Raw genomic sequence first — 70,444 nt, forward strand, 5'->3', positions numbered from 1 at the left:
TATTGAAGGCAATTTTGACGTCTTTATTCCTCAGGCTGTAGATCAGGGGATTCAGCATGGGCACAATAATGGTGTAAAACACAGAGGACACTTTCCCATGGTCCATGGAGCTGACTGATGATGGCTGCAGGTACATGAACGCTGCAGATCCATAGAAAATGGCGACAGCTGAGATGTGGGAGCTGCATGTGCTGAAGGCTTTGGACCTGCCCTCCGTGGAACGAATGTGGAGGATGCTGGAGATGATGAAGATGTAGGAGCTGAGGATGGTCAGGATTGGGGTGAGAATATTAAATGCACTGAAACACAAAACTACCACCTCATTGATATAAGTACTGGAACAGGAGAGCTCCAGTAGAGGAAAAAGATCACAGAGGTAATGGTTGATCACATCAGCCTTGCAGAAAAGCACCCTTAGCATGCAGCCTGTGTGAGCTGTGGCACCAGTCAAGCCCATGATATAAACCCCAACTACCATGCAAGAACAGAGCTGATAAGACATGGTGACATTGTAAAGCAAGGGGTTACAGATGGCAACATAGCGATCATATGCCATTACAGCCAACATATGACTTTCTGATACAACAAAAACAAGGAAGAAGAAGAGTTGAGTCATACATGCTGGGTAGGAGATAGTATTCTTCTCTGTCACAAAGCTCACCAGCATCCTGGGGGTAATGACAGTGGACTGACAGAGGTCAATGAAGGACAAACTGCAGAGGAAATAGTACATGGGGGTGTGCAGGTGAGAACTGAGACCAATCAATATGATCATGACCATGTTCCCCACCACCGTGACCACATAGATTCCTAGGAAGAGGAAGAAAAGGGGCAGCTGGAGTCCTGGATGCTCTGTTAGCCCAGCAAGGATGAACTCAGTCACTGAGGAGTGATTTGCTGCTGCCATTTTCCTCTGGAAATTTATGGAAGAAATGAAAAATTGTAGTGGATATTTATTGTCTTATAACCCAATGAAGTGTAATATAAAAACCAAGACTTCTCAAGCAGGTAGCTCCAGTTCTCTGCCTGTTCCTGATCTACATTAGTGGTCAAAGTGCATCTCAGTAACATAGGACATGTAAATATTAACAAAGATAAGATGGAATGTTCCTTTGTTTGTTCTATGCTATCAAACCAAAGTACTCTCCCAGTGCGTCTCAGTATTGCCCAGTCCCTAGGCAGCCAAAGAAATTTTCTGTTAACTTTATTGTAAGAACTTTCCATGATTTGTTTTCATTCCTCCCAACTCTTCTACAGAGCAAATACTAGTATGCTTATTTTACATGCTGGATAACTAATATAGTGGTTGGATATTTTCCCACAGTTAAGCATATAAAAACTACATGATCAAGGATACAAAATAAGGCCTTTCGGTCTCACTTTCCATCTCTTCTTTTAACTACTCACATCTGCCCTTCTATCTCTATCTCTTTGTCATATCAGAGCAACCATTCACAGTAACTAATATAAGTGGAAAAATTAATATAAAGTGCTGACAGTAGCGTATCAATAATTGATCCTTTGCAGTGAATACCTTCACTTTGGTCACCTTTTCAAAAATACAGATAGAGTAGCTCTAGAAAGCAACTGGATGTCTATCATTCAACTTGAACTCTACATCTAGGAAAGATGAGTTTCTGAATGAGAATTCAGAACTGTGAAATATTAAAGCCTAAATTCATTCATCCTAAAATCTTGTATGGAATATTCACCATGTGCTAAGTACTTTGTATGACCTGTTATGATCCTAGGCTTAGGTTCTGGGAAACCAGGGCTGCAGAATGTTGATCTTGCATGCTCCTTAGGCTATAACAACAGTATGGGTGTGGTCTTGGTGTCTTTGTACTCACCTTCAAACTCACCTTCAAACCAAAGCACTCCCCCATAGGCACAAGAGACCAAAGCAGAAAGAATATTTGCATCTTTCCATCTCTGGGATATAGGTTTGGAAGAAAGCTGATGATTCCATGCACAGCACAGAGCAATGACTTCAAAAGAAAGAGACCCAAGAGGTATCATCAGAGATTATCGGTGTATCAAAAATGATTACTATTTATTCAGGGCATACCATGTGTTGTCCTAGGCCTTTTATAAATGGTGTCCCAGCAAACTTATGAGTGTATTATTCCCACTAAATAGATGAAGAAGCTATAACAAATTCAGAGACAATCAATTTGTTAGCCTTGACTGTGTTTTTTTCAATATAAATGTGGATAATGATCTCCTAATAGTACAGATTAAAAACGTTGACATAGCCATAAGAAATAAAAGTGGTAACTAAGGATTTGAGCCAATACTGATATATTCTGGAAATACTATCTCAAAATCAAAGCATGCATAAAACATACACTAGGTGCAAAGAGCGTAAGAGTTGAAAAAACTATAATCATGATACAAACACTTATTTTCTACTACCCTCTTGCTATTGACATTTTTCATTCACAGGCATAAATTTCAGTCCTAATTATGAAGATTGTCATTTCAGAGTAAGGTCCTCTTAGTCTTTAGTAGCAGGACACAGCAAACTGTAATTTTTTTTAAAACTACTTTTCTAGAATTTAGTGATAACAGCTGGTAAAACTGTTTACCTCTTTAAATACAAAATTACATTTTAAAAAAGTGGAACTTGCACTTGGAGATTATTATTTATTATTTTGGGAGTTATTCCATGGTACTGTATCCTTAGTCCTATATTGAAAAAATATTCTACTAATAACTCTGATAATACCATAAAAGAAATCATTATGAAATTTGCAGATGATGTTAAATAGAAAAGAATAACAGACACTTTTATGATGATAATGATTCTAGAAGATACTATTAGCCTGTGGATCTGATAGCCTTTGATATTATAAAGAATTTAATAGTCTGTAAACACAATTTGCTGTGGAAATTTAGGATCTAGATATAAACAAGATAGAATCCCTACTCTTCAGAGTTTTATAGTCTAGAGAGAGTGGAGGGGGCAGACCAGACAATGTGATAAATGATTGAACAGATCCTCCAGAACATGGTGACTATGGTGCTAACCCAGAGTAGGGGTCAATGAAAGCTTCCAAAAAAAGAAAAAAAAAACTGAATCTGGAGGGATATAAGTAGGAATAAGCCAAGTCTGCAAAAACATTCAAAACTGGGAAGCACTGGCCTAACGAATCTGTGTTCAAAACATCTGGATCAAGAGAAAATGCTTCAAACTGCCGATAAATTCATTAAAAAGAACATAACATCCAAATTTAAGGGAGTGATAATCACACAAGAAAAAAATACATCTGATGAATTGTGCTTAATTCGGGGGGCTGTACTTTACGGTGATGAATTTCAAATTGTAATTATACAAGACAACAATATTTCAATCAAAATAATTTACTCCAAGTACCTACACAACTAATAACATGAATTAAAATTAGATTTATTCTATATTACCTCAAAGGACAGAGCTACAGCCTGTAAAATACCTGTTTCAATAGCAAGGCTATCTAACCATTAAATGCGTCTGAATATAATATAGGTTGAATTATGAAAAAGATACTTTTCTGCCTTCAGAGGTATTACATTAAGAAGCGAGCAACCATTTTTAGATACCAACCATTTTTAGGAAATCTCTGTAATGGTGTGAAGATGTTAGACTCCTTTAATATTCTCAGATTAAGAAATTCTGGAACAGATGGATTTCAGATATTCACGCTTTTCTTGGAAACCTTAGACTGGGATGTATGTCTGCTTTAGAACAAGTACTCTCTAAGGGAAATCTCGGTGATGAAGGTAGGGGTTGTTCAAGATAGAAATTCCTATGCTCTCTTTTACTCGGTGTTCAAATTCGAATCTTGATTCCTGAGTTGTTTGTAGAGATACTATGAGTCAAGAGTCATGACTCCTTATTGTAGCTTCCTCATAATTCTACCAGAGACACTTGAGAAAGTGACATCCTTTTACCTAAGGTTTCAACATATAAGAGGTATTAATAATATCAAAAACATGTTGGAAGCTATTGGAAACTCCCTCAAGATTTTTTTTCACCAGGGATGAGCTATTGGAGTATAGGAGCAAATAAATCTGCTTTTTTCATTCACTGTTGATAATATCATTAGCTCTCTTGTGTATAATATTCTCAGTGTTGAGACAGTAAACAGTCATTAGTTTAAGGGCTAGAAATTTAAAGCCTGCAGACATTGCTTTAGATAGTCTTTGAAAACAACTTCCTATATGAATATAATTTCTGAAATATTTGAAGCCATGATTTCAATCTTTTTCTGTTTACTTGAGGTTTGGGGAAATACTTAATTGTTTCTAATTATTAGTAGTAAATGCCTCGTTAGCACAGTAGGTAATGTGTCACCCATTAGTTGTAGGTGCGCTATATAGTTTTCAAACACTTTACTTTTATGTACATAAGTCCACTATGCAAAGAAGCAAAATGGCTGTCTGAGAAGGCCTTACAAATAGCTGTGAAAAGAAGAGAAATGAAAAGCAAAGGAGAAAAGGAAAGATATACCCATTTGAATGCCGAGTTCCAAAGAATAGCAAGGAGAGATAAGATAGCCTTCCTAGTGATGAATGCAAAGAAAGAGAGGAAAACAATAGAATGGAAAACACTAGAGATCTCTTCAAGAAAATTAGAGATACCAAGGGAACATTTCACACAAAGATGGGCACAATAAAGGACAGAAATGGTATGGACCTAACAGAAACAGAAGTTATTAAGAAGAGGTGGCAAGAATACATAGAAGAACTGTACAAAAAAGATCTTCATGACCCAGATACTCACAGTGGTATGATCACTCACCTAGAGCCAGACATCCTGGAATGTGAAGTCAAGTGGGCCTTAGAAAGCATCACTATGAACAAAGCTAGTGGAGGTGATGAATTATGCTGAGGTATTTAAAATCTTAAAAGATTATGTTGTGAAAGTGCTGCACTCAATATGCCAGCAAATTTGGAAAACTCAGCGGTGGTCACAGGACTAGAAAAAGTCAGTTTTCATTCCAATCCCAAAGAAAGGCAATGCCAAAGAATGCTCAGACTACCACACAATTGCACTCATCTCACACACTAGTAAAGTAATGCTCAAAATTCTCCAAGCCAGGCTTCAACAGTACGTGAACCATGAACTTCCAGATGTTCAAGCTGGCTTTAGAAAAGGCAGAGGAACCAGAGATCAAATTGCCAAAACCCATTGGATTATCACAAAAACAAGAGAGTTCCAGAAAAACATCTATTTCTGCTTTATTGACTATGCCAAAGCCTTTGACTGTGTAGATCAGAACAAACTGCGGAAAATTCTGAAAGAGATGGGAATATCAGACCAACTGACTTGCCTCTTGAGAAATCTGTATGCAGGTCAGGAAGCAACACTTAGAACTGGACATGGAATAACAGACTGGTTCCAAATAGGGAAAGCAATACGTCAAGGCTGTATATTTTTATTGTCACCCTTCTTATTTAACTTATACACAGAGTACATAATGAGAAATGCTGGGCTGGATGAAGCATAAGCTGGAATCAAGATTGCCAGAAGAAATATCAATAACCTCAGATATGCAGATGGCACCACCCTTATGGCAGAAAGTGAAGAACTAAAGAGCCTATTGATGAAAGTGCAAGAGAAGAGTGAAAAAGTTGGCTTAAAGCTCAACATTCAGAAAACTAAGATCATGGCATCTGGTCCCATCACTTCATGGCAAATAGATGGGGAAACAGTGACAGACTTTATTTTGGGGGGGCTCCAACGTCACTGCAGATGGTGACTGCAGCCATGAAATTAAAAAGCACTTACTCCTTGGAAGAAAGTTATGACCAAACTAGATAGCATATTAAAAAGCACAGACATTACTTTGCCAACAGAGGTCCGTCTAGTCAAGGCTATGGTTTTTCCAGTAGTCATGAATAGATGTGAGATTTGGACCATAAAGAAAGCTGAGCACTGAAGAATTGATGCTTTTGAACTGTGGTGTTGGAGAAGACTCTTAAGAGTCCCTTGGACTGCAAGGAGATCCAATCAGTCCATTTTAAAGGAAATCAGTTCTGAATATTCATTAGAAGGACTGATATTGAAGCTGAAACTCCAATACTTTGGCCACCTGATGTGAAGAGCTGATTCATTTGAAAAGACCCTGATGCTGGGAAAGATTGAAGGTGGGAGGAGAAGTTGACGACATAGGTGAGATGGCATCACTGACTCAATGGACATGAGTTTGAATAAACTCTGAGTTGGTGATGGACAGGGAAGCCTGGCATGCTACAGTCCATGGAGTTGCAAAGAGTTTGACAAGACTGAGCGACTGATCTGAACTGAACTGAAGTCCACTATTTATAGACAGTATTTGCTGAACACTTACTATGCACTACGTTTAATATTAATCTTGTTACATTTGTTAACTCATTCAATTCTCATTATAACTCAATGTGGAAGATAATATTAGGTTGAAAAGTGAAGTGCTAGTTGTTCAGTCATTTCTGATTCCTTCAGACCCCGTGGACTATAGCTTGAAAGACTCCTCTGTCCATGAAATCTCCAGGCAAGAATACTGGAGTGGATAGCCATTCCCTTCTCCAGGGGATCTTCCTGACTCAGGGATTGAACCCGGGTCTCCTGCATTGCAGACAGATTCTTTACCATCTGAGCCACCAGGGAAACAGTGAATATTAGGTTGAATCAGGTAGCAATTTGATATGATTAAACCTAATAAAAATGTAATACTTAAAAAATTAAGAAGCTGAGGCACAGAAACATTAATTTTCCCATGATTATCAGGATAGTAAGTTGTAGTTCAGTTCATTCATAAAATAGTTGCATTTGTTTGGAAGGAAAGTTATGACCAACCTAGACAGCATATTAAAAAGCAGAGACATTACTTTGCCAACAAAGGTCTGGCTAGTCAAGGCTATGGTTTTTCCAGTAGTCATGTATGGATGTGAGAGTTGAACTATAAAAAAAGCTGAGTGCCGAAGAATTGATGCTTTTGAACTGTGGTGTTGGAGAAGACTCTTGAGAGTCCCTTGGACTGCAAGGAGATCCAACCAGTCCATTCTAAAGGAGATCAGTCCTGGGTGTTCGTTGGAAGGACTGATGTTGAAGCTGAAACTCCAATACTTTGGCCACCTGATGCGAAGAGCTGACTCATTGGAAAAGACCCTGATGCTGGGAAAGATTGAGGGCAGGAGGAGAAGGGGACGACAGAGGATAAGATGGTTGGATGGCATCACCAACAAAATGGACATAGGTTTGGGTAGACTCTGGGAGTTGGTGATGGACAGGGGGGCCTGGCGTGCTGCGGTTCATGGGGTTGCAAAGAGTCGGACACAACTGAGCAACTGAACTGAACTGATATATTACATTTATTTTAAAACAGTCAATAATTTATTCATTCAGCAGACATGCAACACATCCTAGTAGGTGTTAAGTCAAAAACTCAGAAATACAAACTGCATGTTTTTAAAAATATCTACAATAGAAATTAATGCATATACATAGCAAACAATTATATAGCAGTTGTGCTGTGCTTCGTCACTCAGTTGTGTCCAACTCTTTGCTTCCCCATGGAATGTAGGAGGCTCCACTGTCCATGAGGATTCTCCATGTAAGAATACTGGAGTGGGTTGCCATGCCCTCCTCTATAGGATCTTCCCAACCCAGGGATCAAACCCAGGTCTCCCACATTGCAGATGGATTGTTTACCATCTGAGCCACAAAAAAAGCTCAAGAATACTGGAGTGAGTAGCTATCCAAAGGGAAACTTCCTGACACAGGAATCAAACTAGCATCTCCTGCGTTGCAGGCATATTCTTCACCAGCTGAGCTACCTGGGAAGACCGTATCACTTGCTGCTGAGTCACGTCAGTCGTGTCCGACTCTGTGCGACCCCACAGACGGCAGCCCACCAGGCTCCACCGTCCCTGGGATTCTCCAGGCAAGAATACTGGAGTGGGTTGCCATTTCCTTCTCCAGTGCATGAAAGTGAAAAGTGAAAGTTAAGTCGCTCAGTCGTATCCGACTCTTAGCGACCCCATGGACTGCAGCCTACCAGGCTCCTCTGTCCATGGGATTTTCCAGGCAAGAATACTGGAGTGGGGTGTCATTGCCTTCTCCCCATATCACTTACTTTGTGTCAAATAGCATTTCAAGTACTCTTCTGCTTTATCTTCATTTATTTTACATATACTAGAATTATTCTCACTTTACCTATGGGATAACTGAATAGAAAGTTTTATGAAGACATTATAAATAATTTCGGGCTGAGATTATAATGGTGAGCAAATGAAATATAGAAGGATTGCTCTCTAGTGCTCTTCTGAGTTCCCAAACATGGTAGCCACTATTCTTGTGAGTCATTCAAAATGTAACTAAAGTACATCAAATTTAAAATTCATTTTTTTCTGTTATTTTAATTATTCAATAGTCACACATAGCCAATGGTTACTGTATTGGAGAAGGCAAATATTGCACATCAGACTTATTTCCAAAAACTCTATTGGATAGTGCTGGTTCAGTAGAAGAGGGAGAAGTTGACAAAATGATTCATCAAATGTAAAACCATGAAAATAATATGGAAGATAGGTCCACTGTGCTATGAATCTGTCATTTATGGCCTCAAGCATCTAAGCATTTGCCTGCAAAGTGGTGACCACTCAGGTGATAGTCTTGGACCCAGAAGGTCAGTTCCAAGGGCAAATTATATTCATCTTGACAGTGAAGTGGGAAAAATGTGGGGGAGTTCTGATACAGCATATGAAACTAAAATGTCTTCTTGCCTCAATGCAATGAACTGACTGATGGTTCCTGTTTTGTGCTTCTAAGTGGTTTTGTTACATTTGTACATTGGGAACTTTCCAGCATTCCTGCTCTATAGTCTTTGCCACACGCGTTCAACATTCAACTCACTGGACAAAAGTATAGTTGACCCTTGCACAACGGCAGAGGTTAGGGATACTGACTCACGAGAAGTTGAAAGATCCAGGTGTGACTTTACAGTCTTCCATTCTCGTAAACAAGCCTCAGGTCATATAGTACCTTAGTAAATTATTACTGGAAGAAAAAAATAATAGTAAAACGCATATAAGCTGACACAGGCAGTTCGAACCTGTATTTTTTTGAGTCGACTGTATAGGAACATATTTATCTTGATTTATATTATAAAATTGTTTTTCCAGAGGATGGAAAAATGTTTTAAATCAATATGTTTAGCCTGTGAATAAATTGAGCTATTTTATCTATACCTCTGTGTTTTTGCTAATTCTGCTCCCTTAATCCCTTAACTATTTTGATTTCAGAAGTAATTCTTATTTCTCTGCTTAACATTTCATTTAATGTTTCTTTCCACATTGGAAGTTTTTCCTGACATCTTGCCCATTTTGCAATAAATATCCCTCTTCAGTACTCTCTTAAATTCCTGTGTATTTATGTGTCATTGCAATAAACTTCTTTGGGGCAGGATCAATGTCTTATCTGACTCATAAGCCCAACTCCTGCCACTATGCAGGATATAGAATTGATATTTAAAAAGCACTTATTGAATGAATCAATAAAGTTTACCTGTAGATGAGTTGATACAGATTACTTACCAAAAGCAGCAGAGTTAATATATAGCTTGTTAATATTAGTTTAATTATTTAATATTATATTATAAACAGACTAGATGTAAAATAGTATCATAATGTCACATTGCTATATTAAAAAAATGAATAAGTTAACCATCTATGTTTATTAGTTTGGTGTCCTCTTGTGTGAACTTTGAGGTATTTCATTATATATTTGAAATGATCATATTTTGTGGTACTTTTATTCTACTCAGTTTTACACCGGCTTCAGCAATATGTGAACCATGAACTTCCAGATGTTCAAGCTGGTTTTAGAAAAGGCAGAGGAATCAGAGATCAAATTGCTAACATCGACTGGATCATTAAAAAAGCAAGAGAGTTCCAGAAAAACATCTAGTTCTGTTTTATTGACTATGCCAAAACCTTTGACTGTGTGGATCACAATAAATGTGGAAAATTCTGAAAGATATGGGAATACCAAGACCACCCGACCTGCCTCTTGAGAAATCTACATGCAGGTCAGGAAGCAACAGTAAGAACTGGACATGGAATAACAGACTGGTTCCAAATAGGAAAAGGAGTACGTCAAGGCTGTATATTGTCACCCTGCTTATTTAACTTATATGCAGAGTACATCATGAGAAATGCTGGGCTGGATGAAGCACAAACTGGAATCAAGATTTCCAGGAGAAATATCAATAACCTCAGATATGCAGATAACACCACCCTATGGCAGAAAGTGAAGAAGAACTAAAGAGCTGCTTGATGAAAGTGAAAGAGGAGAGTAAAAAGTTGGCTTAAAGCTCAACATTCAGAAAACTAAGATCATGGCATCTGGTCCCATCACTTCATGGCAAATAGATGGGGAAACAGTGGAAACAGTGACAGACTTTATTTTGGGGGGCTCGAAAATCACTGCAGATGGTGACTGCAGCCATGAAATTAAAAGATGCTTACTCCTTGGAGGGAAATTTATGACCAACCTAGATAGCATATATAAAAGCAGAGACACTACTTTGCCAACAAAAGTCGGTTTAGTCAAGTCTGTGTTTTTTCCAGTGGTCATGTACGGGTGTGAGAGTTGGACTATAAGAAAGTTGAGCACCAAAGACTTGATACTTTTGAACTGTGGTGTTGGAGAAGACTCTTAAGAGTCCCTTGGACTGCAAGGAGATCCAACCAGTCCATCCTGAGGGAGATCAGTCCTGAGTGTTCATTGGAAGGACTGATGCTGAAGCTGAAACTCCAATACTCTGGCCACCTGATGCAAAGAGCCGACTCATTTGAAAAGACCCTGATGCTGGGAAAGATTGAGGGCAGGAGGAGAAGGGGACGACAGAGGATAAGATGGTTGGATGGCATCACTGACTCAATGGACATGAGTTTGAGTAAACTCTGGGAGTTGGTGATGGGCAGGAAAGCCTGGCGTGCTGCAGTCCATGGGGTCACAATAGTTGGACCCGTTGAGCGACTGAACTGAACTGAATTTTTAATTTAACCATGTGAAAATTTTGAAATGCACTGTTTCATGTCAACATCTATAGTATTTGATCATATAGGTGCAATTCTTCTTCCTTCAATTGCTGAATCCTTCTGTGAACCCAGCACATATGAATTATACACAGAAATCAGAAATACAGCCACAGTGCCCAGGGAGCTTAGAAGACACAATATAATGTAACCTGTGTAACATTAGGATATTTATGATTTAAAGTTAGAGAACAAAGGAAACAATTTAAGTCATCTTGTGGGAATCAGGTCAGACTTTTTGCAGAGGAACTTTAGCTGTTGAAATAGAAATGAATTGCATTTCAAAGACTTGGAACAACATCTCCAAAGGCATCAAATTTTGATAGCATTTTCTTTTGGAGAAGTGGCAAATAGCTTGGTAATTTTGGACTGAAGAGGAAATTAGAGGCTGGATATTTAGATACATCCAGGCAATTGAAATTATTATATATATATTAAAAAGTTTGTTTTGTCAGGGGAGTTTGTAATTTCCTTGGTTATGTCTAACCACAGCAAAAATTTGAAGTGATGGATAGACCAGTGTTGCAGCTCAGTTTTTTTTTTTTTTTTTTTTGGCAAGGAAAGGAAAATACATCCTCGAGGCATGAGGGCAGGCTGACCCAAAAGATACGAAGAGAAGAGAAACCTCCAGCTCAAATTTGGCTCCTCTTTTTATACGTTGTTTTCTCCTCCTCCTGAGCCTGCCCTATATAAATTGGCCTAGCCAGGAGGGCTGTTTGTTTTACCTGAGGTTCTCACTCCAGTGCTCAGACCTTCTTTAGTTCTATTTTTGTGGACTTTTTCCTTTCTTTGTCTTTTAGCCACCACCATTATGGACTCTTTTTTCCTACTCTAACTACCTAACATTCTCCCCTCAAGAGATAGGAGGCCCCATTCTTTGGGAATAGGGGTGTTGAGGTCTCTCTGGCTACTTCCTGCTGAACTGGGATAGCACGAGGCATTGGGCCTCCCCCTCTTGCTAATCTCAAGCCTCAGAGTCCTTATAGCGGTGTCCATCTAAAGGTGAGTGATATTTTCCTTCGTCGGGTGTAGTTTTATATATCCTTGTTGAACTGGCACTGCATGTTGTAGCTTGTTGACCTGGGCAGAGACAAAATAGGTCAGACAATTGATAATACATAGAGCAATCATAAGCAGCATCAATATGGTGATAACAGGGATTTGTAGAGACAATAGCCCACTCCAAATCCCCCTCACCAGGAAAAGAATCCCCCAAAGAGAGATTGTAGCCACCCTGAGAACTCTCCAGCTTGTTCTTTGAGATCCAGTAGGATCCGAATGTTTTTCTTGAGGACTGTGAGACTTTCTTTAACTTAGCTGGAAGTATTTACCCAGAAACAACATGTCTCATTCAAGATGGCTCAAGTCCCTTCTTTTTCAGGGCTCAGGAGATCTATCTCCTGTCTATTTTGGAGTACAACCCCTGGCCGGCTGTGTTTGCTCTTTAGAGCTATCCTGAGAAATCGTATCCCCAGAAACTTAATTTTGGGGGTGTTCATTAGAATGGCACTCATTTGTAGTCCTGAATAAGTATCTGAGATCTCCCAGGGCTCACAGGTGTATTGAGTGTCCCCTTCTGTTTTCTTCCACGACTTGACTTATGAGTAGTGAATCCAGCAGTCATGTCCTGGTACCTTGATTGCTGTGGGGGTGGAAAGTATTACAGAGTAGGGGCCCTTCCATGTGGGCTTGAGTTGAGCCTTTAGGGACCCATCTTTCCAGACTTTAATTAGTAACTGAGTCCCTGGAGTATATAGCGGTGGCTGTTTAGAATCTTCTGGGTCCTGGTTGATACCCACAAGTGTATATCCTGTTGGAATTGCCCAATGGCCATGGTATAAGATCAGAGGGTCTGAGCCTCTGGATCCAGGAAGAGGTCACTGACATAAACAAAAGGTCTCCCATATAGCATCTCATAAGGACTAAGACCAACCTGTTCCTTAGGAGCAATACGGGTGTGGAGGAGAGCTATTGGTAAAGCGTTCTTCCATCCCAGGGAGGTCTCCTGGATTATCTTTTTTATCTCTGATTTTAAGAATTGGTTGGCTCTTTCTACTTTTCCTGAAGACTGAGGCCTCTAGGCACAGTGGAGTAATAAGTAATAATAAGTAATGCCCAAAGCTTTAGAGACCCCTTAAGTGACCTTAGAAGTAAATGATGTCCTCTTATCATTTTTTAATGACTTGGGCAGACCAAATCTTGAATGATTTCATGGAGCAGTTACCACCTCCTTCTTTCTCAATCTGGGTGGGAAAACCTTCAATCCATCCTGTGAATGTACCTATCATGACTAATAGGTATTTATATCCTTGAGAGACTGGTATCTGGCTGAAGTCCATCTTCCAGTCCTCTCCTGGGTAGGTCCCACGTTATTGGATGGGCTGAGGCAGCTGGGGTCTTTGAGCTCTTGATGGTTGTTTAATTGGCAAGTGGGACAAGAGGAGACCACTTGCCTTATAGTCGTTTGGAGGCCTGTTCCTCTGAAGTACCTTTCTAGTAATCTTTGGAGGACCTTCTCTCTTACATGAGTGGTGACATGTAAGGAGTTAACCAACTTCCATTGGAGGTTCCCAGGCAGAAAAAGGAGTCCCTCCTTTTGGAACCACCCCATATGATCTTCTTGAAAGCACTCACTCTTAGCTTTAAGAGTTTCACCTTTAATATATGAAGGAGTTTCTAGCAAATTAGTCTGTGGAACTAAGGTGACAATCCCTATTTTGTCATTGTTCTGTAATGCTGCTCTCTTAGCTGCTTAATCAGCTGCTTGGTTCCCTCATGCCACTTCTGTGCTCCCTTTTTGGTGTCCTTTACAGTGGGAGACTGAAACCTCAGTGGGCAGATGGACTGCATCCAAGAGCCTAAGGATTTGATCACCATATTTAATTGGGGACCCTCAGGTGGTCAAGTGGCCCCTTTCTTTCCAAATAGCAGCATGCGCATGTGGCACCAGAAAGGCATACTTGGAGTCAGTGTAAATGGCTACTCTTTTTCCTTTTCCCAGCTCTAAAGGTCGAGTCAGGGCTATGAGCTCAACTACTTGAGCTGAAGTACCTGGTGGCAAAGGTTTAGCCTCTATGGGTTCAAAATATGAGACTACTACATATCTGGCTCTTCTTTTTCCATCCAAGACAAAGCTGCTTCCATCAGTGTACCAGATTTCCTCAGGACTGGTCAGCGGGTCTTCTGACAATCCCTCTCAGGGTTTTGTCCAGTGGTCCAAGGTTTCTAGGCAACAGTGAAAGGGGAGAGAGTCCTCAGGGCTAGGCAAGAGGGTAGCTGGGTTAAGAACCTCACAAGGGGATATAATGAGGCCTGGATTTTCCATAAGCACTGCTTGATATCTGAGGATTCTTTGATCAGACATTCATAAATGGCCTTTCCCATTCAGGAGCTATTTAACTTGGTGGCTGGTAAAAATAGTTTGGCTGAAATAGCTGCAAGATTTCGAAAGCAGGGAAAGATCTTTTCCCAATAAGGGAGTAGGACACTCAGGGATCACCAGAAACTGGTGGGAAAATATTTGTCCATCCCAACAACAAAGTGCTCAGGTGAATCTTTTTGTAACTGTTTTTCCTGTAGCACCCAAAATGGTACAGGTTTGGGAGGAGGAGGTCAGGACAGAGTAGGTAGCCCCTGGGTCAACCAAGAAATTCTCGGACCTACCTGCCATATCCAGTTGCACCCATGGCTCCAGGCCCATGATGGTTATCTGTGACAGGTGGGCTGGCTGGAGTGGGCTGCTTCAGTCCTGTTGAACTATCCTGAGGGAAGGCTTGGCACTTGACCTTGAGGCTCTTGTGTCCCCAGGGCAGAGTGCCACCCAATGTCCCAGTTGATGGCATTTGTAGCAAGCTATTTTAGGAGACTTGCCTTGGTTTGGACACTCTTTGGCCCAATATCCCACCTATCTATGGACTAGTCATTTGCCTTATGCCTTGTCCTTTAAGGACTCAGGGTTTGCCATAGGGCTTCGCTGGAGGGCGGCCAGCATCTGGGCATGCCGTTTTCCTTTTCTCCCTCTCCTGCACCTTGGCCTCCCTCTCCTGTTCTTTGTTATAAAAGGTATAACTGGGCCACTGTCTGGGCCATCTCATCTAAAGAGGCAGCAGAGTCCTGCTGCTGTAGCTGTTGTAACTTTATCCTGATGTCTGATGAATATTGGAACAGGAATTTGTCCTTTAAAATCATTTGTCCCTCAAAAGAGTCTAAGTCCAGATTGGTAAACTTTTGGAGGGCCTCTTTTAGCCTTTCCAGAAAGGCAATGGGGTTCTCGTTGGGCTCTGAGTTACTGCTGAGACCCAGGTGTAGCTGATTTTTGCTGGGCTGCTTTTAGTCCTGCCTTTACACAGATCAGAAAATGATCCCTTTCCCAGATGTGCTCAGGGTCATTATAATTTCAATTAGGATCTGAGGAGGAGACCGCAGTTTCCGCCACTGGATATTTATCGCTTGACATGTGAAGTCCCATAGCATACCTTTGGGCTTCCTTTAAGACCCAATAGCATGCTCAGGGTCAGATAAATTTCGGCTAAATATGACCGTGATGTCCTTCCATGTCAAGTCAAAGGCCAAGGTAATGTGTTGGAATGTACCTATATATTTGCCTGGGTCATCTGTATAGCTTCCCAGGTCTTATTTAATCTGTCTTAGTTCTAAAAGGGAGAAGGGCTTATGGACCCAGGTTGGTCCAAATTCTCCTCCAGTTTCAACTAAGGGACATACTTGAGTTGGCTTTTGTGGAAAAATATCCACCTGCTCCTGGATATGGGGGCGTGTTTGGATATAAGGAAGGAGCACCAGGCAACTTGGGAGCCATGGAAGGTGAGCCTTCACAGGGGGCTTCCTTCTCTATGTTGTCTGTGCCTAACACCATTTGCCTAGTAGGCTCACTTTTAGGGCATACAACAATCCCTTATTTAAAACAGAATTCCTTCATATCTCTTAGTCGGAAGAAAATTTGGACATAGGGGATCTCTGTCCATTTCCCTTGTCTTTTGCAGAATAAGTCTAGCTACAGGATGGTACTGTAATTTAAACTCCCATCCTCAGGCCAGTGTTCCTTGTCCCCCAGAGGATACCATGGCCATGTAGTGGCACAAAAGGATTTTAAGCAACTTCTCCTAAGAGTTAGAGGATCAAACAGCTTCCAGTTATCAAGGATGTATCTCAAGGGCATCTGTTGGGAAGTGGATTGGTTATTTCCCATCTGAAAGACAATCATGACAGGAAGGAAAAGAAAAAAGAAAAAAACTAATAGGCCTCCCTCTATTTCCATGGGTGGACTTCCTTAGGGGTGAGTCTTTTTGAAGTTTATCCTACCCAGTACTGTTGCAACCTGAGAGCCAGGTGTCCCAGGGTCATGGTGCAGATCCCCAGGCAAGCTGAGGCATGACAGCCTTCTGGAGATCGAATCCCCAGGCAGGTCGAGGCAGGTCGGCCTCCTGGGACCCCTGGACTGGCAGATCCCTGAGCAGGTTGAGGTGTGACAACCTTCCGAGGACCAGGTCACTAGGCAGGTCAAGGCAGATCAACCTCCTGGGACTCCCAGACTGGAGTTGGGCATCCCCAAGGTCTCCAGCATGACTAATGCTGGGTAGGATTAAGGGGTTGTAATCTTAACTCATTGCTGGTTTGTCTACCACAGATGGGAATAGACGTGAAGTGAAGTGAAAGTCACTCAGTCGTGTCTCTTTGTGACCTCATGAACTATACAATCCATGGAATTCTCCAGGCCAGAATACTGAAGTGGGTAGCTTTTCTCTTCTCCAGAGTATCTTCCCAACCCAGGGATCAAACCCAGGTCTCTTGCGTTGCAGAAGGATTCTTTACAAGCTGAGCCACAAGGGAAGCCCATGGGAATAGATATCATGATGTAAAGCAGTCCTAGCTTGTGCCCTGAGACTGGGAACCTGGTGAAAGAGCCTTATCCTCTTATTGCTCTGAGAGAATGCAAGTCACTGATTTCCTCCCCTAGTCCTCCATAAGAGCAGTTTAGGGTGTTTCCAGTGGTAAACATTTCATTGTCATAGACCCACTTTAGGTAATAGCAGAAGTAATGACAAAGGAGTGGGTTATCTGGTCCCCTTAGGAGCATTAAGAGTATTTTAATAATAAGTGGGGTGGAGCAATGTTGCCTAGATGGGGGCAGGGTCCTGGTTGTAGGAGTTAGTAAGTGGCTTAAGAACAAATTGATAAGAGGCAACAAACCAGATGTTCCATAAAAGTGGAGTGGAGATTTGATCCAGGGGTACACTTGTAAATTTAGGAGAAGGGCGGTAAGGGTTTGGGCCCAAGCGGCCTGCAGGGCTAACTCCCAAAGTGGCAAACATTATCCCTAGAAGCCCAATTGCCCTTGAAGGGATGTCGACAGATGGACTTCTAGCAGGCATTGTGTGCCTGTCACCTGCCCTAGTGGATTCACTGAGATATGCTGTTGTTGCACATATAGTAGGAAACATAGAAGATAAAGGCCTTAATATCTAGAGGGATTGGATATTATATAATATTTCCCTCCCAAGGGCCAGCTAATTTCTGGTTGTCCCTCCAGAAGAATGTAGAGGCAACACTGTGGGCCCAGACGGGGCTCAGGAAAAGAGCATGAAACAGGAGGGAATGGGGCAGGCCCAACTTTTGAAAGAATGACATAGTCCAAGGGAATAACATACATTGATTAAAATCAAGTGGGTCCAAGATGACAAGTCAAATTCAATTAAAACTTGACCTTCAGTCTGCGAGCTAAATGACACACCCAGAGGTGCCAAGACAGTTTTAAGTCACTGTCAAAAGGCCAAGGAGTGGGTGGTTCCCCAATTGTTGGAAGGAGCCTCCTACTCATTACCATATGAAATCACCCAGCTAGTGAAAACTAACCACACCGCATTCCATGGATGCCACACTCCCCTCTGTGATGGCCCACACTCTTGGAGTGTGCTTCTCTCTAAATCCAAACAAATCCAAACAAACTTATCTATTGCTGTGTCTCTCAATGAATTTTTTTTTCGATGAGACATCAAAAGCCTGACCTTCATTAGGTCCTAAAACCAGGCGTTGTGGGTTTTGGCTGGGCTCAAGTCCCAGTCAGATATGACTGAAAGACTAAGCATAGCACAGAGCGCCTGCTGTGTGAGTTTGAGTCTTAATCTTAGGTAAACAGTTTCAAGAACAACTTTCAAAAATGGAAAGAGGATGATCTGCCCAATACTTTGTAAGCAGTAGCATAGATGGAGAGAAGAGCTGAAGGACAGGAGGAAAAAGCAGTGGGGAAAAACGTGCCAAAGAATCTCCATCATAACCTGCTGAAAAATCTGCTAAATATCTGACCCGTGCTCACAGTTTTCATTGGCCTGATCCTTGACACAAAAGAAATTAAGGACAGAAGAACCCCCACCAACTTGGGCAACAGCTACTAAGGCACAGCAGATAGTAGAGCCTTTGGAACACCCTGGGACACCCACGGCTGCTTGCCTGTTCACAGGGGGTTTGAGGAAACAAGAAACAAGAGATTGTATAGGAATTAAGATTTTGTTAGCCATATGTCCTTCCAGCCATAGGAGTGAGGACTTCCTACCCCAACCAGAGGTCTTCTGGAATCTGAGACTGAACTGCGTGAGCTTTCTGTGGAGTTTGTTTTTGCTGTCCCAGTTTCCAGCACACTGGGCTTCTTGTCACTGCCCGTGCATTGGATTTTCTTCACATTCAGCTTCCACCACAGGAGCTTTCACCGAGTTGGGCTTCTGCTTCTGCTGTACTTGGCCTCCCCCTCGTGGGGGACGAGCCAAGGTTGTTTCCGAGTTAAATCTGAGCCAGGTTAAATCCAAGTCATGGCACCATAGATGTCAAGGGAGTTTGGAATTTCCTCAGTTCTGTCTTGTCACAGCAAAAATTTGAAGCTACGGATGGACCAGTGTTACAATTCAGTTTTATTTGGCAAGCAAACGAAATATCTCCTTGAGGCATGAGGGCAGGCCAACCCAAAAGAAGAGAAGAGAGACCCTGGGCTCAAATTTGGCTCCTCTTTTTTTTTTTTTCTCCTCTCCCTGAGCCTGCCCTGTGTAAATTGGGCTAGCCAGGAAGGCTGTTTTTTTTTGTTTTTTTTTTTTAACCTGAGGATTTAACTCCGGTCCTAGGATCTTCCTTTGTTCTTTTTTCACAGGCCTTTTCTTTTCTTTGTCTTTTAGCCACCACTATGGACTCCTTTTTCCTATTCTAACTACCTAACAGTTTTATTCTAAAGTTAATGTGTAGACACAAAAAATTTTAAAGCACAAAAGTAATGTCATCAGATGTACTTCTACATTGTTAAACTTAAATATAAAATGGAGACTAGGCTTGAGAATTTTCTGAACAGCCAAAACTATTTAATCCAAGTAAGTAAGTAAAACGAATTCTAGCTTATTTCATGAACTTAAGTGAGACTTAATTTAGGCTATTTCTTGCAAATGCCTCTGATAATCATGAAAGAAGGTCTCTAGGTGGCGTGGTAGTAAAGAATCTGCCTGCCAATACAGGAGATACAAAAGACATGGGTTGGATCCCTGGGTTGGGAAGATCTCTTGTAGTAGGAAATGGAAACCCACTCCAGTTTCTTGCCTGGAAAATTCTCTGGGCAGAAGAGCCTAGCAGACTATAGTCCATGGGGTAGCAAAGAATCAGACATAACTGAGGGACACGCATAATCATGAAAACAGCTTAAGTCATCTTCCTAAAAATGGTATGAGTGTTAACGCAAGTTTGCACAGTTAGGCCAAGTCAATTGAAACATAGGAGTTTGGAGCAGAGAAATGCTTATTGTAAGGTCATGCAAGGAGACAGGTGATTCATGACCTTAAAAGCCCCTAGCTCCCCAAAAGAGTTCAGCAAAGCACTTTTAAAAGGCAGATGGGGGAGAGGGGTCACAGGGTATATGATCAGCTCCTACACAGTTCTCTGGCTGAAGGTGATGGAATAGCATGGTGTCACAGAGGTTAATTTAAATCAGTCTTTAGGCTCCAGGAGGCCTGGGGTTGTGCATTGTTGCTTATCAAGTAGTTAACATCTTCCATTTGAGATGGAGTGGGTGTTCACATCTGCAAACAACTCGGGAAATCTGCATCAAATACTGTTATCTAGGTACTTCAGAAAGGAGCTGAGGCAGAGGATCTGGGGGAGGTGCTGTTCCAGGAATGCCCCACAGGATCCTGCTCAGACACTAGAGATGGTTACTTGTGACCAGTCCCCTGCTGAAAGAGGAAACAGAACAGGCTCTATCTTGAAAGCAAGACTCCATCTTGGGCCAGACTGTGGACTTTGAGCTATATGCTCAGTATCTATTGAAACAAAATACCAACTGGAAAACCAGGCCCCCGGAAGGAAGAGCCCCAGGGCTCTCCATCACCTAAAAGAATACCCTAATTATCTGTGTGACCAAACGGAATCATACATTCTATTATGCTTGTTGGGGAATGACCACAAGCCTATTGATAATTGTCCACTGTTAACTACCTAGGTTTAAGGCATATGAATCACAGGTTGACTTTGATTGTATCTTTCTTTTTCCTTTGTTCAGACTAGTTTCAGGGAATTTGGGGAGGTGGATTTGGGCACATATGCTTAAGGTATATAAGGTTTTCACAAAAACTGGTCGGGGTCCTTGGCTAAAAGAAGGCTCTGCCTTGGGCCCGCCGGTGTAATAAACTGCACTCCGCTATCTGCATTGTCCTTCTGATTGAGTGTGTTCCCCAGAACGCGTGGCTACAGCACTGCTATTTGGCTTCCCAGGTCGCCCAGCGGTAAAGAATCCGCCTGCCAGTGTGAGACTTGAGTTCAATCCCTGGGTCAAGAAGATCACCTGTAGGAGGAAATGGCAACCCACTCCAGTATTCTTGCCTGGGAAATCCCATGGACAGAGGAGCCTGGTGGGCTACGGTCCATGGGGTCACAAAGAGTCTCACACAACTGACATGCATGTAGCGCTAGCACAGCCATTTAGAAAATGTGTGGTAATAACCAATCAATGTGGAGATTACACAGCTTCCTCATTTCCACTTTACCAACAATCCTATAAATTCATGATCATATTAGTCTTTTCATTTGAAAGTTCCCACTTTGTGAACCATTCTCACATACACAATAAACTCTCACAAGTATAGTTCATTGATTTGGTGAGTTTAATTTTGATATTTCTGGATTTTTGACAACATAGGTAAAACTCATTTTCAAAAAAATACCTATTTTATCAAGCAGTCATCATTTAAAGAAAACGTTTTACCATACTACAACAATAATCACAAATATTCATTGTAATTTTAAAAAGTCATGTCAGAAGAAATGTCTACAATTCAATTGGATATAATTATTCCTAACATTTTGACTTAAAAAATAGGTGCAACCTAAAAGTTGAGAGTTATGTTTTTATTCAGCAGAAATTTTCAGGACTTCAAGCCTGGGAGACAATATCTCAAGTAATCCTCAGAGAACTGTTCCAAGGAGGAGAGGGTGGGGGGCCATGTTATACAGAAGTTTTGTGATGAAGAGCAGGTAGTCTGAATGTCCAAAGATAATTGCACGTTAAAGAAAAAATAGATATCTCAAGATAAAGAATTTAGCTTGTTTCTATGCACGGGAAATGTAAGAGTTTGGGCTCACTGATATCATTCCTTTCATATGCACCTCACATGTCTGAGGCCAAGATCCTGCATCCTCATATCCTGAATTTCCTCAGGGCTCATCGTAGGGAGGGGCGACACAGTCTGATGGCTGCTAGATGGCAGGTATTCTTCCTGAGTTTCCTCAGGGCTCACCAGCTCACTTTTGGTGATGATGCCTGCCGTCTCTAATGATAGTGACATCCTTTGTTTACTGATACATCAGCAAATATTCCATTTCTCAACACCATTTTTCAATATTTCAATTGTTTCCTGTGTTTTCACATATTATAAATATTTTTATAGAGAGCATCTTTGTACACAACATTTATTCAGAATTTTCATCTCTTCAAAATTATCAGCTCACTTATAAAACAAATTTTCTCCTCTATCCATGTCCCTCCAAACACAAACACATTGTTGATTTCTAAAGCCAGGGAGAACCCTTAAATCTGTGCTAGGTTTGGAGATGCTATTCATCCACCAGAGGGCGACAGAGCACAGTCTGCAGAATACAAACGGCTGGCGTTGTCCACCTTGGAGCAATTTAAGTCGAGACTTAACTGACTTAGACTGTATCATAGATCCAAGATAGTGCCAGGATTCCTGTTCATCTGTAAACCTAATATATATCGGAAAAGAGAAGGCAACTGTCTCGTGAAAGGACGAATAATGGGAAACACATCAGAATATCAGGAACAATTTAAAGAGCTCAAAGAGAGCCTGCAAACCTTATTCTTTCGAAAAACAAGCTCCAAAGTCAGAGAGGACAAACTGAGTTTCTAATTCTTTCACCCTTCTGGGTTCGCAGTAGATGTTACACCCACTGATTTGCCCTCAGTTTGGTAAAATAGGTCACAAGTGGGATCCTTGTGACTTTGGGCACCATCTTTTTGCAATTTGCATTGCACTGGTGTGGTGTGTGTGTTCAGTCTCCCAGTCAGACGACTCTTTGCGACTCCACGGAATGGAGCCAACCAGGCTCCTCTGTCACTGGAATTTTTCAGGCAAGAATACTGGAGTGGGTTACCATTTCCTCCTCCCGGGAATATTCCAGCCCCAGGGACTGAATCAGAGTCTCCAGTGTCTCTTGCCTGTTTTTGCATTTTGCATTCCTTTGATGTGATAAAGCAGGCTATTTAAATACAGCCTGGAGTCACACAGACTAAAGACGCCTGCACTTTGCTCACAGTACAGTAACTCAAGACTCAAAAGAGGGAGAGATTAGATTCTATTACTGACAGTTGTTCAAAGGGAAGTTCCAGCTCTTTGGGTTGCTAAGAAGCAGAAAATATGAAAACATTCTTATGACCAGGGCATGCAAATTAGTATAAATGTGTCTCAGATCCATTATAAATGTAAAATGTACTATTAACATATCCTGTATATTTGTTACTTCTGTTTTTACCTAAGTACACAATCATAAATTGAGGAAATTTTATAAAGGATTATCATTCTCTAAGGGCTTCCCTGTGGCTCAGCTGGTAAAGAATCTGTCTGCAATGTGGGGGACCTGGGTTCGATCCCTGGGTTGGGAAGATCCCACGGAGAAGCGACTGGCTATCCACTCCAGTATTCTGGCCTGGAGAATTCCATGGACTATATAGTCTATGGGGTCACAAAGAGTTGAACACGACTGAGTGACCTTCACTTCACTTCACTTCTTTCTCTAAAGGAAGAATTCAGTTTAGCTGTATTGAATACAAACATTCCAGTGGTGGTTGTTGGTTCCACAATTGTCATAACCAGTATGGATCAATTATTAATAAAAGACTTTAGTTTTCAAGGTATTCTAAATATAACTCCTTATCCAAGTCTATGGCTTCCCTGGTGGCTCTTTGCTAAAGAATCCACCTGCAATGCAGAAGACTTGAGTTCAATCCCTAGGTCGGGAAGACCCTCTTGGAGAAGGGAATGGCTACCAACTCCAGTATCCTTGCCTGGAGAATCCCATGGACAGAGGAGCCTGACAGGCTACAGTTCATGGGATTGAAAAGAGTCAGACATGAATGAGAGACTATCTTTCTCTAAACTGAAGCATTCAGTTTGGCTGTTTTGAGTACAAACATTCCAGTGGTGGCTATTGGTTCCACAACTGTCATAACCTCTATGGGTCAATTATTAATAAATGCCTCTAGTTTTCATGGTATCCTAAATATAACTGCTTATCAAAGTCTTTGAGTGTACTTCAAATGCATCCTGCTGAACCTTAGTTATTCTGCTATAAATTCCATTTGGGTCTTATTGTTTCATATAAACTTCTTGAGCCTAGTAGGGCCTGATGTCAATGTATCAGGTGTTCAGCTTAGTATAAAAAGCCTCTGTCATCTTATTTCCCTCCACTCATACTTTTTCCTCAGCTTGGTAGTAGTTGTTAGGAGTGTTAGCTGCACCTCTGTAAGGGAAAGGGATGTTTCTCTCCATGAGGTTCTATAAGGATTAAATCATTACCCATCCTGGTCACCTACCTAGAGTAAAGACTGAAAGCTAGTCAAGGACAAAGAACAAGATAAAGCACTGTGTGCATTGGGAAAACAAGCCCTCAGATATTTGGATATCTTTCAGAAGAAATGAACCCAGATTTTTGTATCTTCCCATACTTTGAAAAGCACTAAAATCTTTAACTGAGATATCCGTTCCTTGTGATTAGCAGTAAACTTCTATTAAGATGACTGCTGGATTACACTTACTCTTTCACCAATGTCACATATATACTGGCTTCTCCCCCTACCTCTTCAGAGCAGTTGTTCAGAGCTCCATAAAAGACTGTAATAAATGCTGGAAAGGGTGTGGAGAAAAGGGAGCCCTCTTACACTGTTGGTGGGAATGCAAACTAGTACAGCCACAATGGAGAAGAGTGTGGGGATTCCTTAAAACCTGGAAATAGAACTTTCATATGACCCAGCAATCCTACTGCTGGGCATACACACTGAAGAAACCAGAATTGAAAGAGACACATGTACCACAATGTTCATCGCAACGCTGTTTACAATAGCTAGGACATGGAAAACCCACTCCAGTATTCTTGCCTGGAGAATCTCGGGGACGGGGAAGCCTGGTGGGCTGCCGTCTATGGGGTCGCACAGAGTTGGACATGACTGAAGCGACTTAGCAGCAGCAGTAGCAGGACATGGAAGCAACCTAGAAGTCCATTGGCAGAAGAACAGATAAGAAAATTGTTGTACATATACACAATGGAATATTACTCAGCTATATCCGCTGGATCATCGAAAAAGCAAGAGAGTTCCAGAAAAACATCTATTTCTGCTTTATTGACTATGCCAAAGCCTTTGACTGTGTGGATCACAAGAAACTGTGGAAAATTCTGAAAGAGATGGGAATACCAGACCATCTGACCTGTCTCTTGAGAAACCTGTATGCAGGTCAGGAAGCAACAGTTAGAACTGGACATGGAACAACAGACTGGTTCCAAATAGGAAAAGGAGTACGTCAAGGCTGTATATTGTCACCTTGCTTATTTAACTTATATGCAGAGTACATCATGAGAAACGCTGGGCTGGAAGAAACACAAGCTGGAATCAAGATTGCCGGGAGAAATATCAATAACCTCAGATATGCAGATGACACCACCCTTATGGCAGAGAGTGAAGAAGAACTAAAGAGCCTCTTGATGAAGGTGAAGGAGGAGAGTGAAAAAGTTGGCTTAAAGCTCAACGTTCAGAAAACCAAGATCATGGCATCTGGTCCCATCACTCCATGGGAAATAGATGGGGAAACAGTGGAAACAGTGTCAGACTTTACTTTTTTGGACTCCAAAATCACTGCAGATGGTGACTGCAGCCATGAAATTAAAAGACGCTTACTCCTTGGAAGGAAGGTTATGACCAACCTAGATAGCATATTTAAAAGCAGAGACATTACTTTGCCAACAAAAGTCCGTCTAGTCAAGGCTATGGTTTTTCCAGTGGTCATGTATGGATGTGAGAGTTGGACAGTGAAGAAAGCTGAGCGCCGCAGAATTGATGCTTTTGAACTGTGGTGTTGGAGAAGACTCTTGAGAGTCCCTTGGACTGCAAGGAGATCCAATCAATCCATCCTAAAAGAGATCAATCCTGGATGTTCATTGGAAGGTCTGATGTTGAAGCTGAAGCTCCAATACTTTGGCCACCTCATGCGAAGGGTTGACTCATTGGAAAAGACCCTAATGCTGGGTAGGATTGGGGGCGGGAGGAGAAGGGGACGACAGAGGATGAGATGGTTGGATGGCATCACCGACTCGATGAACATGGGTTTGGGTGGACTCCGGGAGTTGGTGATGGACAGAGAGGCCTGGCGTGCTGCAATTCATGGGGTCGCAGAGAGTCGGACACGACTGAGCGACTGAACTGAACTGATTAAAAAGAATGCATTTGAGACAGTTCTAATGAGGTGGATGAAACTGGAGCCTATTGTACACAGTAAAGTACGTCAGAAAGAAACCCCAACACAGTATATTAATGCACATATATGGAATTCAGAAAGATGGTTATGACAATCTTATATGCAAGACAGCAAAAGAGACACAGATATAAAGAACAGACTCTTGGACTCTGTGGGAGAAGGTGAAGGTGGGATGACTTGAGAGAATAGCATCAAAACATGTATATTACTATATGTGAAACAAATGACAAGTCCAAGTTCAATGCATGAAACAGGGCACTCAAAGCCAGTACACTGGGACAACCCAGAGGGATGGGATGAAGAGGGAGGTGGGAGAGGGGCTTGGGAAGGGGGGGATACATGTACAACATGGATGATTCATGTCAATGTGTGGCAAAAACTACCACAATATTGTAAAGTAATTAGCCTCCAATTATAATAAAGAAATTAATTTTTTAAAAAGACTGTAATCCAGGCTATGGTCCCCCCCAAGATCCCTAAATAAAATTCAAATTCACAGCTCTCCAGTTGTATGGCTTTTGTTTTAAGTCTACACTTCCAAACAAAAGAGTTCGAAATAGAGAAGTGGAACATCAAAGTCTTTGGAGAGGCTGAGGTGAGGCTGTGCTTGGATAGTGTCTTGAAAGATGAGTATGATTTATTTGGACATTAAATAAAACTCATATGCCAGACTGAGGGACCAAGATCAAGATCCAGGGTCAACAAAGGCAGGGCATCGGTTAGGAATGCACCAAAATTCAGGCTACACGATCTGGCATCTTGTACGAAACATGGCCTACACGGCAACAGGATCTTTTCAGTCAGGACTGAATTGGGAAATCCAGGCTATTTTGTCACATTGTTTCAGGGCATTACAAACTAGTTTAGGTTAGCTTGTGGAAAAGCCATATGTGTGTGTGTGTGTGTGTGTTCTTAGTCACTCAGCTGTGTCTGGCTCTGCCGCCCACAGCAGGCTCCACTGTCCATGGGATTTTTCAGGCAAGAATACTGGAGCAGGTTGCCATTTCCTACTCCGAGGCATATTGCCGACCCAGGGATGTAATCATTCTTTGTTGAATTTTTTTCTTCATAATTTCTGAGACTGGACTGTAAGTATGCTTGTTCTGTGGTGCCAAGGGACTTCTGCTTAAGACAGATACACAGTTGCACTCCTAGGGCACTTGAGAACTGAGTGCTTACCCCAAAGTCCTTCTAGGACCTGTCCCAGTGAGCATCTAGGGTCTCTGTTGTCCTATGTGCTTTTACTTTGGCATTCCAGTCTTCTCAATGAGGCTAACAGGTTCTCAGGAGTTCATTAGACCACCCATCCCTCAGAGTCATCTCTGCCCTAGCTGAGCAGGGGAGAACCTAGGAGAGCTTCTGCATCAGTGGTGAAGGTCAGAGACACACCAGCTGTATGAGATTCCTATTGCTGCTGTGACAAATTACCACACATGTCGTGGCTTAAAACAATGCAATTTATCATCTACAGTTCTAGAGATTAGAAATCCACTGTGAGTGTCTCTGCTTCCCTGGTGGTTCACTGGTAAAAAATCTGCCTGCCAAGCAGGAGATCCAGGTTCATCCCCCTTGTCAGGCATGTCGGGAAGATCTCCTGAAGAAGGAAATGGCAATCCACTCCAATATTCTTGCCTGGGAAATCCCATGGACACAGAAGCCTGGCGGGCTACAGTCCATGCGGGTCACAAAACAATCAGACACGACTTAGCAACGAAACAACTCAACCCTGCTAAAATCAAAGAGTTGGCAGGACTCAATTCCTTCTCAGCTGTCATTTCTCTGATTCTCTTCTGCCTCTCTCTTTCACTTAGAAAAATCTTTGTAATTATATTGGGCTTACCCAGATCATCTAGGATAATTTCACGTCAAAGTCAGCTGATTAGCAAACTTAATTCATCTGCATTCTTAATTCCCTTTTGTCAGTAACCTGACACGTTCATAGGCTTTGAGGATTTGAACGTGGGCATCTCTGGGGAGCATTAGTCTGTCTATAACACCAACTGACAGAATTCTTCACTGCTGAGTTATCAAATTCCACCGTTAGTCAATTTTTACTGGACAGGTATGCTAAACAAAGATTATTGGAACTGTTCGATAAATCCACCCAAGCAAGGTTTCTGGAATTAAATCCACGTAACTCTTTACATCTACCCAGAGTGGATCACCGACAATGTCACCTTACCTGCTCATTCACAAATTGCGGGATCTGAAAGTTGGCAAATTTATTTAGCAGCTCAAAAATATTAGCCAAGTCTTTAAAATTAATCTATTTTCGCTTCAAAAATTGATAGCTGAGTTGTTGCTAGAGGTATAGTAGGAGCAGGAGAGCAGAGAGCCCGAGAGCACAAGCCTGACTCTCACACTCGTTTTGATCACACAAGCATTTCTGTTTTACTGGTGTGTGAAAACCTGTAACATGTTGCCATGACAATCTGCACGCGTCACCATTACACCGAAAAAAAGAAAAGATTATATCTTTTAATGACCAAATGAGGAGGAAACCACACAGTGTAGAGCCCCGTTTTTCAAGCTATGTTGTCTGGACAAGGATTCATCTAAATTGGACCTGAGATTCACGATGCAGTAGAATAAATAAGAGTTACCTTTATAAAGTCCTCAGACTTTGAAGCTTGAAATTTTGAGGATGAAAAAAATCCTATAAAAAATTAAAAATGAATCTATTATGGAATAGAAAATAAAGTATTTATGAAGCAAATTTTCAAATAACCTTTAAATTAAAAAAAAGAGACAGAGAGCTTAGACCATTTCTAAGATGGATGAAGATAATTTCCAGATAACTATCCTCCCCTCATCATCCCCTGTTCCCTCTCAACTTCATTCCATCCTACACAATTTTCTCTGCATAGCCTTTCGAGTTACTTCAATGGAATATTAAGAAACACTGGCTAATGGCATGGGAATAGTACTAAGAGTCAGAAGACTTGGGTTTGGAAACCAGTTCTCCCCAAATTATTCTATTTCCTTAGGTATGTGTCTTAGATATTTTCGAGTTATTTTTAATCAGTACAATAAGGGAGAGTGCAGAATTCAGCAATATGTGTTGATCCATCACCAGGAAAAGCTTAGCAGTTGTTCCAAAGGACTGCATAGACTGAGATTCATAATGCTAGCAAATTTGTCACAGTCTAGACATCTGACCTTCAGTTTTGTACCTTTGGAAACTTAATTTTCTCCACAGGCAGAAAGGAAATTGATCTCTCAGGGTATCTATTTCACATTAACCAGGCACATAAAACAGGCCTAAAGCCAGAATCCTAATTTATTAATTTTCCATGAACCTAAGATACTTATAATTGCAAAGAGCAATATTGTTACGCATGGGAAGTCTGAATATCAAAAGCTCAATTTAATTTAAAATGGGAATCATAAATGTCACACAAACAAGCAAAATCTGCACCCTGCTATTCCTCTCCAATGAGATCTTATTAAGAAGACTAATGAAAATTGAATCAAATTGAACAGAATCTGCTGTTCTCAGTCTTCGAATTTTATTGCTCAGTAACTTAAAAAAGAAAAAAAATTCAATTAAAGCTACACTTGGAGTTACCTACTTCTTATTTTGGCAAGATATTAATTAAAACTGCAATTAACACTAAAAGCTTCTTTAAAAAAAGAAGGAAAAAGGGCATATAGTTTCACAGAAAAAAAAAATACATTCTTCCTAAGGAAAGGCAATGCCAACATTAAAATTTTAGTTTTGCCGTTGACTGGTGAAAATTTTATCACACTTTCATACTATCCCATAGACCAGAAGTAATAAATCACCAGATTAGGTATTTTAAATAGCTGTTGCTATATTTACTCAGTATAAGTAATTTTCCAATGGGCTGGTAATACTTAGAATCAATTGGCTACAACTTCTTTTAATTCCTTTCCACATGAGAGTGGACTTGACTTTGAAACCATAAAACTTGGAGTCTATCTCTTGGGTTTATTTTTGCTGTAAATATTTATCTTAATAATGTATCTTTTTTGTGGTTCTGGATCTGAACAATTCCTACATATCCTGAACACTGTCCCACTGCTATGGTTGAACATTTGTGTCCTTCTAAAATTCATGTGCTGAAATCCTAACTCCTAAAGTGATGGTATTAGGTGGTGGGGCCTTAGGTAGATGATTAGGTCATAAGGGCAAAGCCATTGTGCGTCAGTTGCTCAGTCATGTCTGACTGTTTGCGACCCCATGGATTGTAGCCCTCCAGGCTCCTCTGTCCATGGAGGTCGATTCCCGACTCAGGAATTGAACCCAGGTCTCCTGCATTGCAAGCAGATTCTTTACTGTCTGAGCCACCGGGAAAGCCTCATTTTTAGTGTCATTATGAAAAAGATTCCAGAGAGTTCCTTTGTTCTTTCTACCACAGGGGACACAGTCAGAAAAATGGCCATTTATGGACCAGGAAACAGGCTCTCGCCAGGCACCAGATCTGCTGGTGCCTTGATCCCGGACTTTTCAGCCTCCAGATTGTGGAAAGATAGTGTTTAAGTCACCCAGCCTATGGTATTTTTGTTCCAGGAACCTGAATAAGTTGATACTAATAAATTATATTCTGGATAAACACATTATTTCATATTACAGTCAAGTCTGGCTGGACCAGAATACATTACATTTGGTAAGGTTTATTTATCTGATATAGTGTTCATTGAATTTAGAATATGTCTCAGAGAGTGTCAGGATACATTTAACAGGAAGCTTCCTGTGTGCTGTTTTCAGTCTTGCATGAATTCTGTGTTCCTTAACAGCACCTGAATACAGGTGCCAGAGAGCTGGCAAGCCGGCTGTCGGGGATAATAGAAATTCATGTATCTCATTCATATGGAAATTCCATATGGTGAACAGCAGCCATTTACAAGTCTCCTCCTTTCTGATATGTAAAGTAACTGTTACAACCCCCTCTCTAGAGAATAATTCTAACCTCTGGCTTTCTAGATGACTTGTTAGACTTTTGATCCCTATCTCTGCTAAAAAGGGCTATCTGGTAAGAGAGTATATACCTTTGTTCCACCAGAGCACTGGTCCTCATTTTCTCTCTCTCTCTCTCTCTCTCTCTCTCTCTCTCTCGCTCTCTCGCTCTCTCCGTTTCAGGCTGCTTCCACGGAGCACAGGTGTCCACCGTGTCTACTTATTTGCCCGGGCTTTCAAGACCTCTTCGAGAGGGCGCCCTGAGCCTACGTAGACGGTGCTAACTCTTTGTCCTAGAGTTATATTGGCATACTGTGTAAACCAGGGAATATCAGCCTCTTTTCTTCCTTCTTTTCTTATCAGTCGACTCTGTACCCCTAAGTTCCAGTCCATTAAAGGACCACAACAAGAGAGTAATCTATTTACAATCCCAAGTTATTTGTGAATATCCCTCTTTGGCACGTGGTTTAAGAGCCAAGAATAGCTACCCTATACTTTCCCAACCTCACAGGTCTATTTTGAGAATAAAAGCAGATGGTTTGTGTAGAGTAACTTTGCAAACCACAAATGACTATGCACACATTTGGGTGTATTATCATCATTTATAAGAAGGCCAGAGATACCAGTGATGTGCATCTCTTTGATTTAAATTAGGGACCTTATTAGACCAAATCTGATACTCTTCCAGTTATTATTTGAGTTCTACCTTCCAAGTCCTTCTTTCCTGGTTCATATGATCCTTTTGAAGCCCTTTAATTATCTTCTACATTAACTGATTTTATGCCAATGGCCAGGGGACAGTCTATTGATATAGGAAAAGAAGACATGAGGAGTATCACCAACAAATAGGGAGAAAAGGACCTTAAGCCAGGCTTCCCTGCTGGCTCAGCTGGTAAGAATCTGCCTGCAATGTGGGAGACCTGGGTTCTATCCCTAGGTTGGGAAGATCCCCTGGAGGAGAGAACGGCTACCCACTCCAGTATTCTGGCCTGGAGAATTCCATGGACTATACAGAGTCACGAAGGGTCAGAAATGACTGAGCGACTTTCACTTTCCACAATAAACAGAGACTGGCTTTGGTACCACCCTTCCCAGAGCTTTCTACATATACACTTGAAGAATATGAAGAGAAATTGAAAACAGTCAAGAGAACTTCTATGACCACCAACTGTAGCACCTGTTAATTTGGCACTGAAGTTACATACATATAAAGAGAGATGTACATGTATATGTTTCTGTTTTCCTGAATTGTATGCTTTTACAGTGTTATAGCCACGCGTTCTGGGAAACAAGCTCACTCAGAAGGACGATGCAGATAGTGAAGTGCAGTTTATTACACCAGCGGGCCCAAGGCAGAGTCTCTTCTTAGCCAAGGACCCCGACCAGCATTTGTGAAAATCTTTTATACCCCATGTGTACGTGTCTGAACCCATCACCCAATTTCCTTGTGACTTACATAAACAAAGGAAAGGTAAATACAATCACAATAACCCCATCATTCATGTGTTATGTGTTCAAACAGTCAATAATCAATAAGCCCGAGGTTACAGAAAAAAAATTTATGACTTGTCCGGAGGTAGGGGGATCAGTGTATGTTTTCTCTTAGGTGATGAGTAACCTGGATACAATCTTCAAGATTCCCCTGTCCGGAGGGGGTCTTATCCTTCTATTGTCATTTCCACAGGCACTAAGCACAGTGTTCAGAGTCCATTTGAGAGGTGGCCGAACATGATCAACACAAACAGGCCTGAGATGGAGTCCAAGCCCTATAAATTCCTTCTTCAACAGAACTAGGATAAATTTTATTTTCATCTTTTTTTCAAGTATCTAAAAAATAGCTTACAAGATATGGATCAGAATATTATCTATGGCCCTTGAAGGGAAACTAAACATCTTTGACTCTGCTTAATGACTAAACTGCTATTATTTGGTCTTGTTTGTTTTCCTTTGCTTCTGCGCTTCTCACGTCTCTGATTAAATGTATTCTTCTATTAAAGTTTTTCTACAGGCAGAGGACATGGGAGTGGGACCATAGGCTCCTGCTCTGTTTCGGTATTTTGTCTTAAAATATTACAAAAAGTATATATTAGGAAGCAGGAAAAGTGCAGTCCCATTGCTATCATTTCTCTAGGCCCTTGGGTGAAGTTAGAAACCACCAAGCTGCTCTAGGATTTTTTTTTTTGTAGGATATCCCCTCCCCATTAACAGAGACTTTGGGATGTTTCTGAGATTCAGCAGAAGGTGAATTCACCAGGCTTAATGCAAACAATAATGTGGCTGAGAAGGAGGCTTGTGACTTTCTAGAATAAAGGTTGTGGTCCAGATCAGGGGAGGAACCAACACTGGGAAAGTAGCATCCACCTCTTTCATGGTCTAGGGAACTTCCTCACGAAGGGGATGAAGACCCCAGGTGACAGAGGAGACTTGGAGACAGAACTTTGTCTCCAGCTCTTGCTCCTTTTTTATATCCTTGGTCTTCTCTCCTCTTTGCAAGTTTCCTCAGATTAGATACAATCAAAGTTTCCAGTGCCTTCATGTATAGCTCCTGCCCTCCTTTTATTCTGGAAAAAGACGTAGAGAAAGATATAACACTTCTTATTGCTGGGTGGCCCTCCTTGCTTTTCTGTTGCTGTGTTGGATCCTAATTGGTGTGCCCCTTCCTGGTGTGCCCCTTCCTGGTGTGCCCCTTCCTGGTGTGCCCCTTCTCACTGTGGGGCCAGAGTGAGATAAACACACCACTGACTCCTTGGGTTACCATGTCCTTCATAAGGGTTAAAAAAAAATGTCCTATCTAGGTTCTTTATCTTCTTGGGTTTGCATAAAGATGTGTTCCTATTTAGTGCCTTACCTATTCTCAACAGGGAAAGATCCCTAAGTATTTGGGAAAGTTTCTCAGTAAGAGGAAAAAGCCTCAGCTTCATAACCTGGTCCTATTATATTCTAGCTATGTGATCTTGAGCAAGAAATTTCTTTTTTATTAAGCCTTGGAAATTCATTAATACAAGTGAGATAATAATACAACTATCACAAGATTGTTGTGAGGAATAAATGAGATATTCAGTCTGATAGAAAATAAGTTCAGCTTCATAAAATGCCCTCCTGAGAATCCCTAGACGTGACTCCTAATGGGAAAGTCTCCTTCCAAAACTTTCTGAAACCTTAGAAATATCATGTACATATCTTCTTTGACTTAATATGAGGTTACATTCTAATGAGCTCATATGTTGAAAATTTAAGTAAAAAAATGCATTAAGTACACCTAACCTACCAAACGTTTTGTATAGCGTTTTGCATAATATGTGACAAAACAGTAAGGGCTCTATAAATAATAATCTTCATACTACTGAACCAAAGCCAGGCATGTGAGACACAAATGGGTGAAGAGACTATTGAAAACAATTATATACAGATAGTCCCCAACTTACAACTGTTTGACTTTTTTTTTTTTTTTTTTTCTGGTGATGCAAAGCCATATGCATTCAGTACAAACCTTATTTCTAATTTTGAATTTTAATCTTTCCCTGGATTCACTATGTGTGGTAGGATACTCTCTCTTGATGCTGGACAGCAGCCATGAGCCCAAGCTGCCAGTCAACCATATGATCATGAAGATAAACAACTGATACACCTATGACCATTCTGCACACAGACAACCATTCTGTTTCTCACCTTCAGTACAGTATTCTGTAAGTTACATGACCTATTCAACACTATTAAAAAGTAAGTTTATATTAGATGGTTTTGCCCAACAGTAGGCTACTGTAAGTTTTCTGAGCATATTTAAAATAGACTAGGCTAAGTTATGATTTTTGGTAGGTTAGGTGTACTAAATGCATTTTTTACTTAAAATTCTCAACATAGGAACTCATTAGAATGTAACCTCATATTAAGTCAAAAAAAGATATGTACATGATATTTCTAAGGTTTCAGAAAGATTTGGAAGGAGACTTTCCCATTAGGAGTCACTTCTAGGGATTTCTCAGGGGGACATTTTATGAAGCTGAACATTTCTATCAGACTGAATCAGGAGATATTCTAATTGGAGTTTTAATAGTACGGTGCTTAGGCCAGAGGTACAAAGGGTTAAGGTAAAATTACGTGTAATCCAGGCAGCGAGTATGATAGATTCCACAAAACCCACTCTTCCCCTCTATAACATTTCAGATCTAATCAGTGCCTTCCAAAAACTTCTGTGTAGCCATTTGCGGACCAAAGTGGATATCATTAATGTAGATCAAATAGTAAAAAAGGTTACATGAGACCAAGTATATAATAATATATACGAAAATGAGAATTGTTTGGCAAGTAATTAAGTGAAACCTGCGCCTTTAATTAGTACAACAAACTCAAGTAAAGGTTGAAGAAGTAAGGTCAAAATTTGGGTGCTGGAAAAAAGACAATTATACCTTTAAAGTTATGGGTAGAAGAAAATTATGTACATCACGGTGCTTAGTTCTGGAAGGTACCATGGATGTTCTATATTCCAGAGGCTTTCAAACTTTTCCCAATGCAATTTGCTCAGAAATACAATATATAAAGTAGATGAAAGGAGAATTTTCATTATGAAATTAAAAGACACTTACTCCTTGGAAGGAAAGTTATGACCAACCTAGACAGCATATTAAAAAGCAGAGACATTACTTTGTCAACAAAGGCCCATCTGGTCAAAGCTATGGTTTTCCCAGTAGTCATGTATGGATGTGAGAGTTGGACTATAAAGAAAGCTGAGCACCGAAGAATTGATGCTTTTGAACTGTGGTGTTGGGGAAGACTCATGAGAGTCCCTTGGACTGCAAGAAGATCCAACCAGTCCATCCTAAAGGAGATCAGTCCTGAATGTTCATTGGAAGGTCTGATGTTGAAGCTGAAACTCCAATACTTTGGCCACCTGATGCAAAGAGCTGCCTCATTGGAAAAGACCCTGATGCTGGGAAGGATTGAAGGCAGAAGGAGAAGGAGACAACAGAGGATGAGATGGTTGGATGGCATCACCATCTCAATGGACATGGGTTTGGGTAGACTCCGGGAGTTGGTGGTGGACAGGGGGTCCTGACATGCAGCGGTTCATGGAGTGGCGAAGAGTCGGACATGACTGAGTGACTGAACTGAACTGAACTGAATACAAAGCTTTAGAATAAATTCACTAGAGTCTCAGGGCTCCTTGAATCATGCTTGGAAAACTGGCTCAGTCTAATAATCTGACCTGATAAAATGACTGTTTTATCACATTAATAGGCTTCCCAGGTGGTGCTAGTGGTAAAGAACTAGCCTGCCTTTGTAGGAGACATAGAGATGTGGGTTTAATCCCTGGGTCAGGAAGATCCCCTAGAGGAGGAAATGGCAACCCACTCCAGTATTCTTTCCTGGAGAATCCCATGGAGAGAGGAGCCTGGTGGGCTAGAGTCCATGGGGTCACAAAGAGTTGACATGACTGACGTGACAGGGCACAGCACAACATGGCATCACATTAACAACCACACTATTGGCAGGTAGTGAAACATATACATCTAGTCTAGGATACTAGTCATAAAGTTTTTCACTTTCCTTACACCATTGAGCTAATTTTAGTTGCCTGAGAACTCTCAGGCATGAGGAAAATCATGGGATGAAGAAGAGAACATCATTGCTAAAAAAAACTCTTATTCCCTTTTAATGTAGTTTAGGAAGAAAAATAAAACACTTTATTTTGCCTCTGGCATTTAGTCTGTTAATACTAAAAAGGAGAAAATCCTATCACATTCTTATTCAGTATTTAAAATCATATTCTTCTATTTATTCCCTCTCTTCATAGGCGTGGTCTCACACATAGTTTCAGTTCAGTTCAGTCACTCCATTGTGTCCAACTCGTTGCGACCCCATGGACTGCTGCACACCAGGCCTCCCAGTCCATCACCAACTCCCAGAGTTGACTCAGTCTCATGTCCATTGAGTCAGTGGTGCCATCCAACCATCTCATCCTCCATCATCCCCTTCTCCTCCCGCATTCTATCTTTCCCAGCATCAGAGTCTTTTCAAATGAGTCAGCTCTTCGCATCAGGTGGCCAAAGTATTGGAGTTTCAGCTTCAGCATCAGTCCTTCCAATGAATATTCAGGACAGATTTGCTTTATGATGGACTGGTTCGATCTCCTTGCAGTCCAAGGGACTCTCAAGAGTCTTCTTCAACACCACAGTTCAAAAGCATCAGTTCTTTGGCACTCAGCTTACTTTATAGTCCAACTCTCATATCCATGTATGACTACTGGAAAAACCATAGCTTTGACTAGATGGACCTTTGTTGAAAAAGTAATGTCCCTGCTTTTTAATAAGCAGTCTAGTTTGGTCATAACTTTTCTTCCAAGGAGCAAGAGTCTTTTAATTTCACAGCTGCAGTCACCATCTGCAGTGATTTTGGAGCCCCCCAAAATAGAGTCTGTCACTGTCCATTGTCTCCCTATCTATCTGCCATGAAGTGATGGGACTGGATGCCATGACCTTAGTGTTCTGAATGCTGAGTTTTAAGCCAACTTTTCACTCTCCTCTTTCACTTTTGCCAAGAGGCTCTTAAGTTCTTCTTCACGTTCTGCTATAAGGGTGGTGTCATCTGCATATCTGAGGTTGTTGATATTTCTTCTGGAAATCTTGATTCTAGCTTCTGCTTCATCCAGTCCAGCATTTCTCATGATGTACTCTGCATATAAGTTAAATAAATGGGGTGGCAATATAGAGCCTCGACATACTCCTTTTCCAATTTGGAACCAGTCTATTGTTCCATGTCCAGTTCTAACTGTTGCTTCTTGACCTGCATACAGATTTCTCAGGAGGCAGGTCCAGTGGTCTGGTATTCCCATCTCTTTAAGAATTTTCCACAGTTTATTGTGATCCACACAGTCAAAGGCTTTGGCGTAGTCAATAAAGCAGAAGTAGATGTTTTTCCGGAACTCTCCTGCTTTTTCGATGCTCCAACAGATGTTAGCAATTTGATGTCTGGCTCCTCTGCCTTTTCTAAATCCAGCTTGAACATCTAGATGCTCACGGTTCACGTATTGCTGAAGCCTGGCTTGGAGAATTTTGAGCGTTACTTTGCTAGCGTGTGAGATGAGTGAAACTGTGCGGTAGTTTGAGTATCCTTTGGCATTGTCTTTCTTTGGGATTGGAATGAAAACTGACCTTTTCCATTCCTGTGGCCACTGCTGAGTTTTCCAAATTTGCTGGCATATTGAGTGCAGCACTTTCACAACATCATCTTTTAGGATTTGAAATAGCTCAACTGGAATTTCATCACCTCCACTAGCTTTGTTCATAGTGATGCTTTCTAAGGCCCACTTGACTTCACATTACAGGATGTCTGACTCTAAGTGAATGATCACACCATCATGATTTTCTGGGCCATGAAGATCTTTTTTGTACAGTTCTTCTGTGTATTCTTGCCACCTCGTCTTAATATCTTCTGCTTCTGTTAGGTCCATACCATTTTTGTCTTTTATTGTTCCCATCTTTGCATGAAATGTTCCCTTGGTATCTCTAATTTTCTTGAAGAGAACTCTAGTCTTTCCCATTCTATTGTTTTTCTCTATTTCTTTGCATTGATCACTGAGGAGGCTTTCTTATCTCTCCTTGCTATTCTTTGGAACTCTGCATTCAAATGGCTATGTCTTTCCTTTTCTCCTTTGCCTTTTGCTTCTCTTCTTTTCATAGCTGTTTGTAAGGTCTCCTCAGACAAACATTTTGCCTTTTTGCATTTCTTTTTCTTGGGGAATGTCTTGATCTCCTAAACAATGTCACAAACCTCTATCCATAGTTCTTCAGGCACTCTGTCTATTGGTCTAACCCCTTGAATGTATTTGTTGCTTCCACTGTATAATTGTAATGGATTTGATTTAGATCATACCTGAATGGTCTAGTGTTTTTCCCTCCTTTCTTCAAATTAATTCTGAATTTAGCAATAAGGAGTTCATGATCTGAGCCACAGTCAGCTCCTGGTCTTGTTTTTGCTGGCTGTATAGAGCTTCTCCATCTTTGGCTGCAAAGAATATAATCAGTCTGATATCGGTATTGACCATCTGGTGATGCCCATGTGTAGAGTCTTCTCTTGTGTTGTTAGAAGAGGATGTTTGCTATGATCAATGCATACTCTCGGCAAAACTCTGTTAACCTTTGCCCTGCTTCATTCTGTACTTCATTCTGTACTCAAATTTGCCCATTACTCCAGGTATTTCTTAAATTCCTACTTTTGCATTCCAGTCCCCTATAATGAAAAGGACATCTTTTTGGAGTGTTAGTTCTAGAAGATCTTGTAGGTCTTCATAGAACTGTTGAAGTTCAACTTCTTCAGCATTATTGGTTGGAGCACAGACTTGGATTACTGTGATAGTGAATGATTTGCCTTGGAAACAAACAGAGATCATTCTATTGTTTTTGAGATTGCATTTCAGACTCTTTTGTTGATTATGATGGCTACTCCATTTCTTCTAAGGGATTCTTGCTCACAATAATAGATATAATGGTTATCTGAGTTAAATTCACCCATTCCAGTCCATTTTAGTTCACTGACCCCTAAAATGTCGATGTTTACTCTTTCCATCTCCTGTTTGATCACTTCCAATTTGCCTTGATTCACGGACCTAACATTCCAGGTTCCTATGCAGTTTTTCTCTTTACACCATCAGACTTTACTTCCATCATCATTCACATCCACAACTGGGTGTTGTTTTTGCTTTGATTCTGCCTCTTCATTCTTTCTGGAGTTATTTCTCCACTGATCTTCAGTAGCATATTGAGCACCTATAAACCTGGGGAGTTAATCTTTCAATGTCCTATCTTGCACAAAGTTTAGCAAGAAGTTAAGTAGGAAAGGTGGAAAAAGTGCAATGGCACAGGCAACCTTCCTTCCTTTTAGTGGCAAGAGATTCCCCAAAGAAGAAAGGCAAAATAACAAGACTATACTATTTTGAGGGTTTCTCTGGTGCTCAATGGTAAATAATCTGCTTGCTAACACAGGGGACATGAGTTCAATCCCTGGGTTGAGAAGATCCCCTAGAGAAGGAAATGGCAACCCACTCCAGTTTTCTTGCTTGGAGAATCCCATGGACAGAGGAGCCTGATGAGCTACAGTCCATGGGGTCAAAGAGTTGGACATGACTTCGTGACTGAACAATAACAATATGCTATTCTGAAGCTATGGGGAGGGACTTGGGTAATACAAGAAAACAAAACAGATAAAATGATGAAGTATTTTGACATACCTGTCCACACCATTCATAATGGGCTGAAAAGCCACATATAAGAATTCTAGAGAAAAATTTCACATATTGGGGCAGAAAGAATTCCACATCATCAACCCTTCGAGCCATTCTTTTTAAATCTCAGGAACATGGTTTGTCCTGTGCAATACTTTTTTAAGAGCTGTTTTTACTTCTTTATTCCTCAAGGTATAGATTAAAGGGTTCAGCATTGGTCCCACCAGATTCATCAGAATTTGCACCACAGTTCCTAGCATGGGGTTAGGTGTGGGCTGAAGGTAGACAGTAATGATGGGTCCATAGGCACAGAGGATGGCGATGAGGTGGGCACTGCATGTGGAGAAGGCCCGGTGACGGCCCTCAGTTGATGGAATCTGCAAGATGGAGATCGTGATTCGAGTATAAGACACAAGGATTAGGAGAAAGCAGACTAGAGATACTAGGCCAACATTAGTGAAGCTCACCCTCTGGGCCAAGGATGTATCAGCACAGGCCAAGGGTAAGAGTGCCGGAATATCACAAAAGAAGTGAGCCACTTCATTGGGACCACAGTATGGCAGGGTGAAGGTGAGCAAAGTCAGGACGCTGGAATGGACACATCCTAACAGCCACGTGCCCACAGCCAGGGCCATGCAGACTCTGCGGTTCATGATGACTGCATACAGCAGAGGGTGACAGATGGCGGTGAAGCGGTCATAGGCCATCACGGTATACAAGAAACACTCAATGCTCCCGAGGAAATGGAAGAAGAAGAGCTGGGAGACACAGTCCTTGTAGGAAATGAGTGGGCTCAGTCCCATGAGGTAGAGCAGCATTTTAGGACAGGTCACAGAGGAGAAACTCATGTCAAACACAGACAAGTTCCCCAGGAAAAAATACATGGGTGTGTGAAGGCGATTGGAAGTAAGAACAGTCACAAGGATGGACATGTTTCCCAGGAGGGTGCAGGCATAGAAGGGCAAGAATAGAACAAAGAGTATAGTCTCCAGCCCCTCCGTGTGTGGGATTCCCAACAGGATGAACTCAGTCACCTCAGAGCAGTTCTTCATCTCCGCGAATGTCAGTCCTGTGGAAGGAAATGGAAGCAGAGGATGTGGAAGAATGTCCTGGTTTGATGTCAGCAGACTGAATGTACTGGAGAAATGAAATATGTGAGTGAAATTACAGTGTTTTGATTCAAAGTTAAGGAAATACTATGTCTAAACCAAATTACAGAGCATTTAATCTGGAATTCAGCTACCATAGCAAAACTTCATAGTTTTTATACCAAATATTTTTATCATACTGATTCTAAATGCAAATATACTTTATTAAAACAATACTTTTAATGTTGGAGCAAGGCTTTTAAAGGGAAGGGTGATGTCCATACAAACATATGCTCCCTCAGAGTGGAGGGGTATCAGAAGCCTCAAAAACAGACAAAGGCTCTTTAATGTCTCTAGATATGAAACTTGAGAATCACTATATCTGTGAGCCACTACTGCTGACAAAATTATATTTTATCTGTTTTCTGGTGAGACCGAGGGTTGAACCTCATAAGTTTGAAATGCTTACTCAACATGATCTCAGTTCGTTTAATTCTCCCAGTAACCCTTTGAGATAAATGTATATAGAAAATGAAATTTCTGAACATTAGGAAGAGTAAACGACTTGCCTAATTTGAGGTTACTATACGTGGCAGAGCTAGGTATTTAAATCTTTTTTTTTTTTCCTGACATGAGTCTTTCCACTGTGTGCACTTGTGATGGACTGTGGCGTTACTGATCTTGTCAAATTTTGTCCTTCACCTCTGTGTTGTTTATGTTTTTCCTTTTGATGTCACCAGGCTCTAAAAATGCTCCCAGTTCTCTTTAGCAAACAATGTAAATCCATCTTGTCTCTCCATGAAACACCACCACTATACACACACACACACACAAACACACACACACACACACACATTTAAATATAAAGTCTAGAAGAGTTAATACTTTTTGACATGTACTGCTCTACCCTCAGTGCAGAAAACTGACTGGCACAGAGTAGGTTCTTAATAAAGATCTGATGAATGAGATGATGAAACAACTCTGTGAATAACTGGAAAGGAAATCATTCAGTTGTTTTGTCTTGTACAAGGACTTACATGACACTATCAGATATTAGTCTTCCTAAACAACCATGTAAAAGAAGCTTGATCATACACCTGTTTCTCTTTTGCACCATCTTCTGAATATTTGAAGTTTCTCTGTTACCTATATGGCATCTGAACCCAAGAAGAAGCTTTGCTTTGTGCTGTAAAAGATGACCCAAGACAAGAGCTACATAATCTGTGTGTGAGTGCATGCTAAGTCTCTTCAGTCTTGTATGACTCTCTGTGACCCCATGAACTATAGCCCGCCAGGCTCCTCTCTCCATAGGATTCTTCAGACAAGAATACTGGAGTGGGTTACTGTGCCCTCCTCCAGGGGATCTTCCTGACCTGGAGATCAAAACTGCATTTCCTGTGGCTCCTGCATTGCAAGTGGATTCTTTACTGTTGAGCCACCTGGGAAGCCCACATAATCTGTAGTCTCCAAAAAAAAAAAAAAACACAGAGACTGGATATCTTATCAAGAGAGTTACACAGAAGGAAAGAACTGAACTGAAGGTGTCCAGGGATAGGCTCATTTAAGTGTCCAATCTTTTAGTTATTTTGAATTAAGACAAAAGCCCTGGTTGTAAAGAAAGGAGATTTGGAGTTGGTGAAATGACAAACCAAGCAAGCAGTGTTCTATTCTTAGCCACAAGTTTCTGTTCATTTCCTGGACTTGGAGACCATTTGTAAACCAGGGACTCCAAATTCTCATTCCCACTGGATACCTGAGGAAGAAAAGAGGACTTAAAAAGAGAGAGAGATGAAGGTGGAACTTACATGACTAGCAAGGAGAAAGTTTCATCCTTGCAGTATTTGTCTCTCTAGGATCTGTCACCCAAATCTGCTTCTGACATCATACCATAAGCCAGGATCAGGGATCTCCTCTCATAATCTGGAAAATTCTTTCTTCTTAGTGAAATAAACTCTGATTAAGTGACAGAAAGCTGAAAGTCTCTCTGCCTTCTGCAAAGATCTCTTCCAAAACACTAATAGCAACATTGCTTTTTCATAGTGGAAATTTAAATCCTCTTGAAGCCCTTGGGGAACCCCATTCCTGAATGAGTCCTGTTTTGCGGGGGTAATTAGAAGTGAGTGATGGTAACTCCCCTGTGACATTACTGTGATGTGAACAAGACAGAGCCATATCTATATTTTCTACTTCTGTGAATGACCTGGGGAAGTTAGAGAAAAGCTAAGAGGTACAGCTCAATCTTAGGACATATGTAGAAACCATTTCCCCAGTTTCAGGGTATACTTTTAGAATAAGAAATAACAACCATATATCTCAGGCTTTTAAATATCCAATTTCATATACTTTATCTCAGTTTCTCTTTAGCCCATACACTTTTCTATGATACTTTGGTTTGGAAATTTATATATATATTATAATTTCCAATATTGTAAATCCTGATATTATGAAATTCCGGTATTATAAAATTGTAAAATCCTATATTATAAATTCCAATATTACAATTTCTGTTATCAGATTCTCCTAAAAGCAGGATTCTCAATGGGCAAAGTTGATTTCCTTGAATGAGGAATTGTTCTCCACATGACTTTCTCAGAATTCTATTAATTTAATTCTATTAATTAGAATTCTATTAATTCTTTTAATTAACTTAATTCTATTAATTTCTATTGATCAGCAAATATTTATTAATAATTTATGCAACTATGTGCAACTAAGCATAAAACATGTTTGCTGAGTCTGGAACTTCTCTTACTTAAAGGACATCAAGAAACTTGACTCTTGAACACAAATGTTGGAAATGTGAAAACCACTGATCTTTTATGTGGCAAAGAGCCATCTAATTTTCAAAGAACTAAAGTAAATAAATAAAAGCATGAAATAAAGAAAACAAAAAGGGAAAAGATGAATGATGCTAAATTTTGACTTTCTTAAAATACTAAGAAATTAGATATACTGCTGCAAAGGTTATTACTGAAAAAAACACCATATGGGTTAAGATTGATCAATCTCAGAAGCAAGTTTGACGAGAATAAGGGCAATCACATGTTAGTCTTTTTAAACAAATTTTAAAACCAGATGAAACAAATAATATATTGTTTATATGCACTCATAGTGGCAAATCCATAAATAAAAGGAAGGTATTTTCTTAACAAAACTTCAGCTGTCTAACAACTGCTGAGAAGGTGAGGATGACAAAATTACACAAAGGGAACTTCTAAATTATATTCTATACCCTGTGCTGGCTGAAAAGCTCCCATGAATTTATTAATATTCTTCAAATTTTGTATTTTAATATGCAAGATATTCCACAAGAAAAACAATTTTAAAAACTGTAATAAATGAAAAATGTTAGTAATTTTAAGTACTATAGTAAATAATACATAAAACATATATATGTATATATTTCTAACACTAAAAAATGTACCCTATTAATTTATCTTGAATTGATTGTGGAAAACAACAATAATTTATTACCACATAATTTTTTTCATGTCTTATTATGTCATGTTTGGTTAGTTTACCAAATATGTACAGAAAGTACAGACTAAAATGTCATTGAGTGTTAGGGCATATACATGGACAAAAACAGCTTTTAAAACCCACTGCTTACATTTTTTTTTTTAATAAATTTATTTATTTTAGTTGGGGGCTAATTACTTTACAATATTGTAATAGTTTTTGCCATACATTGACATGAATCAGCCATGAGTTTACATGTGTTCCCCTTCCTGGACCCCCCACCCACCTCCCTCCCCATCCCATCCCTCTGGGTCATCCCATTGCCCCGGCCCTGAGCCCTTGTCTCATGCATCGAACATGGAATGGTGTTCTGTTTCACATATGATAATATACATGTTTCAATGCTATTCTCCCAGAACGTCCCACCCTCACCTTCTCCTTCAGAGTCCATAAAATTGTTCTATGCATCTGTGTCTCTTATTCTGTCTCGCATATAGGGTTATCGTTACCATCTTTCAAATTCCATATATATGCATTAGTATACTGTATTGTTGTTTTTCTTTCTGGCTTACTTCACTCTGTATAATGGGCTCCAGTTTCATCCATCTCAGTAGAACCGATTCAAATGTATTTTTTTTAATGGCTGAGTAATATTCCATTGTGTATATGTACCACTGCTTACATTTTAACACTTCATGATTTAAATTTTTTAAAAATAATGTTAAAAAGTGAAAGATTCAGGCTTTTATTCGTAAACGCTTATCAATTATTTTAAAAACCAGGTGCAAAGTCTATATCCTCAGGAAAAGAAACAAAACCTCTGTCGCAATTGTTGCTATATATCTTAAAGTTGGTTTTAAACCAAGGACCAAAATTTGATGAGATGAGTACAATTTCTGAAGTTCAGCGTGAGCCAAATGTGTTATTTATGTCAATCCATCTATCTTCTGTAAATGGCAACCCTCTCCAATATTCTTGCCTGGAAAGACCCCATAGACAGAGGAGCCTGGCCGGCTATCGTCCATAGGATTGCATAGAGCCAGACACAACAGCGACTGAGCATGCGCGCACACATTTACCCTCTGTATTAGTTTGAATCTCGGTATCATTTTTCCTCATGCCTCCTCTTTTTAACCATTAGTCCAATGTGAATATAATTACATATAAACAGTTAAGACAAACAATTTAAAGATGCAATGAATAATTAATTGTCGTTTTTGCACAATATCAACAAATCAGGCTTTCCCGAGGCTCAGGAAGTCAAGAATCTTGCGGGCAATTCAGGAGACACAGGAGACTCCATTTCAGTCCTCGGGTGGAAGATCCCCTGGAGGAAGAAATGGCAACCCACTCCAGTATTCTTACCAGGAGAATTCCATGGACAGAGGAGCCTGGCTGGCTACAGTCCATGGGGTTGCAGAGAGCCAGACAGAACTGAGCGACTAAGCACACATATCAACAAATCAGTGACAAAATCGTGAGCATATAGTCTCATAGCCTCACATTGCTGCTCTTGTTTATTCAAACCACACACAGAGGCTTTCAAAGCTTTTATTTAGGGAAAAATGCGTTAAAATATTTTCATTAGCTCATTTTTGTTTAAAAAAACATATTGGAGATTGTCTTTTCTCCATTGTATATTCTTGCCTCCTTTGTCGAAGATAAGGTGTCCGTATGTGCGTGGGTTTATCTCTGGGCTTTCTATTTTGTTCCATTGATCTTTATTTCTATCTTTGTGCCAGTACCATACTGTCTTGATGACTGTGGCTTTGTAGTAGAGCCTGAAGTCAGGCAGGTTGATTCCTCCAGTTCCATTCTTCTTCCTCAAGATTGCTTTGGCTATTCGAGGTTTCTTATATTTCCATATAAATTGTGAGATGATTTGTTCTAGTTCTGTGAAAAATACCATTGGTAGCTTGATAGGGATTGCATTGAATCTATAGATTGCTTTGGGTAGTATACTCATTTTCACTATATTAATTCTTCCAATCCATGAACACGATATATTTCTCCATCTGTTTGTGTCCTCTTTGATTTCTTTCATCAGTGTTTTATAGTTTTCTATATATAAGTCTTTTGTTTCTTTAGGTAGATATATTCCTAAGTATTTTATTCTTTTTGTTGCAATGGTGAATGGTATTGTTTCCTTAATTTCTCTTTCTGTTTTCTCATTATTGGAGTATAGGAATGCAAGGGATTTCTGTGTGTTAATTTTATATCCTGCAACTTTACTATATTCATTGATTAACTCTAGTAATTTTCTAGTAAAAGAATGAAACTAGAACACTTCCTAACACCATACACAAAAATAAACTCAAAATGGATTAAAGATCTAAATGTAAGACCAGAAACTATAAAACTCCTAGAGGAAAACATAGGCAAAACACTCTCCAACATAAATCACAGCAGGATCCTCCATGACCCACCTCCCAGAATATTGGAAATAAAAGCAAAAATAAACAAATGGGACCTAATTAAAATTAAAAGCTTTTGCACAACAAAGGAAACTATAAGCAAGGTGAAAAGACAGCCTTCAGAATGGGAGAAAATAATAGCAAATGAAGCAACAGACAAACAATTAATCTCAAAAATATACAAGCAACTTCTGCAGCTGAATTCCAGAAAAATAAACGACCCAATCAAAAAATGGGCCAAAGAACTAAACAGACATTTCTCCAAAGAAGACATACAGATGGCTAACAAACACATGAAAAGATGCTCAACATCACTCATTATTAGAGAAATGCAAATCAAAACCACAATGAGGTATCATTTCACACCAGTCAGAATGGCTGCTATCCAAAAGTCTACAAGCAATAAATGCTGGAGAGGGTGTGGAGAAAAGGGAACCCTCTTACACTGTTGGTGGGAATGCAAACTAGTACAGCCACTATGGAGAACAGTGTGGAGATTCCTTAAAAAACTGGGAATAGAACTGCCATATGACCCAGCAATCTCACTGCTGGGCATATACACTGAGGAAACCAGAATTGAAAGAGACACGTGTACCCCAATGTTCATCGCAGCACTGTTTACAATAGCCAGGACATGGAAGCAACCTAGATGTCCATCAGCAGACGGATGGGTAAGGAAGCTGTGGTACATATACACAATGGAATATTACTCAGCCATTAAAAAAATACATTTGAATCGGTTCTACTGAGATGGATGAAACTGGAGCCCATTATACAGAGTGAAGTAAGCCAGAAAGAAAAACAACAATACAGTATACTAATGCATATATATGGAATTTGAAAGATGGTAACGATAACCCTATATGCGAGACAGAATAAGAGACACAGATGCATAGAACAATTTTATGGACTCTGAGGGAGAAGGTGAGGGTGGGACGTTCTGGGAGAATAGCATTGAAACATGTATATTATCATATGTGAAACAGAACACCATTCCATGTTCGATGCATGAGACAAGGGCTCAGGGCCGGGGCAATGGGATGACCCAGAGGGATGGGATGGGGAGGGAGGTGGGTGGGGGGTCCAGGAAGGGGAACACATGTAAACCCATGGCTGATTCATGTCAATGTATGGCAAAAACTATTACAATATTGTAAAGTAATTAGCCCCCAACTAAAATAAATAAATTTATTAAAAAAAACAAAACATATTGGATAAAAGTACGCCATTGTTCTCCTTACTGATATGAAGTGCAGGAATCATTTCCAGGAAATCTCTGTGGGTTTTGAAACCCCCAATTTGAAAAGGCTGCTGAATAATTTCGAATATCCTCTGTCACAGCTAGAACACACTCCAGTGCTTCTGGGCCAAGAATGACACTTTTTCCAAGCAGACCATTCTGTAGTAATTATCTCCTCCATTTAAAGCCTACCTTCTTGAGTTTTCTAGCAAATGTTCCTTGTTTTACTCTTTGCACATTACCTATAGAATCTAACGCTTTTTTCATTCAGCATCCCATTACAAATTTGAGATCCTTGGTTATATCTGCTTTCTCTTTGTCTAAACAGTCTAATTTCCAACAACCATTTCTCATACACCTTGCTCTTTTGGCTTTCTGACATTTCTGCATCTGGTTTGTCAATAGCCTCCTAGTGATTTTAGACTTGGCAGTATTTCAGGTGTAATAGCATTTAGATTGTGCCTTGGACATAAGACTGCTCAACAAACGTCTATTGAACGAATAGATGACTTCTTTCCTCCACCTTTTGTATTTCTTTGTGCTGGAGTCAAGTTGCTCTTCATGTCTGGAAATTCATTCTACCTCATCCATACACATTCTCTAGCTAAACAGTGACAGCTCCTACCTTACTCTTAGTATTTCATTTCCTGGAGGTTTGTCTTTTCAGGCCACGTCTCTTTGCTAGCACACTTTTACATCTTAAGCTGGTGTTTTCCTTTCCCCAAGAAAAGGTGCTTTCATGAAGAAGTCATTGCTGAGAGAGTGATGTCTGTCTTCACAACTCAATCTGTTTCTTACATTTACTTGTTCTCAGTTTTCATATCCCTTGTTTCTATTGTTATCCTTTTAATAACATCACTTTTTTTTAATCAGAGAAAAAAATGTCTTGCCCAAACCAGGTTCAGATTGTCAACCTGCAACCTGTGTACCTCTGATTAATCAAAGGGTGAGAGCCAACAAGGGGAAAGTGAGACACAGAGGGACAAATTTGAGACTGTTTTGTGAAAGGACTGAAGATTTTCCTTCCTGTGAGTAACCTTGGATGCTCTGAGTTTTGATACAGTAAGACACATTGATACCTTTCAGTTTCATATTCTAGGACTTGTTGGATGACATCCTTTACTCAATGCTACCTATGACATGTGCACTAGAGGTAAACGGAAGATGCAATGAACAGAGTGTTGTTAATGGGAAAATAAGCAACTGTACTAAGAAGGAATTTTAATACTTATAAAATGTGACATCATAGAATGATATTAGGAAGAATTAGAAATGCTGTTAAGATTTCTCCACTATTAGTTCATTTGAGACAGTATGTTCTAGGAGATGTAAGGCAATGGTCTCTCTCAGGAGATGAATGTAGCAGATTGAAAAAAAAAAAAACCTCTAGGAATAAAAAATTCAATGGACTTGAGAACAGATGTGAGGATAAAGCCTGGCAACTGCCAATTGCCTCAAGTTCCTCTCAGTATTATTTTTCCATATACAGACAGCTTTTCTTGAGTCATTCTTTTGGTTCTCTTACTTCCTAGACTGGACACCAAGATTTCAGATGGCTAGTCCTTTTCTTTGGAGAAGGCAATGGCACCCCACTCCAGTCCTCTTGCCTGGAAAATCCCATGGACGGAGGAGCCTGGTAGGCTGCAGTCCATGGGGTCGCTAGAAGTCGGACACGACTGAGCGATTTCACTTTCACTTTTCACTTTCATGCATTGGAGAAGGAAATGGCAACCCACTCCAGTACTCTTGCCTGGAGAATCCCAGGGACGGGGGAGCCTGGTGGGCGGCCGTCTCTGGGGTCGCACAGAGTCGGACACGACTGAAGCAACTTAGCAGCAGCGGCAGCAGCAGTCCTTTTCTTAGTGACTCAGACAGTAAAGAATCTGCCTGCAATACAGGAGACTTGGGTTCAATCCTTAGGTCAGTAAGATCCCTTGGAGAAGGAAATGGTAACCCACTCCAGTATTCTTGCCTGGAGAATTCCATGGACCAAGGAGCTTGGTGGGTTACAGTCCATGGGGTCACAAAGAGTTGGATACAATGGAGCAACTATCACTTTCAATCCTTTTCCAAACCTCTGTTGAATAATTACAAAAATAGAAAGTAAGAATACACAAATGGATCAATAAGGAAAAATAATATTAATTTAAGAGTAATAGTCACACAGACTTCTACCCATGCCACAAAAACCATGGTTAACGACAATCTTTCTAGAAAAGTTCAAAATCAGAAGTTGGTGTGATCTTGCCAGTGTGTCTATAACACTTGGATTCTGTCCTTTGGAAGAAATGTGTATTTTATATTCTTCTAGAAAATTAGGAATGGCAAAAGAGGAGCTCCAGTATACTAAGCCCTTGTTAATTTAATTTATTTTTTTGACCACTCTGCACAATATGTGGTATCTTAGTTCCCCAACCAAGGATCAAATCCATGTCCCCTGCATCAGAAGCACAGAGTCTTAACAACTGGTTCACCAGGGAAGTCTCTCCATATACTATAGCAGTAGTAGTAGTTTAGTCGCTAAGTTGTGTTCGACTCTTGTGACCGCATGGGCTGTAGCCTACCAGGCTCCTCTGTCCATGGGATTCTCCAGGCAAGAATACTGCAGTGGGTTGTCATTTCCTTCTCCAGGAGATCTTCCTGACCCAGGAATCGAACCCGGGTCTCCTGTATTGCAGGCAGATTCTTTACCGACTGAGCTACAAGGGAAGCCCCCCTCCAATATACTAGCCACTTTAAATATTCTGGGGGCTTGGCACCATGGATTTTGTTGGATCTGCTTCTATGTGGAAATGGGAAAAAAAGAACTTAGCCCAATATCAAAAGAAAGAAGGCTTTATCTATATCTTTCTAGCTGGTCAGGCTGAGGCCAGCTCGAGTTGCCCATACCACCTAATAACACAGTTTTCTCAGTTAAATAAGAACTTACGTAGGTTCCCAGAATACATGGAGTGTGAATAAAACATGAAAAGTCCATGGTTCCAACTAGAGAACTATCTTTACTTCTCAGCTCCCTCTCAGCTCCCTCAGAGGGCCTGGTCACGCTGCTGAATAAACTATAGTAACACACATGAACACACACACACCACACAAATATTGTGTCCTTTACTATTGAGCATGAAGTCTAAAAACTAAAGGCTTCAGGAGGAGATTCACTCTGTTGGCAACTCTGCTAAACTGAGATAAAATAATCCTATCTTGTGACAAAACTTGGTAGTCATTTCAACAGAATATTCCAAGGTGCCCACCCAGTCACCTTTGGGGTTTGACAGCTGGGATGCTAATGGAGTGGTTGATACCAACAGAGGGAAGCTGAGCAACTTCTGAGGTAAACATAAATTGTTTTTATAAGCAACAGTAATGACCTCTATGGATCTTCCCTGTAGCTCAGATGGTAAAGAATCTGCCTGCAATGCAGGAGTCCCGGGTTCAATCCCTGGGTCGGGAAGATCCTCTGGAGAAGGAAATAGCAATCCACTCCAGTATTCTTGCTTGGAGAATACCATGGACAGAGGAGCCTGGTGGGCAACAGTCCATGGGGTTGCAAAGAGTCAGACATGACTGAGCGACTAACATTACTATTACTAATGACCTCTATGACCTTCAAGCCTAAGAAAACTGGCTGCAAACCACCTCTAGTACCAGGACCAAAGGTATCAGTACATTTCTAGGCATTATTGCTATTGTTTAATCATTGAATTGTGTCTGAATCTGTGCAGCCCCATGGACTGTAGCCCACCAGACCCCTCTGTTCATGGGATTTCCCAGGCAAGAGTACTGAAGTGGGTTGCCATTTCCTTCTCCAGGGGATCTTCCCGACTCAGAGATTGACCCCGCGTCACCTGCTTGGCAGGTAGATTCTTTACCACTGAGCCACCTGGGAAGCCCGTTGTTTTTGGCATTGTTGTTGTTCAGTCACTAAGTCGTGTCCGGCTCTTTGCAACCCCGTGGTCTGCAGCACGCCATGCTTTCCTGTCCCTCACTGTCTCCTGGAGTTTGCTTAAACCCATGTCCATTGAGTCAGTGATGCTATCCAACATCTCATCCTCTGTCACTCCCTTCTTCTCCTGCCCTCAATCTTTCCCAGCATCAGGGCTTCTCTTCTTTGCATCAGGTAGCCAAATTTTAGCATGGGTCATATTCAGATGAGCCTGTGGCAGTGAGCAGGTCTCACTGAGATGCTGTGGATTTCTCTTCAGGGTGTGCTCCCTGTGTTCCTGATACCTATCCCTTCTCTGACCATCCTTGATCAATAGTTCAGCTTGTGCCCTGGTGGGACTCAGCCCACATCAAAGTCCAGTCATAAACTACTATCAACGTAGCCTTGAAAAAACTGATTTCAAATTCAACTAACCTCTGACAGAGATCAGCAAACTATGGCTTGTGGGGAATATCCTGCCTGCAGCCTATTTGTGTAAATGGAATTTCACTGGATCAAGCCTTGTCTTGTTTCATTCGTTTATGTTTATTCCTTCATTCTATGACTGTTTTCATGTGATCATAGCAGAATTTTGTATTTGTGATAGAGACCCTCTGGTCCCCAAAGCCTAAAATACACACTACCTGGACCTTTAGAGGAAACATTTGCTCATGACTCGTCTCTGAAATGAGGAAAATGCCACTAGTTTGGATCAGTTAGAGTTGCTTCCCCACTCTCTTTATGGCAGAAAGATCTTTACAACTGTCATAGATATATTTTAACAATTAATTTAATTTACAAATGGGGAGGGAAAAAAATCAGCTTTACCCGCAAGGGACTGGTGACCTCCTTCTGAAACAATCTGGCCCCCAACCAGTTTCTTCAGGGCTCCCTTGACATCTTTGTTTCTCAAAGTGTAGATTGTGGGGTTCAGCATGGGGGTGATTACACTTGCAAAGATTTGCACTGGAGTGACCAGCACCTTGCTCAAAGACGGCTGGGTATAGACAAGAGCACAGGGCCCAAAGAACAGAGTGACCACAGAGAGGTGGGAGGCGCAGGTAGACGCTGCCTTGTGCCGCCGCTCAGCCGAGTGCATCTTGACCACTGCAGTGATGATGCGCATGGAGGAGGAAACAATGAGGAGGGAACAGGTCATGGGCACGAGGCCAATGTTGGTGAAGCTCACTATCTCAATGATGAGCGTGTTACCACAGGCCAATCTGACAACAGGAAAGATGTCGCAGGAGAAATAGTCTATCTCATCAGACCCACAGTATGGCAACTGGAAGGTCAATGTAGTGAGACTTGTGGCGTGAAAAGAGCTAATAGCCCAGGTGCCGGCCACCAGCAAGGCACACGCCTGACGGTTCATGATGATGGCATAACGCAGCGGGTGGCAGATTGCGGCAAATCAGTCATATGCCATCACCGTGTAGAGCAGAGACTCCGTGCAGCCTAGGAAGTGGTAAAAGAAGACCTGGGACATGCAGCCACCCAGGGAGATGACCAGGCTCTTCATCAGCAGGTTGGCCAACATCTTTGGGGTGCTCACAGGAGAGAAACCAATGTCCAGCACAGAGAGGTTACAAAGAAAGAAATACATAGGAGTGTGGAGGCGGGAATCAGACACCGCAGCCACCAGGATAAGCAGATTTCCTAGCAGAGTGCAAACGTAGAACACCACAAAGAGCACAACTTCCTGCCCCTGGGTTCGAGGGATGCCCAACAGGATGAACTCTTTAACCAAAGTGTGATTCCTGATCTCCGTAAAAGTTAGATTTTTATTCTGTAAAGAGGGGAAATGACAGTAAGTTAATGACCCACAGCACCAAAATCCACAGCTTGCTACCAATAGATTCATAAAAAGAAAGACAATTATAGGTTCTATTCATGGAAGGATAATGCTTATTGTGACTGAGACATCAACAATAGCAAATACCGCAGAAGGAGGTGCCGTCTCTGGGGTGAGGACTGAAGGCAGGCTGGTATATGGACAGACGTTGTCTTATTATTATCAGATAGAGAGGAGCAAATGACAAAGAGAGTAGAAGCCTTGAAAATTGATGGAGGAAAGAAAAGAGAAAGGAAAGGAAAACAAAATAGAATAGAGAGAAGAAAAGGAAAAAATGAGGCATGTTTATACTTTACAGAGAATTTTTATAACCATTTTTGAGTTAAGCCTTAATAGTGTCTGATAAGGGAAGATCCCCTGGAGAAGGAAATGGTAACCCACTCCAGTATTCTTGCCTGGGAAAGATTAGATTAGAAATATAAGTAGGGAAGAGATATGGATTAACTTTTATAATTCTTTAACTTTTTATAATTATTAACTTTTATAATTCTTTCAATTTAACTAAATTTGAGGATTCTAATTAGCATTGCACAAATGTACACACAAAAAAATTTCAAAAACTATGGATAAAGTAAATCACTGAAAATAAAGAATATTTCATAACATTCTGGAGAGAATTTTTTGTATTCTCTAAAAGAGATTCAGAAATAACAAATTTCATGACCTATCTGAAGTAAGATATTTTCTGCTCCTGAAGCAACCATATGAAATCAGATGATTTTAATTTAACATCCTAAACAGTTTTTTTTTAACATACAAAAGAAAAGCAACTTTTAAGTGTAAAATCAAGACTAATGTGTGTGATGAGTCAGAAATGAATCAGAAAAACAGATTATTAGCTTTGAGGAATCCATCATACCCACATCCTTCAGCTTTTATTCTTCACTGCCTCAGGGAATAATAAGAAATCTGAAATTTTTATGATAAAATAGGTCATAAAAGTTTATTTAGACCATGCCTTTTTTAGATAATATGTTTTGATTTTGTCTTCATTGAAGTTTTGAATAAAAGGAATACATTCTATTGATTCTATTGATCCAAGAGCAGAAAGGGGAAAGTTTTCAAATCAGAGAAGAGAAATTATAACATGCAATAAAACAAAATTAGCAAAAGTTTAGACAATGAAAAAACCCTCATTCCTATAATGCTAAATTATTCTCTTAGTTCAACATGGTGGATGGTAGTGCTTTTCAATGATATATGGAACTAAGTGAATTATAGAATGAAAATCTATTTTTAAGGTAAATAATAGAATTGTTCCTGGATCTATTGACTTTGAGGAACCTATGGGCCAAGCAATTGATAATGTCCAAAGTAGAGTTGAATGCATGACTCTGAAACCAAAGAGAAGTTCAGGGCTAAACATGTAACTAAAAAATGGAAGATTGCTCCTTGCATTTATGAAAATATAGATGAGTACAAAATATAGAGCACAAGAGAGGAACTGGGAGCACTTGAGAAGTCTAGGGAATTATGAGTCCTGTCTTCATTCCTTCCCCTCACCACTCCTTACATTATTATCTGGCTCCAATGTACTGCTAAAAATCAGTAAATTAAATAAATAATAACTAATAATTAGTACTCATTCTGAGCTAGATGACACTATTATCAGCCCTTTATATACATTAACATATTTAATCCTCTTAACAACCATCTCTAGTAGTTGTATTATTATTCCCCATTTACAGAAGAGTAAACAGAATAATAATTTGCCACATTACTTACGATTGAAAACGAAAGAGTCTCAGAAAAGTAAACTGCATAATAGAAGATTAAGTAATTTGCCACATTACTTATGATTACCAGATAGTAATTTCTGACACTCTCTCTCCCTGCCAAAATAGAGATTCGGTGAGGTGTTTGCTAAGCATGAGTCACCTGATTACAGCTGGTCTATAATTATTTCTGAGTTTTTCAAAGTCTCAGTCCAGGTTTAATGTTGGTGAAAACAGTTATATGGCTGTGAGTCAGACAATAAAATGGATAGAGAAAGGACTATCGGGCTGAATGTTTACTCTGTGTATATAATAGTATTGAAGTGAATGCCAGGAAATGACGCACCAAGCAACATTAGTCATTTGAATGGCTCTCCAGGGACAAGAACACTGTAAATATATTAAAGTGGTTATTTTTAATTTCTTCTCCCAAAATTCATGAGAACAATTAGGCCAAGGAACAATTTAACTATCCAGGAGCCCAAATCTTAATGTTCTAATGAATTATTCTATGGCACAACTCCTTAACTGTAAACATATCTTTATTATCATCATACAACGGAGAGCCATAGAGCAGACATATATTATAACTAATGCAGAGTAAATCCTACATGGCTAAATCTGGAAGGTGACAAAAAGACAAACTCAGTTTGAGTATCAAATCATATTTGAAAAGATGAAAGTCAAGAGAGGACAAAAGTGCCCAATGTCTTAGATTCAGGATTACAATTTAGGTCCAAGGTATGCTGTGGTTAATCTGAATCAGTTCTACTTAATCCTTTGACATCATTTTCGGCATGTCATGTAGGGGGGATGGAGAGGGAGATACACAGACATACACACACAGACACGTATTTTTCTGGGAGAATGTCCATAGGTATTCTTGGGTTCTTAAAAGGGGTCACAGCCATCAAAATGATGAGGAATCACTACTTAGACTATACTAGAAAAATGACACATAATATCTGTGACTGAGGAGGTTAAGAACTAAGGTGAAACAAATATATTTGTGTTTATATTCCATGACAAAAGAGTGAAAATGTGTTAGAGTCTACTTACAGCAAATGGGGAAAAAATAGAGTAAGGAAGTTACCTAGCAGAAAGGCCAGAGAGGAGTGAGACAGTGAGAGGAAAAGATACAGGGGAAAAAGAAAGGAAACTATATGTTATAATAAACATGTAGGCTTATATCGTCATGAAAACAGTGTTGTGGTCCAACTCAGTACAGGCTTACACTTTTCTGTTCTTCTGGTGCCTCTTATGGATGCTTTTATGGTCACCTTGTCAAGCAAGGACTAAAACTAGTTTGTTCCTGGGGTCTTTAGGCTTGTGGTGTTGCTGTGTTTCTGTCCTTGAGCTGGTCAAGGTCTGTGCAAATAGACTCCCAACCTAGAGCTCAGTGAGTCATTGATCCTTTCTCTAGGCTCTAAAGCCTCCCTCAAGAGTGGGTATCAGAGGCTTAAACAGAACTGGCATCTCTAAAGGACCAGATTCCCTGAAGTCTGTTTTAAGTCCCTAAGGCTTACAGATAACATCATTTTCTCACTAATTAGTTTGAGGAATCTAACACTTTTTTTTTTTGAATGAGATGTAACCAATTGGTCTCTATATTGAAGATGATGAAACTTTTGCCAAGGACCATTCTGGAAGAGCTACCAGATACATTGGAAAACATTCAACTTATTATCTATGAAAAGTAAAGACCTAATGCTACATTAAAGTTTCCATTCCTGACATTTAACATCTCAGTGGTTGATTCTTCCTCAGGGCTCGTGATTGCTGTGTGGTACTTAAAACGTAAGATTTTGAATCATAACTTCTGGGTTTAAATCCTGACCACACAATGACTGGTGTGTGAGAATGAACAAGTTACTCAAATTGTCTGATGATCACCAAATTTCTTTATCTGTAAACCTGAGGTGATAATATCTTTCACATTATAGTTTTATGAATTTAACATGAGATAATGTATGTGCAAATTTGGTTTTGAATTGTAAATCTTTCTGTACATATTAAGAATTAGCACTATTTTCATTATTTTCACTTAATTAGTACGATTGAAAGTGACTGGAATAATGTCCTAAAAGAACCTAGACTATTGACTTTTTAATAACAAGTTTCTTGAGATATAATTCACACCTCCTAAAATCCATCATTTTAAAGTATACAGTTCTGTGATTTCACAGTTTTGCCACCAAAACCACAATCCAATTTTAGAACATTTCTATCATTTTAGAAAGATCCCTCACACCTACTTGCAGGCATTGCTTCTTCCCATCCCTCACTCTAGGACACCATAATATACTTTTCTGTTGTTATGGACTTATCTTTTTTGCACAGTTCATGTAAATACAATCATACACTATGTAGCCTTTTGCATCTGCCTTCTTTCATTTGGCATAATGTTTCCAAGTTTCATCTACATAACATCTACCAACACTTCATTCCTTTTTATAACCAAATAATTGTGCACAGTGTAGATATAGTAAATTTTTTACTCATTCATTACTTTATGGGTATATGGGTTGTTCCTGAGGTTGTTCCTGAGGAATGCAGATAACCTCAGATATGCAGATGACACCACCCTTCTGGCAGAAAGCAAAGAAGAACTAAAGAGGCTCAGTCGTGTCTGCCTCTGCAACCCGATGGACTGTAGCCTCCCAGGATCCTCTGTCCATGGCATTTCCCAGGTAATAATACTGGAATGGGTTGCCCTTTCCTTCTCCAGGGGATCTTCCTGAGCCAAGGATCAAACGTGTGTCTCTTGTGTCTCCTCCATTGGCAGGCGGGTTCTTTACCACTGAGCCACCTAAGAAACCCACTTACATGTTTGAAATGACCTTAAATTGTGACTCCCCAATAGATACATAGTGATGTAAGTTATATACATGTATCTGGATGTGGTTGGGGACCTGATAATATGATGGCTAGGAATAGAATTACTGGTGGAAGATAATAGGCCTAATTATGTTCAGTGGACTGGGAAAATTATTTAGCCAGTGCAATTTTACTTGCAACATTTTTTCTGACCTTCAAGCTTACACCTCATTTCAAAGGGCTCAGCAAACCAGCTTTGGTCAGTCGCTGACTTACAGGGTCCTCTGGAAGGTTTCCATGGAAACCAAACGCAGAGCAGAAGGAGAGCATGGATAGCCTAACAATTAATTTCAAGCCTGCTGTTTCTCTTTTTCCTGACCATATAGCCAATGCTTTTCACATGGCTTTTGCCAAACGAATATAAATAATACCATGCTACAAACATTTAAAATACTATAAAATATTATATTAACAGTATACAATAAAAATAGAACATATTACTATATATACAAATGAATTATACATATATGAATAGTATACATTGTATGTACATACCATATTATATATAATAACAATATTTATTGTTTTATAATAATAGCTGCTATATTATAAACATATAATATTAAGGATTATATACTACTGATTTTTGGGGGGGGCTAAAAAGGGGAAAAAAACTAATGACTTTTTTATTTCTCTTGATATCTCTATGCCTTAACCACGCTTAGATTTTCCTCTCTTGGCCACCCCCATTCTCAAATTTTTAAATCCTACCAGCCAGCAATACACAGTTCATATGTGATCTTCTCTTTTAGGCTCACCTTGGTATTCCCAGACCAAATAAACGTCTCTCATTTGAACCCATTTCATATTTTAATTACATTTTTCTTGACAGGTAATACTTAATTTGTTTCATAATTAATTACATAAAGACCTCTGCCCAAATCAGCTTTTCTTTCTCTGTAGCATCTAGCTAACTGACTTAATAGTGACTCAATGAATGTTTGCTAAATTAATACATCAGTTAATTAAAATAAGAGGAAATCAACTTAGACTTCCGATCCCTTGGAGAACAGAACTCCCAGTTTAGTGCCCTCATTTCTGAGCACTCAGTAAGATACACAGTCCTCTTTCCTCTTTTTTAGGAGAGGTATTTATATAAGGGATCTCTGAGGTCCCTTCCACCTCAACAGTTATATTTGATAATCATGATCTAAAAATAAGATCTAATTATGTTGCATTTATATATCTTTTCATGTGGACCTTAGTCTAAATTTTTCTCTTTAGTTCTGCTCATCATTTGCTTCCAAGTAGATAGACTTAGCTCTATAAATAATAAACTGGCCAGAGAGTTGAGGACCAAGCTATATAAAGGCATCAGTTACTAAAAATAGTGATAGACTTTCAGATATGCTCAGACCCTGTGCTGAACCACTGCATGGGACATAAAGATGGGCTTGGTGGTACAAGATATATGAGGCATATAGTACCTATTCTCAGAGAATTCACTGGCTATGAGAAGGAGAAGACAAGTACAAAAATAACTATAAAACCTATGGAGGAGGATTCAAGAGGAAGGAGACACATGTATGCCTATGGCTGATTCATGTCACTCTATGGCCAAAACCATCACAATATTGTAAAGTAATTATCCTCCAATTAAAATAAATAAATAAATTTTTTTAAATTTATTCTAAACAAACTCAGTATAAGATTTATATCCTAAATTAGATACCAATCCATTCTTTTAAGTGAAGCTGCATTGGAGAACGGAGAAGGCAATGGCACCCCACTCCAGTACTCTTGCCTGGAAAATCCCATGGACGGAGAAGCCTGGTAGACTACAGTCCATGGGATCTCTAAGAGTCGGAAACGACTGAGCGACTTCACTTTCACTTTTCACCTTCATGCATTGGAGAAGGAAATGGCAACCCACTCCAGTGTTCTTGCCTGGAGAATCCCGGGATGGCGGTGCCTGGTGGGCTGCCGTCTCTGGGGTCGCACAGAGTCGGACACGACTGAAGCGACTTAGCAGCAGCAGCATTGGAGAACAGAGTCCCTAACTTTTCTCTTACTTGTTCCATGTTATTTTATGTATGTTGTTTGGGATCTCTGGATTCAGTTGCCTCATCATATATAAAATGAAATCATTGCTTTATATGATCTTTAAGGTCTCATCAATTTCTATCTTCCTATGTCTTACAGGACTTAATAATGTAGCTCTCTGTTTTCATAGAAATGGTTTGTTTATTGGTGTCCTAAGGTAAAGGACTTTTATATTCACTTTAAAAATGATGAATTTTATTCTGTTGGTGTATTATCAGAATTATTATCAGTCCCATTGATTATATCATGTGTGTGTGTGCGTGGGTTTTGTGTGTGTGTGTGTATTTAAGGAAATTAAATATTCCTTAGTGCTCTCAAAATAACTAAGAATGTAAAATACTTCTAAATTCTGGATATCAAAACTGCAGGGGATAACATGAGATACAAATTTTCACAGCAACTACTCATGGAAAGAATTAGCAAGTATCGGATTAATTTAAGCCATGAGAACTGTCAGGGTTGATAAACTGAACCTTCTGCATTCCCTCTTAAAATTCACTCTGAGTGTCAGATTGCTCACCCTGGCCCTGCTGTTTGGTCTAACTGCCTTGCTTTAATTCTGCTTTTTTATTAGGCACTGGGCAAAGCCAGCTCTGAGCACTGGAACGTGACTGAAAGATTCCAGGTGCTTCTTTGAGATAAGAAGATTCCATGCTCAAAATCTGTAGCCATTTGAAACTTTGAATTATTTTAACTGCTTTGTCTAGACCATTTAATTGCATCAAAACTGGCAAGTGACATTTTTATCACTAACTCTCACGAAAAGGTAATGTCATAGAATCTCTCTCGTTTAATGCAATAATTTAGGAAGAAATCAGTCTCACCTTGGAAATGCTAGAAAAACTGAGGTGAATGAAATTTTGCCCGAGCGTGTGTGTGGAAAGTAGGCTGTATGTTAGTGTGTATGTGTGTGTGCATGCATGCATATACACATGTATGTTACACTCACACTTAGTTCTTCCCTGGAATAATAATTGCAGAGAAAACCCAAGACCATAAAACTTTAAGAAGCCTTCTTTTATTTCCAGTATCAATTCCCAGTCTTATTAATCCGCTTGGCCCTGATATGCAGCTCAGAAGTGAGAATTAAAAATTAGAGGGTAAAAATAAAAGCCAAAGTTATAATGAGCAGGAGAAGCATCTCATAAGAGTGGATACCTTTGAGATTAATTAACTAGAGAATTCTCTTCACAATGATTCCCTTAGAGAAACCTTACAGCTTGGCGTAAGTGGTAGGAAAAGTTTTGTAAATGTGTTTCTTATCTGGAATTTTCCATTACCTCCTTTGGGAAACAAGGACCTTTTCTGAGTCTCAAACAGTGATGTTAATAGGAATGAACATAGAAAGTGCATGCTGTTATCAGCAGCACAAATCATACATTGGATATGGGAGGCATTAGAACAGATCTGGGCTTGGAAGTCTCAGTTTTCTAGGACTATGGGGACAAAATACTGTACCATAAATTGGGTGGCATAAACAACAGACATTTATTTTCTCACAGTTCTGGAGTCTAGGAGTCTAAGATCAAGGGGACAGAAGGGTTGGTTTCCTCTAGGAGCACAAGGGACCCATTTCAGGCTCTGTCCTTGATGACTTGCTGATGGCCACCCTCTTGCTTGTCCTCATGCTGACATTCCTTTGACTGTATCCCTGCTGTCTCTTTGTGTCTGCAGATTGCCTTTCTTATAAGGACATCAGTCATGTTGAATTGGGGTCCACCCTAAGAGCCTCATTTTAATTTAATTACTGCTTTAAAGGTCCTATCTCCAAATTACAGCCACATTCTGAGGTATGGGGTTTGGCAGGGGACAGTTAAGACTTCAACATATGAATCTAGGGGGAAAACACAATTCAGTCTATAACAGAGAGTAAGACAAACATAGGGCTAAACGGCAGCCAAGGTACACATGACATGTATGGCTTTGAACAAGTTTCCCATGCTCAATCTCATGTTTCTAAACTGCAATACAAAAATACAGTAATAACAAGTATTTAGCTCATAGGGTCATTGAGTGAGTGAAAGTTGCTCAGTCATGTCTGACTCTTTGCGACCCCATGAACTATACAGTCCATGGAATTCTCTAGGCCAGAGTAGTGAAGTGGGTAGCCTTCCCCTTCTCCAGGGGATCTTCCCAACCCAGGGATCGAACCCAGGTCTCCCACATTGCGGGCGGATTCTTTACCAACTGAGGTATCAGGGAAGCCTTTCTTTCTCCAGGGGATCTTCCCAACCCAGGGATCAAACCCAGGTCTTCCACATTGCAGGTGGATTCTTTACCAGCTGAGCCACTAGGGAAGCCCAAGAATACTGGAGTGATAGCCTATCCCTTTTCCAGGGGATATTCCTGACCCAGGAACTGAACCAGAGTCTCCTGCATTGCAGGCAGATAGGATCATTATGAGAATAAAATGATATAAGGATGCAAATAAACTAGTATAGTTCTTAGTACATGATAAATGCTCTATAAATCTCCATTTATCACATTTTTTTGGTCTCTCCATTCCTGGTGGTAGCTTAAGTTTATCCTTTTCTGTCTACAGTTATAATTTAACTATTGTATGTCTGTTTTCTCCAGCATGCTATGACATCATTCAGGTAAGATCATCTGTGTCTTCTTTATCTTTGCCTTGCCCACTCCTAGCAGAGTTATCTATCAAATGACATCTGAATGAGTGAAAATGAAAAGGAATTCGATCCCATCTTTTATTATTACAAATTGTGCTAGGTTGACCCTCTGAGCTGTTACAACCAGGAAACTGAGGAATGGGAAGAGATCATGTAGACTCAGAGAGGCTTAGAAGGCTTTGTGTATGTATGTGTGTGTGCTTAGTCGTGTCCAACTCTTTGTGATCCTATGGACTATAGTCCACCAGGTTCCACTGTCCATGGAATTCTCCAGACAAGAATACTGGAATGGGTTGCCACTTCCTCCTCCAGGGGATCTTCCCAACCCAGGGATCAAACCCACATCTCTTATGTTTCCTGCATTGGCAGGCAGATTGTTTACCACTGTATCACCTAGAAAGATTTGGGATATATTAAATTTAGAGTCATTTGAAGTGTATTTGAACCTTCCCCTTTAGACTCTTGTTTACCGAGCAACAAAAAAATAAAAAGGTTTTTAAGAGTTTAAGAGAAGAGACCAGCAAGAATTTGTTTCTGATCCAGGAGTGACTCCTAGCTCACACCAGTGCCTGGAGGTACAGACACAACAGTGCTGGTCTGGTCCGGAAGTTTCCATGGCTGCTCTCTGATTTTGAGAAGTACAGAGACAAGAATAAAGACTGGTCTCTGTCTCTGCCCCCTTCGCATCCATCACCCTCTTTCCAGTGTCCTTCCATCTCTACGTCTCTGTTAGAATAAACTTCATAGTCACTAGATTCCCCGAGTGTGATAGTAACGCTCAATGAGTTCAGCTGTGAAAACAAACTGTATTGAAATAGCACATTTTTCAACCTTCCCATATTTCAGCCAAAGCAAAAAGAAATGCGGGCATGGGGACCAAACTCAAATGTTTTCCATAAACAGAGAAGTCAAAGGTACAAAACAATGACACCTAGGATGCCACATTGCCTCCTGGCTGTGCTGAGCAATACAAAACCAAGTTCAGATTTTCTGAAACAGCATCACAGTGCAGTCATGGCTCTGCAGAGTCTCCCCATTTGCCCTTCTCACATTCCCCTTCACATGCTGCACATTTCCAGCCAGGACTGCTGCCCGGCTGAGCCCAGCAGACAGGGTTTGTAGATGAGAAGTACACTAGTCCCTCTGCCTCACTCATGAGAGACTTGCCTCAGGTCCCAACCTCATGTCCTTCTCTTCGCACAATGATTTTGTAGGGCGCTACTTGGGCTTCCCTGGTAGCTCAGATGGTAAACAATCCACCTACAATATAGGAAACCTGGGTTCAATTCCTGGGTCAGGAAGATGCCCTGGAGAAGGGAATGGCTACCCACTCCAGTATTCTTCTCTGGAGAATTCCATGGACAGAGTCTGGTGAGCAATAGTCCATGGGGTCACAAACAGTCTGATACAACTGAGCGACTAACACTATACACTATACTTGTAGCCTTGGGCATGTAAATCTGTCTTTTCTTTCAACAACTCCTAGACCAATAAAATGAGGACTTATTCAATGAAGGCACTGGAGGAATCAAACACTGCAGCCAAGATGAAGAAGCACCAGGGCAAAGGGGAAAAGAAGAGGAGGAGGGGCTGCAAGAGGATGAAGGAAACAGATCTTGAGAAACTGAAGAAGCAAAAGGTGGTCTCCCTCCTTCCCTTATCAGCAGCATGATAACACACACACAGGGCCAGAAAGCCAGCCCTCAAGTCTTCTTTCTGCCATTCACTCCTTATGTGCCCTTGCATATGTGCGTGCATGCTAAGTCGCTTCAGTTTGTGCAACTCTTTATGACCGCATGGACTGTAACCCACCAGGCTCCTCTGTCCATGGGATTATCCAGGCAAGACTACTCGAGTGGGTTGCCATGCCCTCCTTCAGGGGATCTTCCTGACCCAAGGATTGAACTCTTGTCTCTTATACCTCCTTCACTGACTGGCAGGTTCTTTACCACTAGTGCCACCTGGAAGCCCTATGTGTCTTTAACAAGACATTTTATCTCTTCCAGTCTCAGTCCCCACATCACAAAAAGGACGTAATCATAATAGTACCTGTCCTCTCAAATTCAAAGATGTTTTTGAATATTACCTTACAGTAATATCCATAAACTATGAAGTGCAGTTTAAGTAGTAGCTACTGATCTCTCTACGTCTGCTCAGGAAGGAAGTCCAGTTGATGTAGGACTTTCCTCAGAGATGACTTCACCTCCTTATTCCTGAGGCTGTAGATCAGGGGGTTAAGCATGGGGGTGACCAGGTTATTCAGGATCTGAACAGTTGCATCCATCCAGGGGCTTGGGGTTGGCCGTAGGTAGATGAGGACCACTGGCATGTAGAAAAGCAGGATGGCAGTGAGGTGGGCACTGCAGGTGGAGAAGGCATGCTTTCGGCCGTCTGCAGAGCGGATCTGCAGGATGGAGCAGACGATGCGGCTGTAGGAGGTGAGGATGAGAAGAAAGCAGCTGAGGGGCATGAGGCCCACACTGATGAACCCCACCATCTCCAGGGCCGAGGTGTCTGCACAAGCCAGCTTCAGCATGACCGGGATATCACAGAAGAAATAGTCTACCTCATTGGGGCCACAGTAGGGCAACTGGAAAGTGAGCGTAGTTAGAAAGGTGGCCTGAATACAGCCAAAAAAAGAGGTGCCCATGGCCAGGATGGCACACGCTCTGTGACTCATGATTATTGTGTAGCGCAAAGGGTAACATATGGCAACAAAGCGATCATAGGCCATTACCGTGTACAGGAAACACTCGGTACAACCCACAAAGTGGTAGAAGAAGAGCTGGGACACGCAGCCTGCGTAGGAGATGGCTCGGCTGTTCCCTGCGAGGTAGAAGAGCATTTTGGGGGAACTCACAGAGGGAAAAAATATGTCACACACAGACAGTTTACACAAGAAGAAGTACATGGGAGTGTGCAGCCGAGCAGAGGAGACAATTGCCAGTAGGATGAGCAGGTTCCCCATAAGGGTGAAGATGTAGAAGGACAGAAACAGGACAAAAAGCATGGTCTCCAGGTCCTCTGTGTGCGGGATGCCCAGCAGAATAAACTCAGTCACCACCGAGGCATTCCTCATAGCTGTGATGAAGTCAGACCTTGAAAAGTGATCGGGAACACTGAAATCTGAACACCAATATCAAATTATTAGGCTTTCTGCCGATGAACACATTGGCTGTGTTTTTAACAAGCAACAACTCACCTTCCTATGAATGGTAGATTCTATATTAAAAATATCATGTATTAAGAAAAGGCTATTTTACAACCAGTCTATCCAACTATTGGAAGGAATGTCTTGAGAGGCTGATGACTGTTTATTACAAGACCAGAAGTTTTGAGATATATTCAAATCATTCTCAGGTCAAGTTAGAAACCATTCTACAGTTGTTTAATTCATGGATTCATTCTTCTCAGGCACATTTATATTTAGAAATCTCACAATATCTTTGAGAAGCAAACTCCCACTATGCATTATCCTCTAAAAAATAATCAGCAAAAAAATTGTGTTAGAAATCAGAACATTTAATTTTAATTCTGGCTTTGCCACTTATTAGTTATAGTAGTTCAAACAATTTGCACAATATCTTCCATAGACATAGTTTGGTCATACACAAAATTAAAACAACATTTTCAAAAACATCAACAACAAAGGTACCCTGGTGCCATAGTAAAGTTAATGAAATTTCTACGAAAGTATCTCGGAAAAACATAAATCCTAATGAAAAGCGTATTTTTATGTTTCTTAAATAAGTGTTTAAATATCTCTCTTCAATGTTGGCATTCTAAAATTATTTGCAAATACATGTTTTATGAAATGACATTATTAAATAGACTTACATCACATCCTCTTCAGGTTACATCCTTCCAGACTTGGGAGGTACAATGTTCCCAAGTCTATCAGGAGATGCTACTCTGGTTCTTCTGGTCCTTTTAACATTTTCTGAGTGGACTTATAAATATTAAGTCCTAAGGTGACTCTGGAATACTAATTAAAAGAAAGAATAGCAGCAAGTAGAGTACCAAATACTACGATAACCTATGGTTCTATAATATTGTTTGATTTTTAAAGTCCATTTTAGGAAAAACAATCCTCAAGGACCAGGAAGGTCCGTTTGTGTGGCCCCCAAGTGTGTGGGGGGCAGAAGTTAATGATAAGACATGGGCATGGGCAGAGGTTGAAATACTCACATAGTCCACCTGAGAACGGAGTCACATTTTCCAGTCTTATAACAAGACCTCATGTCTACTGCCTCTGAGCAGAGAACAGAGTGCTCCAGCCAAACACAATTTAATTCTCCTAGTTATAAAGAATTGAGTCTCTTAGGGTTTGTACGTTCGAGACCTGTACACACTCCTGCTTCCAGGAGTGCTTCCTTGGAAGTTGATTCAAATCCCCTGAAGCCCTATTTGGGAATGAGTGATAGCTCTGAGGGAGCAATTAATTTGTCGATCTTATTCATCATCCAGCTATGAAATAATAGTAGTGAGATCATCAGAAAGGAATGTCCTGAAGTGGGAAATATCTGTGTTCCTCCAAGAGTATTTGCATGGTAGCATGAGTTCCAATTCTAACCTTAGATCACCTGCAATGCTATCTCTTTTTTGGTTGTCTTCCACACCTTCAAACTTTTCTTTGTGATATCCTTTGTCTACTGTTTTTGAAATTATCTATACATCCATGCAACTACGTGGTTATCTCTAATAAACATCCCTCTTCCAGGTAGAAACTTCATCAGTTATTATTTGCTTTATATCTACTATCATTATTTGTCCTTCAGGTCAATACTCCTAAAGACAAATAAACATTCATAGGAGGGTGATCAGTGTAAATAAAGGGGTTGGCAGCAAATCTTCTCCCCCCCAAAAATGATTGACTTAATAGCTAATGTTCAGTTAAAAATTCACAGTAAACATTTGCCACATGCTAAAGAAATGTGAAAGTGTTAGTTGCTCAGTCATGTCCGACTCTTTGCAACCCCATGAACTGTAGCCTGCCAGGCTCCTCTGTGCATGGAATTCTCCAGGCAAGAAGACTGGAGTGGGCTGCTGTTTCCTTTTCCAGGAGGTCTTCCTGACCTAGGGATTGAACCCGGGGTCTCCTGTATTGACAGGCAAATTTACTGTCTGAGCCATCATGGAAGCTCTGACACATTCTCAGTGTTACGCTAATTCTTAAAATTTATTATTACATTTAATCTCCCAAAGAAACCATGTAACAAAGAAACTGAAAAGCAGATTAAATAACTGATCACACAACTAGAAAGTGACTGCACTGAGACTATAGTTTTAAAGCCAATGTTTTTAAGCTCAACGCTATGCTGAACCCCAGAGATTTGAATTTTGTACCCAGAGATATAATGTGATTTTTCAAAGGCTTCCAGGGCTGATAGGTAAACTTTGCATGCACTCTTCCATGTGATGATTCAGGAATCATGGGCATATCTGGTAGAAAGACAGATTTATTTTCAATGCAGAAAGTTTAATTATTAGAAATTATACATCAATGCAGTAAACAATCTTTATGATATAGTTATCTCCTTGTCTGGAAATATCCAAGAAAAATGTAAAACAAATCATCTTTCAGGTATGCCATTAAGGCTTTTCTCAATTTGAATGAATAACTTGAGTTCAGGTTCTTACTAATTTTAGAATTATTTTATTTATACAGGAAAGTTTATGTCCATTGAATTGGTGATGTTATCTAATCATCTCATCCTCTGCCGCCCTCTTCTTTTGTCTTCAGTCTTTCCCAGCATCAGGGTCTTTTCCAATGAGTCAACTCTTTGCATCAGTAGCCAAAGTATTGGAGCTTCAGTTTCAGAATCCATCCTTCCAATGAATATTCAGAGTTGATTTCCTTTAGGAAGCACTGGTTTGAATTCCTTGCTGTCCAAGGGACTCTCAAGAGTCTTCTCCAGCACCACAATTCAAAATCATCGATTCTTTGGCACTCAGCCTTCTTGATGATCCAACTCTCATAACCACACATGACTACTGGAAAGACCATAGCTTTGACTATATGGACTTTTATCAGCAAAATAAAGTCTCTTCTTTTTAATATGCTGTCTAGGTTTGCCATAGATTTCCTTCTAAGAATCAATAATCTTCTAATTTCATGGCTGCAGTCACTAGCCATGATTTTGGAGCTTGAGAAAAGCTCAAGCTTTTATTTTCCGAGAAAAGAAAATCTGTCACTGCTTCAACCTTTTCCCCTTCTATTTGTCATGAAGTGATGGGACTGGAGGCCCTGATCTTAGTTTTCTGAATGTTGAGTTTTAAACCAGCTTTTCACTCTCCTCTTTCACCCTCATCGAGACTCTTTAGTTCCTTTGTGAATATACCACATTTTTAATAATAACTAATATTTATTGTGCATTTCTTATATGCCCGAATTCTGCTGAGTGCTCTCCATTAAGTAGGCAATATTATTTCCCTCATTTCTACTAGAAAATTTAGTCTCAAAGAGTTTAAGCAACTTACCTAATGTAATCGAGTCAATTAATGGATCCAGAATTATACGACTCTTCCTTTTGAGTTATAATTCAATCCTAAAGGAAATCAGTCTTGAATATTCACTGGAAGGACTGATGCTGTTGAAGCCCCAGTACTTTGGCCACCTGATGCCAAGAGCCAACTCACTAGAAAAGACCCTGATGCTGGGAAAGATTGAAGACAGGAGGAGAAGGGGATTGTAGAGGATGAGATGGTTGGATGGCATCACCAACTCAATGGACACGAGCTTAAACAAGCTCTGGGAGATGGTGAAGGACATCACCATCTCCTGGAGTGCAGCAGTCCATGGGGTCTCAGAGAGTCAAACAGGACTGAGCAACTGAACAATAATAACAATTCTGATTTTCATAACTAATATCACCTTACATTTGTGGTGAGTGAGTTTTTCAATGCAACTTCACATTTTTAAAGTTAATTTTCTCAATAACTATGTAAGGTAGTTCTTATTAACTGCATTTTACAGATAAAG

At 40.3% G+C, this 70,444-nt stretch overlaps 4 protein-coding genes and 1 long non-coding RNA gene across 6 annotated transcripts in view; all 5 read right to left on the bottom strand.

The window, feature by feature from the left end:
- Positions 1-6,187, bottom strand: part of LOC145523919 (olfactory receptor 8G1-like) — a 6,216-nt gene extending 29 nt beyond the window's left edge. The window contains exons 1-2 of one of the 2 annotated variants that reach the window (XM_081535176.1): positions 6,177-6,187; positions 1-911 (exon numbers count right to left, since the gene is read on the bottom strand). The exon at positions 1-911 is cut by the window's left edge and continues 29 nt beyond it. In XM_081535176.1, the coding sequence (XP_081391302.1) occupies positions 1-911; positions 6,177-6,187 (922 nt within the window). Of the gene's footprint in view, positions 960-6,176 lie in introns of those variants that run through there. The other variant, XM_081535175.1, reaches the window with a different exon arrangement.
- Positions 6,188-12,552: 6,365 nt separating this feature from the next.
- On the bottom strand, positions 12,553-16,706 carry LOC145523921 (uncharacterized). The gene is made up of 3 exons (XR_014066965.1): positions 16,384-16,706; positions 14,728-14,825; positions 12,553-14,289 (listed from the first exon to the last, which is right to left on the bottom strand). It is a non-coding gene; the product is annotated as an uncharacterized LOC145523921 (long non-coding RNA).
- Positions 16,707-40,344: 23,638 nt separating this feature from the next.
- Positions 40,345-41,277, bottom strand: LOC145522408 (olfactory receptor 10D3). The gene has a single exon (XM_081531146.1). It carries the CDS (start codon positions 41,275-41,277, stop codon positions 40,345-40,347), a length of 933 nt encoding a protein of 310 aa, XP_081387272.1.
- Positions 41,278-43,049: 1,772 nt separating this feature from the next.
- LOC145522410 (olfactory receptor 10D3-like) lies at positions 43,050-59,062 on the bottom strand. Its single transcript, XM_081531147.1, is given in 3 exon segments — positions 43,050-43,066; positions 53,174-54,134; positions 59,009-59,062. Coding segments are annotated over 3 exon segments (1,032 nt in total).
- A 6,543-nt stretch (positions 59,063-65,605) lies between these two features.
- On the bottom strand, positions 65,606-66,541 carry LOC145522411 (olfactory receptor 10D1B). Its single transcript, XM_081531148.1, has one exon. The coding sequence runs from the start codon at positions 66,539-66,541 to the stop codon at positions 65,606-65,608; it is 936 nt and encodes a 311-aa protein (XP_081387274.1).
- Between the last annotated feature and the right edge of the window lie 3,903 nt (positions 66,542-70,444).

Source organism: Giraffa tippelskirchi, chromosome 10, assembly GCF_054371585.1.
Source record: "Giraffa tippelskirchi isolate mGirTip1 chromosome 10, T2T-mGirTip1v1.2.pri, whole genome shotgun sequence".
Taxonomy (NCBI): domain Eukaryota; kingdom Metazoa; phylum Chordata; class Mammalia; order Artiodactyla; family Giraffidae; genus Giraffa; species Giraffa tippelskirchi.

Coding starts and splice junctions, on each gene's coding strand:
- LOC145522408 (XM_081531146.1), bottom strand. CDS start 41,277: ATGAAGAACTGCTCTGAGGTGACTGAGTTCATCCTGTTGGGAATCCCA.
- LOC145522411 (XM_081531148.1), bottom strand. CDS start 66,541: ATGAGGAATGCCTCGGTGGTGACTGAGTTTATTCTGCTGGGCATCCCG.